Below are 60948 nucleotides of genomic sequence, written 5' to 3' on the forward strand. Positions count from 1 at the left end.
CTCTGACATCCCCAGCTGTGAGCAAATCTTATTCACCATAGCCTACCTGTGGTGCAAGTATTGGAGCACTTTGAGAACATGATCCAGGAGTGCAGTGCCAGTGAGAGAAAACAGAAGCAGAAGCGAAACACACAGGCCTTAGTAAACTGCCTAAGGGGATCAGGAAAAAGCAGATTGAGTGAAGCAGCTGGAATCTGGAGAGGGATCCCAGCTGTGCCCTCAGACCTGGAGCCTAATGTTCGTATTGAAGATGGCAAACTACAGCTCCCTAGTCAGTTCATGGTTGAGTTGAAATTTTGCTACGTTATTGTTAGCCCAAAGAACAAAACCCTTCTGGGCATTTCACAATAAGCAGGAGAAGCGAATGCAAATTAACTGAATGTAGCAGACAATGTTAGGGTGGCCACTTACGCAATACCAAAAAGGAGGAACTGCATCACAAGATTTGCAAAAAAAAGAAGATGCATATGCTAATTTATATGTATAGGCACGAATTTGGAAACAATGACTATCATTTAAATAGAAAGGCAATACATCTCCCCATGGCAAGGAAGATTGTGTCCAGGAGACTCTTGCACCCGCTTGGTCTGCTGTCCAGATGCTGCTAACTTTTGATGGGCAACTTCAAGGCCCCTGCCACTGTCTTATGGTTCTTCATCTTTAAACCAATGTTGGACTGGACAGTGCTTCAAATAAAGGACGCCTTCAAATAGAGGACTGTCCTCTGACAGCCCTTCAAATAGAGATCTGTGCTATGTAAAGGAGGACAGATGGCCACTCTAAGCACTAGGGCCTATGTGTGTATGTTCCGAGAAGCAGGGTTAATGTTGGCAGTCAGGCAACTACCAAGGCCTCAGTAGCTTAGGGGGTCCATTGCTGCAACTTGATCCATGGCAGCTGAATGGGAACTGCAACCAGGGATGTGCAAATCAGCACAACGTGAGCTTGCCAAAGTTCTCCACATTGCATTTCAAAGCTTGTTTCCATCTGAGTCCTTATTAGAATGAGAGCTTCGTGGGGTTTTTTCCCATGAGCATTTTTGTGCACATTTTTCCAAATGTATGAATGAGCTGTGCACGTCTTTGAAATGCACGCATTCTTCTCCCATGGATTAAAGCATATATGTGCACCTTTTACAAAAGTACACTTTTTCTCATGCACATTTTTGAAATGTAAGCATGCTATCGAACACATGTTTTTGAAACCGCGAATCACGTTCCAAGCTCGGAAATGTATAGACTTCGACTGCAGATTGCGTCTTGAGTCTGTGCTCAGGCTCGAATGTGCAAACCCAGTAAAAATGAACTGAAACACATTTGTCCTGTTCCCCTAGCAGTGGAAGCCACCACCCAACCACCATAGTGAGGAATGACCCCCTCTCGCAGATCCGCCCCTTTGGTGCCATAATGCCACCTGCGGGTAGGGATGCTGAAGAAATTCGAGATGGATCAAAATGAGCTCGGATTTCTAAGAATCCGACTTGCAGAATCCATTGCGGAGCGACCCCCTCAGTCCCTGCGGAGTCCGTGGGCTTTCAGGTGATTTTTTTTACTTTCCCGAAATTTACGCATATAAATCCATAGGGAAATACTTAAGTTTCTGCTGAGGAAACATAGAATGGAATAGGGGACAATACACTAAATGTTACGCACTGGGGCAAATTATGTAAATACTTATGTAAATACTTACATAATTATTTATGTAATTATTTCTATATTTTTCTGCATGATGAAAAAAAATATCCACATCCGTCTGTGGGTGGATGATGGGATGGAAGGCACCTCACAATCTCCAAAACACAGACGGAGCAGATTTTACACAGTCCGTACATCCCTACCTGCAGGCATCTCTACTACATAGAGGGCGAGGGCAATCTGTGGGGGCTGCTGCCCCTCGCTGCCCCTGATCATTCATCTGCAGGTAAGCAGGTGGCAATGGAGGTCAGTGGAGGCTGGTGGCTCTGATTTTGGTGGGGCTATGAAATCGTTCTGGGTTTCAGTCAGAACCAGACAGAACTCTAAAGGAGCTATCCAAGATGTTGAACCCTAGCCCCAAAATAGGTTCAGCACCTTAAATAGCCTCTTTAGAGTTCATACTGGTTCTGACTGGAACCCAGAATGGATATACAGCCTCACCAAAGTCAGAGCCACCAGTAGGGATGGCAGAGAATTCTAAGAATCCGCCCCCCCCTGGAGTCCGCAGCGGAATGAAAGACTCACCTCCACCACCCTAGGGAATCCGCGCCAGCCGGATCCTACCTGCCGCTGGCCGTGCACTGCCAGCTGCTGCCGCCTGCTGCTGCCTGTCTTTGGATGCAAATGGCGTCCGGTGTAGCAGACGCCATTTGCGTCCCTGCCTTTTGCCGTGATAGGCTATGTAAAGATTTATGTAGCCTATCACAGCAAAAGGCAGGGATGCAAATGTCATCTGCTACACCGGACGCCATTTGCGTGGCAGCGGCTGGAAGTCCGGCTGCGGATGGGCCCGGCCACTAGCTCCACAGACTCACTGGAGAGCGAAGTCAGCCAGGGAGGATTCCGGGGGGAGGGACGGATACCCTCCCCCCCCCCACGGACCCCCTCAGCAGACTGGTAAGTGTGTTTCATACACCCTTAGCCACCAGTTTCCACTGGGGAGGTGGCCAGGAAAAGTAGGCAGGGAGTGAGCAGGCAGAATGGGGCAAGGGAAAAAAAAGGTGGATGGCCACTGCCGCCTGTCCTCTCCACCTGTGCTGCAGATGGGGAAGAGGATCTGCTGCCTAGTGGGCAGGGAATCTTTCCCAGCGTGCAAAAGCTAAAGCCGGCCCTGCCAGTGTCTGTAGGCTAAATGAATGCATATGCATTGGGGGTGTTCACATGTAAGACCCTTTGCAGAAGTCCCCATCCACTCACGAAGGATAGGAGACAGGGCCAGCAGGCAGAATCCAGATAATCCGCCTTCTCTATGTGAACGTTTGTACCTAGTTTGGTTGTCTACACAGGATTCAATTCATAGTTATAGTGGCAAATGGAAGATTAATCATTAAAAAAAATACATAGTTCTTCATCGTTTAAATAAAGATGCTTTCTTTATAGAAGTCCAATAGTGCCCTCTACCGGTTTCTGCCTGTATTGGAGCTTGCTGACCTTCTCTCCAGTCAAATCACAGTGACCTGCAGACCTGTGCTAGCCAGCAACAACAAAACCAACTAAAACAAAAATAAATGCTGTAACCTTATGTACACATACTCGGTGGGACTTAATTCTGAGTGAATAATATGCACAGGATTAGGGTACAAGTACATTTACTCACTAGTACATTCTCCTAAGTTCAATGGGACTTACGTCCAAGTAAGTATGCATAGGATCACAGCCTTAGTGCTGCTTCATAGAATGAAGCTCCAATCCTAAACTCACCTCCCTGGGAGCAAGTCCCATTGAATTCAATGGGGTCTACTTCTAAATATCTGTTTATATCCATGTATAGGATTTCATGGTAAGGTGTTTTACATTTCATCTAAAACTATTACGTGTGCATATGAGAAAGATGCTTCCAAACTTATCTATCATATATATCTTGGGGATCTCCTTCACTACTATCTGATGTTGGGTGGGTGGTGACTGCAGACAGGTCTTTTCAGGTTGTGGCACCCCAGATGTCTTGCAAGTTACACTGGCAGAAATCCCCTCTTCAACACAACTATTAAAGGTACTCCTTTGCATCTGGACACTCTACTTGCTTGACACCAATTGTGATGTCCTTCTGACACCAAGAAAAGACATTTTTATTTGCAAAGGCTTCTAATGGGTAATATCAATTCACTATAAGATGCTTATATATCTGCTGTGCCAAAGTTTCCAGCTGAGTTTTTACACTGTTGGTTTGCTCTGTCATTTGCTTACTGGTAGTTTTCTATTTTAGACTGGCAAGGGTATACTGCAACAAAATATTGTTGCAGGCAGTGCTACTGTTCAGCATTCCTTCTAGCCACTCCATTCTGTTCTGTGCCCCATGAGCATGCTCAAATAGGGATGGGTGGGGAGAAATTCATTAATTTCACATTTTAATGTGAACTGCCCTAATTGTGCACTTTCAAACCACTATGCAAAACAAAACTCAGGTATCTTTCCAAATTTGCAATTTTCCAAGCTTTGCAATGGAATTCTTCAAGCAAAAATGCATACAAAGTTGTATATCTTTCAGACAATGATATGGAAATATGTATTATGTGAGGGTATATTAGGCAAAAATGAAAACAAAAATGCATGTATTAGGAGGAAGCTACAGAAAAAATGCTTACCAATGTTCATGCAAACTTTAAAAAAACAATTCTCAAAATGTTGGATGAACCACTCTTAAGACTGGAGAAATTCTCAAAGTTCAAGATGAACTGAGCTGAAGACTGAAAAATGGCAAACTGAAATTGATAGATTTATCCATCCCTGTGCTCAGTCCTCATCAGGCTAGGGATGTTTTTGCAGGGTGGGGGAGACAAAAACTGGAGATCTTTTTTTCTGCTTCTACAGATCTCAGGGTTTTCCCGAGCATGCTGTGCATAAATGATGCCATTCTGGCTACCTAAGCAGCACCACATGGAAAACTGAGAACACACACATACCCAGTGTGGGCAGGCTTCAAGCTAGCTGGATCTACTTTGTTTTTACTAGAATCCCAAGAGCCATCTACCAGATCCAGGCTCGAAAGACATACACTTAGAACTAAAGAGCAGGGTGCATGCCTCTCAGCATATTCTGAGCCCAGGAATTCATTTTCAGGACTAGAACTGGACAATCCCTTTCACACAAATGTCCATTCCTGGTCACTCCAAGTTTTCTTCATTTCAGCAGCCCAATATAGGTGTGGAAAGTTATAGTGTTGTTGCTGCTGTTAAACAACTGAGAATCAGTAATTCTTTTTGATCTACTGCTAACCAACGAGAGATCCACCCAGAGAGCCAGATTGGTGGGCTGGATTTGGCCCATGAGCTTGAGGTGCAAAAGCAGAGCTGGCCAGACAGGGATTTTTTTTTTTTTCTGCTCATTTGGCAATCCTAAGACAAGGACACAAAAAAGCAATAGAGGACAGATCCCTCTGGGTTGTTTTTGTGTTTTGTTTTGTTTTTCCTGCAGTATTGCAAGATCACACGGTTGGGAAAGAAAGGATCCACGAACTACCATTTTCTGAGCAATTTTCCATGGCTCGTAAAAGCTTTTGCACTCTTTCCTCCTCGATAATAAAGTGTACTCCAGCTGCCAGGTGGCTTAATTACAGGCACATCCGGCAGCCAGTCTTGTTGTAACTGGCAGGGACTCCTCTCATCCTTTGAAGAGAAGGAGAGGGTCAAAGGAGCCATTGTTTTCTATTCACACTCCACTGAGATTGTCTGAAGGGGACATTGACACCAGTGAGGTCAGTCTGGCCCTCCAGGATGCAGTTAGCCGTGGCTCCTATTGTTATCTGGTCCCCCTCTTTTAACGCTCTCATCTGCTGGCCCTGACTGAGGTCCTCGTGCTCTTTTGCTCACAATAATTGTACCTTCAAGAAGCCACCATCCAGATTGCAGGCTTGATGGCCTTTGTTCTGCATGCAATAGGTAACTCATCAGGACCACGTGACCTTATAGAACACTCACATGCAACCTCACATGCCACACAGAACCTCTGGTCCCTCATTCCAGTTATCATCTCCAACACAGTCAGAAGGCCCTCATAGAGCAGAAGTGCAGAACATCAGCCCTGGGGGTCCCAATCTGCCCATCTAGAGTTCCCCAAATAGGGATGGCGCAGACGCCCCATTCCAACTGGGAATCTGGTGGAACACATCCCTGCCCGCACTCCTGAGTCCAGCTCGCCGAGCCCCTGCCCCCTCTCACCCTCTGCCCACACTCGGCAAGCAGCCCACACTCACCCCGGTAGCCTTCTCAAGCTCCATGGTTGCCATTATTTGAAAAATAAAGTGGCGATCACAAAAGTGCACATATTGTATATGTGCGAAAATGTGCATTTTTGCGATCGCCATTTTATTGTTCAAAAATGGCGACTGCAGAGCTCAGCAAGGCTGCCAGGGTGAGTGCAGGCTGCTTGCTGAGCATGGGAGGGGCTCTAGCACTGGCGAGCAGGGGCAGGGGGGCCTTGGAGTACCTGGACAGGGGTGGGTTCACACATCCCTATCCCCAAATGACCAACCTGATTTCCCCTGGCCCCATCCCTTCCTCCCCAACCACCAATCATTTGGTGGTTTCTCAGCTTTTGTGCAGCTTCTCTCTCCCCACACCCCTGCCCTTCTAATGCCTCTCCTACAGTTTAGTTACCTGCAGTAAGATACTGTAATCTACAGTATGCTGGTATTTTTGGTATTTTGACCCCACCCCTTTTGCTTTTGGCCCTGCCCCTTTTGGCTTGCCCTGCCCACAACTGGTATGTGGCCCCCAAGAGCTTCTCCAAAGCAGAATTGGGCCCTTGGGCTGAAAATGAATCATAGAATAGTATAGAATAGTAGGGTTGGAAGGGGCCTACAAGGCCATCGATTCCAACCCCCTATGGTTGTGCATCTCTGCTATAAAACATCTTACAGCCATCATGCAATGTAGAACACATTACCACCAAAGGAGCACAGACACTCACTGTCACCCTGTAACACCTTTATGTCCAGAGTCCACAATTACCCAGTTGCTCCACTGGATTCGAACCAAAGTCTGCAACACGCACTCTACATCTGGAAAGATCGGGCAAGACTTAAAGAACATGGAGGCTCTCTGCTGAACCGCATTCTGCCCCCTCGTGTCTTTAAAAAAACCTCTTCACCCCTGCCCCCTAAGTTAGCCTGATGCCTTCAAGCATGGTGGAAAGATTCAGCTGCCAGTCCCGCCAGCTTTTCTACATGGAATGGGAGGGGGGCACCATCTTCTCCTTTACCTCAGACAGCAAAATATCTTGGGCTGCCCTTGACTCCAAAGGGGTGAATGGTAAAGCTCAGAAAAATATCTTGGGCCAGACGTGATGTCAAAGGGGGTAAAGCGCAAAGCACAAAGTGCAGATAAAATACAAAGGATACCATCAGGACTGGTGTCAAGGGTAGGCATGGTTGGGCACTTGCTGAGGGCCCACAGCCCAGCAGGGGCCCATGGACAAGAGCCCCCTGGAGTTACTCTTCTTCACTGCTACAACCTGCTTCTTTACTTGCCTGTTGCTCTGGCCCAGTCAACAGGGGTGGCAATAGAAAGGCTCAGCGGCTGCCACTGCCTACGTGCTCCCTGACTCTCTGCCTGTCAAACAAGCAAGTGGCAGCAATGATGATTAAGAGGATGAGAAGCAATAGCAGCTGGTGACAATGGTGGTGAAAGACCCACTGAGGCAGGGGGCCAACAGAGGGTGTCTTGCCCAAGAGACCACAAACACCTGGAACTGGCACTGAATACTATGGTATTCATACTATGAAATACAGCCAGGTTTTCAAAGCCCGGCAGAAGCTCATCAAAGAGGGGGCATGGCAGAGGTCACTAGGGAGGGAATTCCACAAAGAGGGGGCCACCGCCAGAAAGGCCCTCTCCCTAGTTCTCACCAGCCTAGCTGTTCTGGCTGATGGGACAGACAGAAGGCCTTCCGAGGCCAATCTCGTTGAGTGGCATGCCTGGTGTTGCTGGAGACACTCCTTAAGATAGACTGGACTGGAACTGTATAGGGTTTTAAAGGTCAATACCAACACCTTGAATTGGGCCCAGAAAACAATGGTAGCCAGTGCAACTCCTTCAGCACCGGAGTGATGTGATCTCGCCGATGGCTGCCTTTAATCAGGCGAGCCGCCTCATTCTGCACCAGCAGCAACTTCCAAACTGTCTTCAAGGGTAACTCCACATAGAGCGCATTACAGTAGTCTAGGTGAGAGGAGACCGGGGCATGAATTACTGATGGGTATGCATCCACTACTGGATATCAGGGTATGCATTTCTGTGTAGATGTCACTGTGTATATTGTGTTTCCACCTCCATGTGCTGCTTCATTGGCATCCTTAAAACTGGGATGTTGATCCTCTGTGAGCCCGAAGGCAAAATTCAATTCTTGGAGAAGCCCTTGGGGGCTGCATTCCAGTGGTGGGAGGGGCAGAGGCTGAGGGGGCAGGGGAAAAAGGTTGGAGCCAAAACCACCAGCATATTTTAGCTTCAAGCTGTTACTGCCATTCACTAAGCCTTAGGAGAGGCATTTCTACCTTTTAGAATAGGGGGGAAACACTGCAAAAGCCAGGAAACTAGGGATGTTGGAGAATTCCGCCACAGACTCCAGTGAGGCCAGATTCTAAAGAATTTGGCCCCACGGAATCCGTGGTGGAATGGCCTCCCCCCACTGCCACCCCCCAAAATCCCCCCCTGGAACGGACCTACCTGGCGGCGGATGCAGTGGCAGTGGCAGATGTGGCAGTGGCAGATGCGGCGGCGGAGGCTCCGGCTCATCTTCCAGCCACTGCTGGGCTACTGGGGCCGCAAATTGCGGCCATCATAGCAGCCGCCATTTGCATGCCTGCATTAGACCGTGATAGTCTACGTAAATACTTACGTAGCCTATCACAGCTTAATGCAAGGACACAAATGGCGGCCGCTACAATGGCTGCCATTTCCGGCCGCAGCAGCCCGGCAGCGGCTGGAAGTCCGGCTGTGGCTGGCCTCGGCTGGTGGCTGCGGAGAGGAGCTGCAGCCTTGCTGCGGAGCGGAGCCGGCTGGGGAGGATTCCGGGGGGAGGGAGGGATCACCTCCCCCCCACCGCCGAAGCCCCAGACCGGAACCAGGTAAGGGATTCATACATCCCTATAGGAAACTCACCAAAAGATTGGGTGGATCCAGCTGGAAGTGACATGGCCTATGTTGGCAATCCCAGAATGCAGGATTGGGATCTCAGGCAGAGAGGATTTGGCCAGCCGGCCTGAGGTTCAATTAAAAACACACCGTCCACATGCAAGATGCATGTCTGTGGATTCTCTTGCTGTTTCACACACAGCTCTCACAAATACACACACATCCTTACCCTTGTGCCAGGCCAGCACATCCATGCCTACAGGGCTTGATCCAGCCATAGTTAAACACTCTATCCCATCTGGGGTACAATCCTATGCATGTTTACTTGCAGGTAAGTCTCACTGTGTCCAATGGGGCTTACATCTTGGCAATGATAGAATCTAGGAAGATGTCTTATACTGGGTCAGACTATATGCCTATCCAGTCCAGGGTTGCCTATTCCGACTGTCAGTGGCCCTTCAGAGCCTCAAGCAGACTTCTGGGGCAGCAGCATGTTAGAGCAGATGGCCTCCAATATCCCCATCCAGCTCTAAATTTCTATGACTCTATTTTCGAGATGTGTATTTAGAAAGATAGATCTTCTGGGGGGTGGGGACAGTGCAGTTGTTCCCCTCCTGCTAGACAGGTGCTTAAGGGCCCATCTGGGCTGCAGCACAGTCATAAGAACATAAGGACAACCCTATTGGATGAGACCAAAAGCCTATCTAATCCAGCATTCTGTTCACTCAGTGATACTGAGATTTTAGATGGCAAATTGAGACGAATCCTTGGCTCAATGGGGTTAATCCCTGGCAGCACCCTTTAAAGGATCACAAGGAGATCCCTGCTGGATCAGACCAAAGGCCTGTCTAGTCCAGCATACTGTTCCAACAGTGGCCAACCAGATCCCCCAATGGGAAGTCCACAAGCAGGACATGAATGCAATAGCACCCTCATCATCATCTTCCCCAGCAACTGGCATACAGAGGCATACTGCCTCCAATACTAGAGCCAATAAATAGCCATTATGGCTAGGGATGATGGAGAAATCTGTAATGGAACCAAATGCATTCGGGTTTTTATTAATCTGACCCATTGATTCCACAGACCGGCTCTCCACCTGTTGGGTGGATTCCATGGCCTTGAGGAACATTTTTCTAACCTTTGGGAACTTTGTGCGAATTTCATCATAGAGAAATATGGAAACATTTAAAAACCCAGCCAAAAATGTGCATTTCCCTATAGGTTAAACTGTGAAAATTTGGGGAGAATTTGAGCAAATGCGCATTTGCACAAGTTCGGGAGCAAAAAAAATCCAAATCAGTTGATGGGCAGATGACAAAATGAAAGGTGTCTGACATTCCATGAAACACAGATGGAACAGATTTTGTTGTTGTCCAGTCGTTAAGTCATGTCTGACTCTTCGTGACCCCATGGACCATAGCACGCCAGGCCTTCCTGTCCTCCGCTCTCTCCTGGAGTGTGCTCAGGTTCATATTCATTGCATCAGTGATGCTATCTAGCCATCTCATCCTCTGCCATCCCCTTCTCCTTTTGCCTTCAGGAACAGATTTTACACAGCCCCTAATCATGACTAGTAGACAATGATATCTTTAGCCTCCATGTGTTTGTTTAAAACCCTTTTAAAGCCATCCAAATTGGTGGCCATCACTGTCACTTGTGGTAGCAAATTCCATAGTTTGACAATGCACCATGAGAAGACTAATGCCTTTTACCTGTCCTGAATCTCCCTTTCAACTTCATTGAATTACCTCATTGAGTTCTAGTATTATGAGAGAAGTAGAAAAACTTCTCCTGGTCCACTTCCTCCATACCATGCATAATTTTATACACCTTTATCATGTCCCCACATTACCCACCTTTTTCTAAGCTGAAAATTACACACACACACACACACACCCAAAAGAGCTAAGAACTCAGCTCTAAGCACTCTTCCAGGCTGGGAGAGAGATCTATCAGACATCCCACCCATAAATCTCACTACCATGACTCCATAGTGACCGTGTCTTTGCTGTTGATTTGCTTAGCAATTAAGGGAAGAAAAGGCATAATTGGGCAAGTGACATGATCCTTGCTTTGACCCACAGCATAATGGCAGAACAAGGCTCACGAATCCTATCAGAGAAGGGCAAATAAACAAAGTCTGCTGGGGTGACCTCCCATTGACATGGAGGAGACCTGGTAAAACCTGTATTTACCACAGTGAGATTTTTTTAAAAAAGCTACAGTGATCTTAGCTATCATTCTGCTCCATGCCTCTAACTATATTCCAGGTAAGAAGTCCATTTGAAAAATGAAGGGAGGGGGGAATCCTTACCAAAAAAAAGAGACCCTGTGAGGTCACAGTGCAAGCCACCTTTTCCCTTTAAGTCTCAGCAGAGATAAGATGACTCAACACGAGGAACCAGGAATTGATGGATCAATCTATTTCTGGTCCATATCACTTTTGCATGTATTCATTCCTAAGTCAGTTTTGTCCCATTTCCACATTAATCCGCAATTATTATTTTTAAAAAATCTGCACAGCAATTCTTATTTAAATACAAATTTTGGCATGTATTTCTCCCCAAAAGATGCATTTTGAAACATTTTTTTCTCTCAAAGTGTGCGTTTCTGAAGCCAAGAGCTACATCGCAAAATTCGGAGACATGCAGAATAGGAAGGATAGCTGCATTCTGATATGCACATTAATCCAAGAGGGGCTGATCTGGTCAGTCCATACTGGAATTTGCTGAGAACAAATTTCTCAAGCATCCCTACTAGCAATATTTTCACCTTTGCCCAACTCCCAATCCGAAGACTGACTTAAAAATCATGAGACAGTCATGATAATAAATATGGTGCTCCTAGTGCTATGAAGATTGGAGGAGCTCCAATCTCCTCCTCCCTCAACCTGTTCGTGGAAACTGTAACTTTACTCTTTAACTCCTGCTGAGTGGAAAATGAAAGTTACAAGAAACAGAAGGACATCTGCCTCTTGAAAAACTTGTACTTCTGCGATGTTATCGGAGTGACTGATAGAATCAATTGATTGACTGAAAATGGAACTTAACCAAAATGGGCAATAGGGGGTGGGAGGAGAGAATGACACATACCTTGACCAACATTGCCCTATATGATGATTTCAGTGGGGGCTAATGAAGCTAATTCTGAGTGAAAGCAATTCTCTTACTCTGCCTTAGCTTAACTTGCCTTCAGTGAGATTGTTATAACTAAATCTCATTGGCTTCAACAACAATCAGAGCTGTGAACACCAGTGAATAGGCATGAAAGAGGTAAGGACTGTGATGCCTGCAGGTGGGTGGGGGACATTTTGATCCCATGACAAAGTTCTCTTTTTGTATTAAGAAAGTTTGCCATTGTATGTTCAGTTCATCCCTTGTTCAGAACTTCTTCTTTTCTTTTCAGGGTTTTATTTCCCACTATTTCACAACATGCTAAGACAATATTAGTTTTCATAAATATTCAACCTTTCCTAATATAAAACCTTTTGGTCACCAAAAAAAAGGTGCTCCTTGTAAATTGGGCAGCAGATTATTATTATTTTTATGTTAAATATTTGCAATACAAGTAGTTATACAAAACTGCAGGCAATGAGCAGTATTTTAGAAGAGGCATCTTCTTTCTCACAACAAATGGAATGCCTCTTTTAAAATGAGGCCTGCTCTAGGAAATGTGGATGCATCCACTAAAAACTCAAAAGAATGCTTCCCCACACAATTAGAACTACTGATTTATACTTCTGCAGTTTTATGCTGGTGGTATCAAGTGATTAATGAATTAACCCTCATACGATTAACTATGGGTTCTTTGACTGGGTGGCAGCCCTAATAATTTGTGGGAACAAAATGATTCCAAAGTGGTAGGGAACCATTTTTTCTATCGAGGGCTACATTCTCTTGGTAGGGATGGTGGAGAATTCCGCCATGGATTTCAGTGAGGCCAAATGCACTGGCATTCGGCCCCCCTGAAATCCATGGCAGAACGGCCTGCCACCCCGCCACCCTACGGATCCCTCCCAAGACGAGACTTACCTGCAGCAGATGTTCTGGATGGCGGCGGCTCCAGCGGCAGCTTCGGTGGCGGCAGCGGATGGTCGTCCGACCGGCTGCCACCACTGCCACCATTTGCAGTCTGGTCTTCTTCTTTTTTTTCTTCTTTATTTACCCAGACGTGATAGGCTATGTAAAGACTTACATAGCCTATCACATCTGGGGGGGGGGAAAGGAGTACGCAAATGGCGGCGGCTACAGCAGACACCATTTGCGTTCCCTATTTTTTGCCATCTTAGCCTACGGAAATATTTATGTAGGCTATTACGGCGAAAAAAAAGGGAACGCAAATAGCGTAGTGGGCGCTATTTGCGTTCCTTATTTTTTGCCGTTTTAGTCTACGTAAAAATACGTAAAACGGCGAATCAAAAAGGAACGCAAATAGCGCCCACTGCGCTATTTGCATTCCCCTTTATTTTCACAGTAATAGTCTACATAAATATTTATGTAGACTAAAACGGTGAAAAATAAGGAACACAAATGGCAGCCGCCATAGCCGCCGCCATTTGCGTATGCGTTTTTTTTTTTTTTACTTTGCCATGATGGGCTACATAAATATTTATGTAGCCTATCACGGTTAAATACAGGGATGCAAATGGCGGCAGCTATGGCAGCTGCCATTTGCATCCCTGCTGCCCAGCAGCCGGATGTCCGGCTGTGGGTGGAGCCGGCCAGCGGCTCCGCGGAATCTCCGCAGAGCAGAGCCAGCCGGGCAGGACTCCGGGGGAAGGGACAGAGCGACTCTCCCCCCCCATCGAGGATTCCGGGGGGAGGGACGGAACACCTCCCCCCACACCGCGAAGCAGATCCACAAAACGGTGACTTTCGTACATCCCTACTTGGGGGTAATCGTTGGGGGCTGCCTGCTGGGAGCGGGCAAGGTTAAAGCTAGTGGTGGGTGGGGGCAGAGTCAAAAGTGGGTGTGGCTACTCCTTCTCTCTCCCTCTTGCCCACAGTTCAGGATGATGAGACTGGCCAGCAGGCAGGCTGCCCAATAACAAGATCTATGCCCCTGCCAAAATCTATTCAAGCTGTAACCAATAAAGTTAGGGCTATTTTGAATCCAATCAAGTCTGGGATGTTGTTTTGTTACTCCTATCACTATTCCTGGGTGAACCACTCAACACTGCCAGCACAATGCATCATGGGATGCAAACCTAATGGCACCATTTTCACACTTGGTCTTCCCAGTACCAGCCTAAGACATTTTGCTGCCTGAAGCAGAGGATCAAAGGTAGGGATGTCAGAGAATTCCACCACGGATCTCGGTGAGGCCGAATGCCAGTGCATTCGGCCCCCCGAACTCCGTGGCAGAATGGCCTGCCACCCCCCCACCCCCGCAGATCCCCCCCGGGACGAGACTCACCTGGGGCAGATCTTCCGGGCAGCGGCAGCTCCGCCGGCGGCGGCAGCAGCGGCCGGTCTTCTGACCGGCTGCCACCGCCACCATTTCCAGGCTTATGTAAAAAAAAAAAAAAGGACGTGATAGGCTACGTAAAGATTTACGTAGCCTATCATGGCTAGGTTTAAAAAAAAAAAAAATGTGATAGGCTACGTAAATCTTTACGTAGCCTATCATGGTTGGGTGGGTTTAAAAAAAAAACGCGTACGCAAATGGCGGCGGCTACAGCCGCCGCCATTTGCGTTCCTTCTTTTTACCTTCTTAATCTACGTATATATTTACGTAGACTATGACGGCGAAAATAAAGGGGAACGCAAATAGCATAGCGGGTGCTATTTACGTCCCCTTTTGATTTGCCATTTTAGCCTATGTAAAGATTTACGTAGGCTAAAACGGGGAATCAAAAAGGGACGCAAATAGCGCCTGCTACGCTATTTGCGTTCCCCTTTATTTTCGCCGTCATAGTCTACGTAAATATTTACGTAGATTAAGACGGCCAAAAAGAAGGAATGCAAATAGCAGCGGCCATAACCGCCGCCATTTGCGTACGCGGTTTTGTTTGTTTGTTTGTTTTTTACCCAGAGCCCTCCGCGGCCAGAAATCCGGCTCCGGACGGCTCTGGCCAGGCCTGGCCGGCTGCTCCGCGGAGCTGCCGCGGAGCACAGCCGGCCTTTCGAGGATTCCGGGGGGAGGAACGGAGCACCTCCCCTCCCCACCATCAACATAATCCGTGAAAGGTAAGTCACTTCCGTACATCCCTAATCAAAGGTAACTATCACAACCACACACACATACTACAGCCAACACTCTAAAACAGGGGTGGGCTTCTTGTGGCCCTCCAGATGTGTTGGCCTACAACTCCCATTGGCCCTAGTCAGCATAGCCAATGGTGAGGGATGATGGGAGTTGTAGGCCACATGCATTGTTGGACCATTCAGACTTCCATTCTGCACTTCATTTATCCCATAAATTCTGCTGTTTGCCTGAGCAGAGTGCTTCTCCTTGCATTGGGGTGGGTGGGAGAGACTTGACCTGGCTGTTCATGCAATGGATTTGGGAATTGTAAATTATTGACCTTGCTGAAGGAATTGTCCTGCTCTGTCATGTTCTCCTGCCTCACTATCCAAATAAGAACCCTGATCTTCGCCATTAAAAAAAAAAGGGGCTGTGGAGTGCTGTTCAAATATTGCAATAACACCATCTCTCTGAAGCTGATATGCTACAAATATCCTGGGTCCTCTTGTATTTCAAAGACACAGGGCATCTCTACACCAGCCTAAAATCCTGCATTGAAAATAGGGCTTTCTGCTTCCATTTTAAATGCAAGTTTGCAACTCCCTTTTTCATGTGCTTCCTTTCCCCCACCCCCTTCCCCCTCCTTCTCCCCATATCTGAGTCTTCACTTATCTTTCATTGATCTCATTCCTCTTCTTGCCACTTTTACTCTTTTCACAGAGGAAACTCAAGCAGAACACAATGGGGTAATTTGATAGCTCATTATCTGCAATCTATTTACAAATGGAACAAAGGGCATTTACTGCAGGAGACACCTTGAATGATCACGGCTTCATGTAAAAAGCCCGCAAACTTCCATGAAGGAGCAATCTCAATCATAGGATAAAAGCTCAGTGTGAAGGAGCCCACAAAGTAAGGAAGGCAGAAAGTAATATCCCCAGCATGTTCATATTCATAACTTCCAAATAATCGTCAGTTCCTAACTTCCCTTGGATTTGCATTCAGATGTGCATTTGGTTTTGCATTCACATGAGATGGAGAATATTTTCTTCCCCCACTCTACTTACATCCTTAAGTTGTTATTAGGGACAACCAATGCTCCAGACAGCCCCTGAGTATACCTGATCTTTTTAAAGATGAGAAAAGTAGTGCTGTGGTGAAAATTACTTCCACATTTATTTATTTTTTACCTTTCTCATTCAATTTGATAGAAAGGCAATTGCTTTCAGAAAGAAATTTGAAGGAGAAGAACATTTTTGGAGGAATTCCAAAGAACTTTTGAAGGAGTTCTTGCACTTACCTTAATTATGAGGTGGTCGAGCATTGTGTACTAGTGTCCTTTCTTTCATTGTACAATCATCTCTCTGGCAGCCTGTAGCCTCCTCAGCTTCCCACACTTCAGCTTGGGAGACTTCAAAGCAATGCAAAGATGAATAACAGAAAGAAAAGCCACACTTCTCTTTTGGTGAACTCTCTCAGAAACACCACCCAAATAAGTTCAAAATAAATTATAAACTACCCTGAGAAATGGGCAGAAAAATGGAAGCCTCTTTCATGAGGGAAGAAAACTTTGGGGAAATTGCAAGACAGATTTTGGCACAGCACCAGCTCCACCTCTTCCCCAGAGTTGGACATAATACTGCACTTTGTCACACCCACTACAGTGCTTTCAGGGAAGGAGCAATATTGTAAAAATCTGCATTAGAAGAGATAAGGGAAGGTGTTGAACTCTGAAGAATGACAACTAGAGCTAAGCCAAATTTCCTCAGAAATCTTTTTCTTTTCTTTTCTTTTCTTTTTTTGGGGGGAAAGGTTCTGAAATGTTTATTTTTCTGACAACTGCACTCCTAAAATAGCAGGCTGCTTTGCAGAATTTTCCCCAAATTTGCTCCACCATTTTTAGGTGCCCCTGCCCACAAACACACAGAATGCCCTGGAACAACACGAGGTATGGGGTATGGTGAAGGATGCAAAATGGTGGTCAAGCTTCCAACACTGGCAGAACAAAAACCAAAACGGAAACCCTTTGGGAAAAAAAGAAGAAGCTGTGCTATAACCACTGCTGATAGTGAGCCACACCTTTGAAAAGCTATTGGAGAAGTTCTCCTCCCCCTGGAGAAATTCAGTGAAATAGTCCCCAACTTCTCAGCCCATAAATAGGATGGAGAATTTCGAGGGGCCACTGGTGCACAACCCTAGAGAAAACCGACACAATTTGCACTCAGGGCTGCCCCCATGTGGCTGCTGCTGGCATTCTCCTTATGATGTCGGGATTGGTTCCCAAGCAGACTGTGTAGGGGAAAAATCCCGCCTTCTGTGCTCCCAAGCATCCAATCGGCAGGAGATTCCAGCTTCCATTCCAAGAGTTACAAGCAGAATAGTGCTGAAGGAAGTCAAGAAGGAGTGTCCCTTACCCCATTGGCTGGTGCCCTCATCACCAAGGCTAGAAAACTGAGACTTTTGAGTCCAGAATCTCAGCCAGGAGCCAGGAATGAGGTAAACCAAGACTGGGAAGACTGAGTCAATCAAGGTAGGAGGTTACAGGTATTCTAAAAGGGAGACCGAGGCCATATTCACACAAGTACTCCCAAATAGCTGCCCCTTTCTCAGTCCATCAGTGCAAAGGCAGTGTGTTCTATTGTTCCATTTTTGCACTGTGCTTAAGAGGGAGGCGTTTTTGCAGTGGGGTGTTAAAATACCTATGAGCGTTGTGTGATAGAGATCAGCAGCAAGGCCGGTGGAAGGGGTCGGCATTGATGGGCAATTGCCGAGGCCCACATCCCTGCAGGAGGGCCTATGGCTGACCGCTGGAGCCACTTGGGCTTTCAAGTCCTCATCCTTTTCCTCCTCGCTCCTCATTTTTGGAGTAGGGTGTTAAACTACCTATGAGCGTTCTGTGAAAGAGATCAGCAGCAAGGCCGGTGGAAGGGGTCGGCATTGATGGGCAATTGCCGAGGCCCACATCCCTGCAGGAGGGCCTATGGCTGACCGCTGGAGCCACTTGGGCTTTCATGTCCTCATCCTTTTCCTCCTCGCTCCTCATTTTTGGAGTAGGGTGTTAAACTACCTATGAGCGTTCTGTGAAAGAGATCAGCAGCAAGGCCGGTGGAAGGGGTCGGCATTGATGGGCAATTGCCGAGGCCCACATCCCTGCAGGAGGGCCTATAGCTGACCGCTGGAGCCACTTGGGCTTTCATGTCCTCATCCTTTTCCTCCTTGCTCCTCATTTTTGGAGTAGGGTATTAAACTACCTATGAGCGTTCTGTGAAAGAGATCAGCAGCAAGGCCGGTGGAAGGGGTCGGCATTGATGGGCAATTGCCGAGGCCCACATCCCTGCAGGAGGGCCTATGGCTGACCGCTGGAGCCACTTGGGCTTTCAAGTCCTCATCCTTTTCCTCCTCGCTCCTCATTTTTGGAGTAGGGTGTTAAACTACCTATGAGCGTTCTGTGAAAGAGATCAGCAGCAAGGCCGGTGGAAGGGGTCGGCATTGATGGGCAATTGCCGAGGCCCACATCCCTGCAGGAGGGCCTATGGCTGACCGCTGGAGCCACTTGGGCTTTCAAGTCCTCATCCTTTTCCTCCTCGCTCCTCATTTTTGGAGTAGGGTGTTAAACTACCTATGAGCGTTCTGTGAAAGAGATCAGCAGCAAGGCCAATGGAAGGGGTCAGCATTGCTGGGCAATTGCTGAGGGCCCCACCCCTGCAGGGAGGGCCGTGGCTGACCGCTGGAGTCACTTGGCCTTTCAACTCCTCATCCTTGCTGTTGCCACATGTTTTCTTGCCCTCTCTGAGAACAGAAGCAGTGACGAGAGTGAATAGATGGAGCAACAGCACCAACTTGCCTTGAATCTCCCTCAAGCTTGTTGCGGGGACTGAGCCCAGAGGAAAAGGGCATCAGTGACACTGGTGGGCCTCCCAGGGGATCTTGTCCAAGGGTCCCCCAAATGCTGGAGCCAGCACTGATCAACAACCTCCAAGCCCTGTCTCCACTGGGCTTTCCTTTTCCTTGCAGTTGGTTAGATTGAAAACCTCCCGAAACTGATTCAGTCATGACAGCTGCAGGAAAAAGTTGTGTCTATGACCAAGCCGCTTCTGTGTATGCTGAGCCAGAAGCAAGTTAAATGTGTTGCAAGGTGGGCAAGAAGAATGAACCCTATGCAGTGTTCCTCGCAAACTGTGGATTAGATCTGCCTTCTGTGAGAGGAAGGGGTCCACTCATGGAAGCTCCCTCCACCCAATTTTGGGGGATTCCCCTCCTCCCTCCAGATTACCCCATTCAGCAGGGTCTCCTGACTCTCCATGGGGCATTTTCAGAGAGCTGGAGGGGCCACCATGGGAAAGAGGGGGAGGGGAAGTCCAATTCCAACAGTGCAGTTGATCCAGCATAAATCTGGATCCAACCCAGTGTCTTCTTGTTTAAACTGCATTAGCACATGAGGGATCCACAGCACTAGTGTGGCAATGTCAAAGGGTGGCATTTTAAATGAGACCCTAGACATATGAGTGCTGCATGAGTACATTCTCTGTGCCTGCCTGCCTGGTTTCAGTTTCAGATCGGAGCCCAATTATGCAATCCGCCACTGTGCACTGAATTAAACATAGGGATGGATGCATCCATCTATTCCCAGTCTGCATAATTTTTGTGCATATTCAATTATAAGTCCATTCTGTCCGATTTCCATATCAGTCTGTATTTTCTTCAATTCCTAAAAATACACAACATCTTGCATTTATTTTTATACTCAACTTTCCCTAGTTGAATGGAACTTTCCTTAATCTATGAACTTTTGTACACAGCTTTCCCTAATGTATGCACACTTGTATGCAATTTCCAAGCTGAGAATTGCATCACAACATTCAGAGACATTTGCAACCTGAAGGATAGCTGTGTTTCAATCAGCATATTAGTCCGGGAAATGAGAATTAGATCCGTTTGCTTTAAAATGCGACTCAAACAAAATTCTCCCCATCCCTAATTGAAGATTTGACATGACACTGCAAATGTCCCAAAACATAAACCCACAAAGAGGGTCACTGGATATTCAGATAAGGTTTAGGCAAGAAAGGATTTGTCTCATCCATGCCCAAGATATGTTTGGCAAACCAACAAAATACCCAACAGGTCCACCAACCTTTTTGATGTTTCAGTTGTGTGTGGCCTTGAAGCACCTTTCTGGGCTGAATGATGCTCAGAAATCAGTAAACTTGCACAAATGAAAGTGTTTTCCACTACTAGTAGTACACTAATGCAGAAAAAGGAGTTGACTGTGGATGGGACAATCAGAAAGGCATAAGCTTGTTAAAGTTCTCCAAGTTCCACCTCAAAGCTCAGTCTGCCACATTCCCATTCCCAATTCTGAGCTTCCCACCCACCCCTGTTTGAATGGGAAAAGTATGCATATGGGTGCATATCTTTTTAAAGTGCAAATGCATTCTTCCTCCCCCATGGAAAGCATGAAAATCTAGTCGGCATTTTTTTTTTAAAGTATGCATTTTGCAAATGAGCATCACAAGCTCAGGAATGCATGAGCATTGCCAGCAAAATGTTCTCATGTCTGCACTCATCTTCAAGGGTGAGAACAGGGCAAGTTCCGATCTTAAACTTACAGAAACAAAATTCTCCTACATCCCAACATGTTGACAAATCTAATAAGGCAGGCTAGGAATTCTCAAACCAGTGAGGTCGCTTCCCTCTTGATTCAACATTAAAAAGAAAAGAATACAAGAATTTAGACCAGAAAAAGGAAGGCTGGCTTCCATGTTAGCCCTTAACAAGTGAAATGAGCCCAAATTCTGGATTCAAGGATTAAGGATAGGAACCTTTCTTATGCAGCTCAAATTATTTTTGGAGCCTGTTCAAGTTCTCAACTATTGGAGAACTTGTATCCACCTAAACAATCTCTCTGAGTGGCCACCACCACTCTCTCCTACAGAACCAAGGACTTGATTCTGTCTACTAAGACAAGTAAGGCACCCAGGGAAAATATGATCCCTCTGGAAGTGTTTTCCATTAAGGCAAAACCACCACTGGATACAACCTTATGTTCCTCTCCTATGGCAAAAAAAAAAAAGCAATGCATGCCAATTTTGTCTTAGTTTCCTGATTCATTTGGAGTAGGGCTGGTGTTTCCAGATTAGGCTTTTATTATGCCATCATCTCGCCTCATTCCAGAATTTTATAGGGGGTCCAGATGACAACATCTTCCTCTTGTAGCCCTCCCATGTTTTCCCATCACTTCATTCCACTTTTTTTTTTCCCCCTTACTGGGGAAAATATGTTAAGGAAGAAAAGACATTAATAGCTGCACAGTGCCTTCTAATTAGTAGCCTAGGACCCCTCCATCTGGAAGCACCCTCCCTTTGATAAATTAAGCAACACTAATTGATTCGTCAGTGGGGGACCAGCTGTAACTGCTGAGCAAAATTTTTAATTGACTGTTCTGGTTCTGATGTGCTAATGTCACAAGGGATCAAAAGAAAATTTGAAAGATGACCTTTCCTTTTAACAATGAATGGCAGCTAAGTGATTATTACCGTGCAAGTTATTTTGCCCGTCCTTCAATACCTCAGAAAGGCAACTATATTGAGAAGTTGGCACTATGTAAATGTATTTCAGTTGACTGCATAACTACTTCATCTATCAATTAAAGGGCCAATGGGAGTGCTAGTTGGGAGGTTGTGACATCATAATAGGTGGTAATTCTTTTGTTCATTTCTCCCCCTCTAATTGTGGTCGCTGATCAAAGTGCTTTTGTAGACTCTAGTCTATGGAAGCTTATGCCATAATAAATGTGTCAGTCTTAAAGACACTGGTTTTTAAAACTTCAAGTGCAATAGGTGTGTCATAGGCACCTAGCTGATACTATCTATACTATCACTGGTCACACACACCGTGCCTGGAGCACTTAAACAATGTTTAATGGGTTGGATTCAGATTTAGTCATACTTAGAGTAGACTCATTGTAATCAATGAGATTTAAGCAAGTCCTGACTAACTTGAATCCCACTGATTTCAATGGGTCTGCTCTAAGTATAACTACATCTGGGCCCAACCCCTTATATTTTTATATAGTAAAGGATATGTGCAAATCCTGCAAGATAACCTGTGTATTTCAAGTACTACAGTGTGACCCACTCCTCCAAAGACCTTGCTCTGATCTGTAAATTCTTTGAATAATGTGTTCTCCTTCTCCTGCATGGTCAAGAGCACATCTTTTTTTCTTCTTTCTTTCCCCTTGTCTGTCTTTCTTTCTCTTTTCTTTCTGCTTATGAAATTGACTAGATCAGAAGCGCTTGCAATCTGGTCCAGTCAGTTTCACACCTTTAACTTGTATGAGACTGAGGAAGCAGGTACTATTAGGAAAACAGAGCAGGACAGGCTGTTTCCCCCTTAGAGGCACTCTCTCCCATACCACATTTTGTGTTTGCACAGATCTTAAGCCACCATTCTTAGTTCAGGTTTAGTCACTTTAGTGCCATGTTGCTCCTGTTGTTCTATGGAAATAAGTGTCTGTACCCATCCTAAAGTAGCTTCTTATATCTTTCTCTTTGAATCTCAGGAATGGTTTGATAGGCTACAATCCTAAACTGTGGAAAAAGCCCTGTTGAACACAGCAGTATTTACTTTCAATGAAGTATCCTTTGGATTGCATGAGTTCAGTGCAATCATAGGGATATCATGAGAATTTCATTTCAGATTGTCAGACATCAGAACTTGCTCTGTTTGCACCTCTAAATGTGAACACATTTGGGGGCAAAGCTTGCATGTTCCTGAGGTTGTGTAACCATGTTTGCAAAATGCATTTGTTCAGAAAAAAATACACACTTGGGGGGGGGAGATTGGGGCGGGGGCATTTTCACACTTTAGCCAATGGAGGACAATGCACATTTGGGTATGCACTTTTTAAAAATGTGCACCCAGATGAGCAGGTTTCCTGCTTGAACAAATGAAGAAGCTCGCATTCGAGAACGAGGCAGGCTGAGCTTCGAGGTAGAACTCAGAAAACTTTAACAACCTTGAGCCATGCTGATTCTCCCATCCCTATGCAATCCTGTGCATCTTTATTCAGAAGTAAACCTGTTTGTGCTTGGTGAGACTTATGTTCTAGTAGATGTGTTTAGGATTCCAGCCTCAGTGGCTAAAATTTGGTCAGGACTTTTTCCTCATATGGAGGAATCAACAGGAATGACAAAATGGTTCCCTACCCTACACAGTTTATTCATGCTTTCTGATATGTCTTTTTTCTTTTTTTTTGTCTGTTACTTTCCAGACTGGAGGACTAACAGAATGTTGCTTCTGTGGGCCTGGATTACTCTGCTGTGTGGTAAGTATAGTCATGGCTAAATTTCTGTGTGCAAGAGAATGGGAAAGTAACCTATAATGATGGAAGGCTTATTTTCATAAATGCACCAAAACAGGAGGAAAACATGACACACTAAACAAAGAAACCCACAAATGATAAAAGTTGTGAGATTTATCAAAAGGCATGATTTCCTCCAATAGGCTTCTGGCCCTGATCCAACTGTGAGCTTGCGCCAACAGAACCCTCATCAGAAGGCAATAATGGGAAGGGGAAATTAAATTCAATGTTCCTGTATTCCATCAAATGCAAATTAATGTGATTATTGTGTTTTGAATGCTGCTGCTGCTGCTGCTACTGTGTGTGTGTTGATTCTGAGCACAGGGAGATAGTTAGCAGCTCAGATTCAGAAGAGGAGCAGCCAGAACTGGGAGAGACATTTTCACAAGCCACTTCAGATATGGGTAGGCATTAGGGATGGCGGAGAATTCCGCCACAGCTTTCAGTGAGGCCTAATGCACTGGCATTCAGCCCCCCAAAATCCGTGGCAGAATGGCCTGCCACCCCCCTGCCACCCTGCGGATTCCCCCCAGGATGAGACTTACCTGGGGTGGATGTTCTGGACGGCAGCAGCTCCAGCAGCGGCTTTGGCAGCGGCGGCAGTGGCTGGTCTTTTGACCGGCTGCCACAGCCTCCATTTGCATTCTGGTCTTTGCTGTGATAGGCTACGTAAGTCTTTACGTAGCCTATCACGGCATGCCAATCAAAAAAAAACAGCACGTATGCAAATGGCGGCGGCTACAGCGGCCGCCATTTGCTTTCCCTATTTTTCGCCATCTTAGCCTACATAAATATTTACGTAGGCTATTACGGCGAAAAAAAGGGGAACGCAAATAGTGCCCACTGTGCTATTTGCGTTCCCCTTTTTTTTTGCCATAATAGCCTACGTAAATATTTATGTAGGCTAAGACAGCGAAAAATAGGGAACGCAAATGGCGGCTACCATAGCCGCTGCCATTTGCGTACGCCTTTTTTTTTTCCCAGCCGTGATAGGCTACGTAAAGACTTACATAGCCTATCACGGCTGCCTGGCTGGATGCAAATGGTGGCTGCTATGGCAGCCACCATTTGCATCTGCGCCAGCCAGTCTGTGGCCGGAAATCCAACTGCGGATGGGCCTGGCTGGCTGCTCCGCAGAGCCGCCACAGACCAGAGCTGGCCGGGCAGGATTCCGGGGGGGAGGACCAGATCGCCTCCCCCCCCATCGAGGATTCCAGGGGGAGGGACGGAGTGCCCCCCACACCGCAAACAGAATACGCGAACAGGTCAGTCACTTTCATACATCCCTAGTATGTATGCTTCTGAGGTTACCAACTCTCAGATGGCCGGGCTTGAAGCTTCCCCCCACCCCTCTCTGTGAGAAGCAGCGAGCAGGAGGAAGAGGGAGTTGAGGACTGTGTCCTAAGAGATGCAAGGAGGCTGCACAGAGCTATGAAGGAAATGTCATGGGCATAGATCAGATGGTCGACCTGGTTAGCAATGAGTGAGAGGCTACGCAGGGAAGCATCATGCGAGGGGTGGGACCTCCCTCTCTAAGTTAGCCTAGCCAGATAGCTTCCCTTTCAAACTGCGGGCAACTTTCAGTGATCCCATTTGAATCCCCTGGAGGCATTCCTTTGTAGCCAGAGAGTCTTCAAGGATTTGCATCTGTAATGAACCTGTGAATAATGAATTAAAGGCGTGAGACTGAAGCCTCTCCTTTTGTGTGTTTGTGAGTACTTAAGGATAGAGGGGGCCAAGGGATTTGTGACAGGGTGTGTATGATTACAGTTGGATCAGGGCTACTATCTTCTCAATGAGAAGACCTAAGGTGGGTCCTAACAGCAGCAATATCAACATACAAACATATGACTGGAAAAAAATGGAGACGTGAGTCCCCAGAGGCATGTAAGGTGATCATTTATGAATCACCAAAAAAGAGAGGAAAGGCATCACCAAAAAAGAAGGTAAAAGAGGACACACATTTGCATCAAATGTGCATATGCTAAATTTATATGGATTTTTATATATGCAGATGCACATTTAGAAATAACAGGTTGGATCCACATTTAGGCAATATACACACCTTAACACACACACACACACACACACACACACAATCTCTCTCTCTCTCTCTCTCTCTCCGGAAAGTAGTTATTCATCAGCCTTTGCATTTCCTGAACATTCTGACCCAGTTCTTGACTATATATATGAGCACTGACTATTTATTCTTGACTATATATATGAGCACTGGAGCTTGTCTCCCCTTTTTTCACCATCATCCCTACCTTTAAGCCAGCCTTCCCCTTCCTGGTGCCTTCCAGATGTACTGGACTACAGCTCCCATAATCCCCAGCTAGATTGGGCTGTGATGGCTGGGGATGATGAGAACCACATCTGTATATAGTCTAAAAATATATAGTATATAGTGTAGTATATAGTCAAGAACTGGGTCAGAATGTTCAGGAAATGCAAAGGCTGATGACTAACTACGTTCCAATCCACACATTAGTCCTGGGCATGAAGATTAAGAATATATGAACATAAGAAGAGCCATGCTCAGAATTCACAAAGGTGAAATTCCTTGAGCATCCCTGCACCACATACTTGGAGAGTGAATAAAGTGCTTCATGGAGAAGATGACAGTATTAGAAGAAGGTAATGAGTGCGGTACAAAGAGTCCTGTTGTGCCCTGCTGGCCACTTTTATATGGCAGGAAAACGTTGTGCAAAGACAAAAGCAGTGGTTGAAGCAGCCTTCCCCAATCCGGTGTCCTTCAGATGTGGTTCTCATCATCCCCAGCCATCACAGCCCAATCTGGCTGGGGATTATGGGAGCTGTAGTCCAGTACATCTGGAAGGCACCAGGAAGGGGAAGGCTGGCTTAAAAGTAGGGATGATGGTGAAAAAAGGGGAGACAAGCTCCAGTGCTCATGAAAACAATACACTACGCATTTTGAAAGGTTTCTTTCCTTTGTTGGGAGTGATTGGAAGCCGTTTCTTTTCTTACTCTGGAGTGAACGAGTGTCCTTGCCTCAGAATGCTTGCACACACTGTAGATGACATCTACTGCTCTCACCACATGATTTCTGCAGACTTGAGGACCGGTATTTCCTGGGGGGGGGGGATTTATGCTACTTTGCATTAGCACAAATGCACATTAACAAATGCACATTAGCATAAGTGTGCATTAGCGCTATTGCACACTTGCACTCATGTGAATTAGTGCTAATTTGAATTAGTGCAAGTAGAACAAAATTCTGCTTTAAAAAATCCTATTCCATCAATGAGTGGGTGACAGAACGAAAGACACCTGGCAACCCACAAAACACAGATGGGATGGATTTAACAAAATCCACGCATCCCTATTTAAAGGGGCAGACTAGGGGAGGGAGAAGCTTCAAAGAGAGTCCTATCCTGTCCTTAGTGGGGACTTCAGGAAATGCCATAATACATCCTTAAGTAATGTTGCACTTTTGAACCAATATGCAAACTTAATTATCCTTAGGAGTGTGTACTTCTCAGAATTTTGCAGTGACTTCTTCATCCAAAAAAAATGCATTTAAAAATGCACATATTATGAGAAGGTGAACACACAAAATACATATATTTGTCAATAAAACATTTTAAAAAATGCATTATATTAGGTAAATTGCTTGCAAAAATGTGCATATTAGGCAAAATTGTGTACACAAATGTATTTAGTGAAAGGCATACAAAATGCATACACATTTTCATGTGAACTTCAAAAAAAAAACCCTCAAAGTTCAGCACAAACTGAACCTAAAGCTAGAAAAATGAGAAACTAAGAGAAATTGAAATTGACAGGTCAGTTTATCCCTAATAGCATCCATGGTTTTTAGTCATCCAATTCATAATTTTAGAGATGTACTCATGTGTCTGGAGCTGCTTAAGGGAACATCAATGCTGGTTGATGAAATGTGCATGGAATATTATATCTGGGGTCAGTTGTAACCTAGGACTAGGTAGTTAACGCTGGTTCTCTGTGACCTGTAAAGCCCTAAAGAAGCTTAGGAGCCAATTACCCAAAGGACCGCCTTCTCCAACTTTTCCCAACCTTGAGTCCTCAGATGTTATTAGACTATGATTCCCATCATCCCCAGCCAGCATGGCCAATAGTCAGGGATGATGGGAGTTGTAGCCTAACAACATCTGGGGACCCAAGGTTGGAAAAGGCTGGCCTTCTCCTATATGAACCTGCCTGGAGGTTGAGATCTCCAGAGGAGGTAATTCTCTCTGGCCCACCAACATCTGATATAAGTTTGGTGGGACCTCAAGAAAGGGCTTCTCAGGAGCTACATCCAGACCTCAGAATTCCTTACCAAGGGAGGCTAGTCTAGCCAACACATTGATGGCCTTCTGCCAGCATGCAAAAACCTTTAGATTTAAACAGGAATGTAACCTGTAGAGCTGAGTTGTTCCTCTGCTGCTCTGTGTTTTAATCTCTATCTTAATATAACACTTTATAACTGGCTGCTATTTCTACATGCTCTTCTATGAGTTTGATATGATTTTATATTGTTTGATATATTACTTTTTTATGGTGGATTTTCCTGTTGTTAACTCCCTTGGGGATATTTTATAGGAAGGCAGGGTACAAATGCAATGAACAAACAAACATTATGTCAGGGGTATAGAACTCATGGCCTGAATTGCATTTCAGAGAAGCTTTTGGGGGTCACATTCGGTCCCAACCTTCCCAGGCTTCCAGGGCATGTTGGTGCTGGTAGCTTTTCCATTTATCTTCAGTGATTTGTTTGTCTTTTCTTGCAGCACTGCCTCCGATGAGCCCTTCTCCCAACTCTTGTGGAGGAACAAATTGTGGAACAGGGTACGTGTGCAATGTTATGCACAATCAGCCACAGTGCATCCCAGAGCCTCAGACCTGCAATGCCATGCAATGCCAAGAGGGGACACTGTGTGAGATAGTTGAAGGTGTGCCCAGGTGCATCCCTTACCCACCATCTTGTCATCATGTCCAATGTAAAGAAGGGACCATATGTGACCAGGCAGATGGCTTCCCTAAGTGTGTACCAGCTCCACGGTCATGTACTGACGTTCAGTGCAAAGAAGGTACCATTTGTGTGATCACTAACAGTTGGCCTGAATGTATTCCAGCACCTGTGTCCTGCCAACACACTATATGCAATCCAGGAATGGTGTGCAACCTTGTTAATGGATGGCCCCAGTGTGTGCCCAGCAAGCCTTCCTGTCACCAAGTCCAGTGCAAAGATGGGACTGTATGTGAAATTGTTCATGGTCAGCCTAAATGTGTCCCAACACCAGCATCATGTGGAACAATCTTGTGCAACAAAGGAGCCATGTGCGAGATGGTCCATGGCCGGCCAAAGTGTGTCCCTTTGCCACCATCTTGCCTGCATGTTGAATGCAGGCTAGGGACTGTGTGTGACATTGTCGAAGGCTGGCCTAAATGCGTCCCAGGGCCAACCTGTGAGAATTTAAATTGTGAGGCAGGTACTGAATGCAAGACTGTGAATAGCTTGCCCAGATGTTTACCCATCCCAAAGTCCTGCAACAGTATTCATTGCAAACAGGGGACTATGTGTGAGATACTTCACAGCAGGCCCGTATGTGTGCCCATCCCACCCTCCTGCAACACAATTCATTGCAAAGAAGGAATGATCTGTGAGATCATTGATGATGTGCCAAAATGTGTACCTGCTGTAACATCCTGTGAAAAAATCCAGTGCACCGTGGGGACCATCTGTGAAATGGTTAATGAATGGCCCATGTGTGTGCCCATCCCACACTCCTGTGAGAAAATTGTATGCAAAAGGGGGTCAGTATGTGACATTGTAAATGGCTGGCCAACGTGCATTCCAGAGACTCCAACATCTTGTGCATCGGTTTTTTGCAGGGAGGAGGCCGTGTGTGAAATGGTTAATGGAATACCAACATGCACCCCCATTCCACTTTCCTGTGAAAGATACACCTGCAGGCAGGGAACCATATGTGAAGTAATAAACGGATGGCCAACTTGTGTGCCGTTGCCAACTTCCTGTCAGAAAATAGAGTGCACACAGGGGACTGTTTGCGAAATTGTTGACAGTTGGCCCAAATGCATTCCCATCCCTACCACCTGTGAAAAGAAAAAGTGTAAAGCAGGAACCATCTGTGAAACAATTAATGGTCAACCTAAGTGTGTTCCAGTTCCTCCTTCCTGTGAAAACATCTATTGCCGACTAGGGACAATTTGTGAAATCGTCGAAAGTTGGCCCAGATGTATTCCAATCTCACCATCCTGTGACAAAATCCATTGCAGACCGGAGACCACTTGTAAAATGATTGATGGTTGGCCTCAATGTGTGCCTATCCCACCCTCCTGTGACAAACTAGGTTGCAAAGATGGAACTACTTGTGAAATTATTGATGACTGGCCCATGTGCGTTCCTATTCCAGCCTCCTGTAACAAAATCCAATGCAGAGAGGGAACTCTTTGTGAAATGGTTGATGGTTGGCCCACATGCCATCGCATCTCAAGCACCTGTGAAAAATTCAATTGCAATGTAGGGACTGTATGTGAGATATATGATGGGCGGCCAAGATGCATTCCCATCTCTCCTTCCTGTGACAAATTCCTTTGTAAGGAAGGGACTGTTTGTGAAATTCAAAATGGCTGGCCCAAATGTGTCCCCATTCCAAACCCACCCTCTTGTGAAAAATTGAACTGCAATGTAGGGACTATGTGTGAGATATACAGTGGGCAGCCAACATGTATTCCCATCTCACCTTCTTGTGACAAATTCCAGTGCAAAGCTGGGACAGTTTGTCAAATCAGTAATGGTTGGCCCCAATGTGTTCCTGCTCCCACTCCCACACCTATTCCCACTCCTATTCCCATTCCCATTTCCAACCCAATCCCACCCTCTTGCAAAAAATTGAAGTGCAATGTTGGGACTGTGTGTGAGATATATGGTGGGCAGGCAACATGTATTCCCATCTCACCTTCTTGTGACAAATTCCAGTGCAAAGCCGGGACAGTTTGTCAAATCAGTAATGGTTGGCCCCAATGTGTTCCCATTCCTGCTCCCACCCCTGCTCCCACTCCTACACCCACTCCCAACCCGATCCCACACTTCTGCGAAAAATTGAAGTGCAATGTTGGGACCGCATGTGAGATATATGGTGGGCAGCCAACATGTATTCCCATCTCACCTTCTTGTGACAAATTTCAGTGCAAAGCCAGGACAGTTTGTCAAATCAGTAATGGTTGGCCCCAATGTGTTCCCGTTCCTGCTCCCACCCCTGCTCCCACTCCTACACCCACTCCCAACCCGATCCCACACTTCTGCGAAAAATTGAAGTGCAATGTTGGGACCGTGTGTGAGATATATGGTGGGCAGCCAACATGTATTCCCACCTCACCTTCTTGTGACAAATTCCAGTGCAATGCCGGGACAGTTTGTCAGATTAGTAATGGTTGGCCCCAATGTGTTCCCATCCCATCCTCCTGTGGAAATGCCACATGCAATGCAGGGACCATATGTCAAATGGTTTCTGGCTATCCCCAATGTGTTCCCAGCCCATCTTCGTGTGCAAAATTCCACTGCAATGTGGGAAATGTGTGTCAAATCATTTCTGGTTGGCCCCAGTGTGTTCCCATCACGCCCTCCTGTGACCAATTCCTCTGCAGAGAGGGGACTGTCTGTGACATTGTGAACAGCTGGCCCCAGTGTGTTCCTATGGCAGGCTCCTGTGATAATACCCATTGTCAAAGGGGAACTGTATGTCAGGTTATAAATGGCAGGCCGAAATGTGTACCCGCAACACAATCGTGTCGCAGAATTCAGTGCAGGGAGGGGACAGTCTGCAAGATTGTGAGTGGCTCACCCAGGTGTGTTCCCATTTTGCCCACCCAACCAATCTGCTGGGCCTCTGGTCAGCCGCATTACCACACCTTTGATGGACATAGCTATGATTTCCAGGGCACCTGTACTTACACCGTGATTAAGACCTGCAAGCCCAGTTCCAAGCTACCGTTCTTCCACATCTTTACCAAAAGCCAGAAGAGTTCCCCATTCTCTTTCGTCAACCAGGTCACCATCACAGTCTACAGCTACAACATCACGATGGTCAAGTATGAATACGGCCTTGTCAGAGTAAGAGCCAATCCCTGTGGTTTCATTCAGTCTAACAAAGTGGTGTTTGCTTATGTTGTTCTCTATAGAACTAAATGGGAAATCGTTTTTATATTTATTTCTTTGCAACAAAATGTTGGAGGATGGCAGGAGTGGGTGACTTGTTGTTCTACAAATGTTTTGGCCTACAACTCCCATGATCCCTCACCATTGGCTATGCTGGCTAGGGCTGATGGGAATTGTAGGCCAAAACTTTTGGAGGGCCACAAGTTGCACGTGACCTCAGTATCATCTGCTGCCATTTAGTATCCCACTCACTCTGTTCCATTCCTCTTCCTGCAAATTTTCCATAGCCCACCCCTCAAGAGAAAGTCAGCAGCCGATGAGCATGCCCCATCCTCTGTTTTTAGGTCCACTTCCCTTAGGGATTTTCCCAAAGATTTTTAGAATCTTTAGAATCTTTTAGAATCAGCAGGCTTGGGTTCCCTCAGACCTGCTGATACCCCTGTCTTGTGCATGGGTGGTGGTGTTTTGGCTACATAAGCATTGACACTCACAACCCAGCACTGGAAATAGAGGGAATGATTACTCTTAAGCAACTCATGCCCATTTGCTAGTAAGGCATATTTGGGGCTGTGTTCATTTCTGGTATGATTCTATTTCTGATTTGGGAGTGGGTGGGACTTGGTCATGGGCTTTTTTTTTCTAATCCTTACTTGGAAAGGCTGGTGACAAACATCTTTTTAAAAACAGTTCTCCTTGCATGTTAAGGACGACAAGCTCTATGTCCATCTAGCCTTGGATGGACCATTTGTCCACTGTGTCCTATAAAGACTGTTTGTCCATCTAGTCTAGTATTGTCTATTCTGACTGACAACATCTCCCCAGAATCTCAGGCTATGGTCTTTCTGATCATCTACTACCTGAACTTAAGAATGTCCATCACTGAGGAATCCAGTCCTTTTGGGGTTTGACAGACTCCTGCTGAGCACCCAACTTTGCTCCCATTTGTTGGCTGAGTTGTGGGGGTTGTCCAGAAATCTGGGAATTTCTTTGTTCTTTCTCTTTTTAAATTATTTAAATAGAAATGTTTGCAAATTGTGGGATACAATTTGTGTGACTTAGGCAGATTTGGGCCACACATTGCAGCTGCAAAGTATGCCCAAACTTTACATAAAGCACACAAATTGTGCCCCACAATTTGTGCACATTTCTATTTACATAAAGTCTAGTTGTTGTTCAGTCATCCAGTCATGTCCGACTCTTCGTGACCTCATGGAACATAGCACGCCAGGCCTTCCTGTCCTCCTCTCTCTCCTGGAGTGTGCTCAAGTCCATATTCATTGCATCGGTGATGCTATCTAACCATCTCATCCTCTGCCGTCCCCTTCTCCTTTTGCCTTCAGTCTTTCCCAGCATCAAGGTCTTTTCCAGGGAGTTTTCTCTTCACATTAGGCGGCCAAAATATTTGAGCTTCAGCTTCAGTATCTGTCCTTCCAATGAGCACTCAGGGTTGATTTCCTTTAGGACTGACTGATTTGACCTCCTTGCAGTCCAGGGGACTCGTAAGAGTCTTCTCCAGCACCACAGTTTGAAAGCATCCATTCTTCAGCGCTCAGCCTTCCTTATAGTCCAGCTCTCACAGCCATATGTTGCTAATGGGAAAAACCTAGCTTTGATTATATGAACCTTTGTCAGCAAGGTGATGTCTCTGCTTCTTACTATGCTGTCTAGGTGTGCCATAGCTTTCCCCCCAAGGAGCAAACGTCTTTTAATGTCATGGCTACAGTCACCGTCTGCGGTGATCTTGGAGCCCAAGAAAATAAAATCTGTCACTGCTTCCATTTCTTCCCCTTCTATATGCCAGGAAGTGATGGGGCCAGATGCCATGATCTTAGTTTTTTTAATATTGAGTTTCAAACCAGCTTTTGCACTCTCCACTTTCACCCTCAACAAAAGGCTCTTTAGTTCCTCTTCGCTTTATGCCATTAGGGTGGTATCATCTGTGTATCTGAGGTTGTTGATAATTCTCCCAGCAATCTTAATTCCGACCTGTGATTCATCCAACCCAGCGTTTCTCATGATGTACTCTGCATATAAGTTAAATAAGCAGGGCGACAATATACAGCCTTGTCATACTCCTTTCCCAATTTTGAAACAATCGGTTGTTCCATGTCTGGTTCTTACTGTTGCTTCTTGACCCTTTTACAGGTTTCTCAGGAGACAGGTAAGGTGGTCTGGTACTCCCACCTCTTTAAGAATTTGCCACAGTTTGTTGTGATCCACACAATCAAAGGCTTTAGCGTAATCAATGAAGCAGAAATAGATGTTTTTCTGGAATTCTCTTGCTTTCTCCATGATCCAGCAAATGTTGCCGATTTGATCTCTAGTTCCTCTGTCTCTTCGGAACCCAGCTTGTACTTCCGGTAGTTCTCGGTTCACATACTGCTGACGCCTAGCTTGTAGGATTTTGAGCATCACCTTGCTGGCATGTGAAATGAGCATAATTGTACGGTAGTTTGAACACTCTTTGGCATTGCCCTTCTTTGGAATTGGAATGTAAACTGACCTTTTCCAGTCTTGTGGCCATTGTTGAGTGTTCCAAATTTGTTGGCATATTGAGTGCAGCACTTTAACAGCATCATCTTTTAGGATCTTAAATAGCTCACCTGGAATACTGTCATCTCCACTAGCTTTGTTGTTAGTAATGCTTCCTAAGGCCCACTTGACTTCACTCTCTAGGTTGTCCGGCTCAAGTTCAGTAACATAAATGCTTACAACCTGGACAAATCCACAAACAAATCGAGTGGGGCCAGCTCATGGGGAAATGGGCCAAAGTCTGGGGGTCCAAGCTGATGAAAGCTCAGTAAGCTCCACTGACACCCTACCCCAGACAGATTCCTCTGGCATCCCTACCTAAACCCTTTTTCGACTGGTGGTATTCAGTGGCAGCTGATGGCTCCAGTTCTAGAGGGATAGTAATTCCATTCTGGGTTTTAGTTACCCAAAGCTCTAAACATGCTATCCAAGGTGCTAAACCCATTTTGGGGATAAGGTTCAGCACCTTGGATAGCACCTTTAGAGTTTTGGCTAAACGTTGAATGGAATACTGCCCCTCTGGAACTAGAGTCACCAGCCACCACTGGTGATACCACAGATTGAACCTGGTAGGAACTTCACCATGCAAAGAAGGATGGGTGATTGAGCGATATTCAAAATCACTAAGATCCTCTGAACATCATCTTGCCACTCGTCTTGTGCCCGATTCCTGTTCTAGCGTGCGATTGCTCTGGAAGAATGGAAAAATTTGTGCAAATCAAGCAGCGATCGAACATGAGATTTGTGTATATTTCCTCAGATTTGCACAAATCTCCTAATTGGCATAACCTTCCTCCATAGACAAAAGTGGGGCTAATTCAGTCTACAGGGGAAATTTGAACAAAATCGAACCGGGAAAATTGTGCATGTCAAATGCGAGCACATGTCTGGCAATCTGCAAACATTTTTGGTGGCCATGTGCTCACAGTCATGCTTGGGCTTCAAAAGGGTGTGGTCACCTGTTTTGCAAGCAAAAATGAAATTCTCATACATGCTTGATGCAGAGGATGTGCAGTACCACTGAGCTACACCCAACAGACTGCCTACTCAAGTCAGTGAGGTGGTTTTCATATGGCTGGAAGTAGGGATGTATGGATGGTGTAAAATCTGTTCTGTCAGTGTTTTACAGATTGTCAGGCACCTTTCATTCCACAGTCCACCCTGTGATGGAATTGGGGGGGGGGGTCCCAAATTTGCACAAATGCACGTATGCAAAAATGTGCAAATTCCCCCAAAATGTGCATTTTCATGCTTTAGCCTATGGGGAAATGCACATCCTTCGCCAGGGTGTCTTTATTTTTTGCATATTTTTTGATGACGAAATTTGTGCAAAATCATGCAAGTTAGAAAAACAGTCCACAAGTTGGCAAATATTTTTTTCGTCATGCAGAAAAAATCGCAAATAGTTGCGTAAGAGGTTTCATAAGAATTTACACAATTTACATTAGTGCATAACATTTAGCATATTGTCCCCCATTCCATTCAACTTTTCCTCAGAAGAAACTAGCGTATTTGAGGGGGTCATTCCACAGCAGATTCCACAGGTCAGAATCTTAGAAATTCAAGCTCATTTTAGTCCATCTCAAATTTCTCCAGCATCCCTATTTCCTACTCACTAGACACATTAGTGGTTTGCTGTATCATTTCAACATTGTTCATTCACAGAGTAGGTACAGCACATAGTCAAACTATGGAATTTGCTAGCACAAAATTTAGTGATTGCCTCCAATTTGGATGGCTTTAAAAGAGGGTTAGACAAATACCTGGAAGAAAAGGCTATCAATGGCTACTGGTCTTGATGGCTCCATGCTACCTTCAGTATCAGAAGCAGTAAGCCTGTGTACACCATTTGCTGGGGAACGTGGGCAGAAGGTTGCTGTTGCACTCATGTTCTGCCTCTGGGTTTCCCCTGGGCAGCTGGTTGGCCACTATGTGAACAGAATGCTGGACTAGATGGAGCCTTGGTCTGATCCAGCATGGCTCTTATGTTCTTAGCTAAAGACAATGTTTTCTATCATCTGCTTCTGCCACTTCTAGGTCAACCAATTACGTTCCCGCCTGCCCATAACTTTGCATAATGGGAAGCTCTCCCTCTTCCATCGTGGAGGCCAACTGGTCATTGAAACACAGTTCGGTCTGAAGGTTTACTATGATTGGAACTATTACCTAGTGGTGAAGGTCACTCTAGCCTTTCGGAACCAAATCTGTGGCCTATGTGGCAACTACAATGGGGACCCCAATGATGACTTCATTACATCCTCAGGAAATTTGGCCACCAATGCCATGGAGTTCGGCAAGAGTTGGAAGGTGGAAGATGGAGACAGTGCCTGTAGTCATGGCTGCCATGGCAAATGCTGGCGCTGTGCTCCAGAGCTGGTGGCCAGATACAGCACAGAGACCTTTTGCGGCCTGATTACTAAACACAGAGGTGGCCCTTTCCGGCACTGCCATTCCTTGATCGATCCCAAGCCCTATTTGAATGACTGCATGACTGATTTATGCACCTTCCAAGGCTATAAGCAGATCTTATGCAGAGCATTAAAGACCTATGCTGATGCCTGCCAAAGAGAAGGAGTGGTGATAACTGCCTGGAGGAAACATGCCGGCTGCCGTGAGTACAGCTGAGAATTGTTGGAGATAGGGCTCCAGCCAGTAATGCAACTGCAAACAGGTGGAAGAGGGTGATTTTTTTAATCATAGGGAATGTGATTTGTTTGTTTCTTTGTTTGTTACATTTCTATACTGCCCAATAGCCAAAGTTCTCTGGACGGTTCACAGAAATAAACAATGTGCTGTGTAGGCATATAGGCAGATGGATGCTGCAGGGAGATGGATACAGATACACTGAGATGTTAGAATGAAAAAAAAGTTTCAGCTGTTTGAAGAGATAAGTGGATGCCTTGATGGGGAAAAGATCAGAAACTAAAGAAGGAGATTATATTAACACTGGATAGTGGTGCATGCAAGTAGATAGAGATGTCTGTTGCTGGGAAACCCAGCCATTCGAAGCCTTGCCGGATTTCCACAGAACCCTTGGTTCAGCTTACATTTGTGACCTGAGCTACAGGTTTCTCCTGAAATCTGGGAACTTTGGGGTGTGTCTTTTTTAATTTGCATAAATAGGAATTTGTGCAAATGGTAGCTGGAATTTGTGCGAATTCCTATTTACACAAATTTAAGAAACAACATGAAATCTGTGACCTGGACCAACTTGATGTAGTTTGAGTTGGGCCAGCTCATGTGGAAATGGGGGGCCAAATAGATGAAAGCTCAGCGAGCTCCATCCCCCAGAAAAATTCCACCAACATTATTATTATTTATTATTATTATTGAAATGGAAGACATGGATAGATCAGCCAATCCTTGGGCTAGCTGGAATGTTTATCTCAGGATCCATATCTGTAAAGCATACCAAGAGGCCAACTTCTGGGTATCTTTATTGCTTGGTTGCTTTTGATCCATCAGATGAGGGCATAGGACTCTACTGTAGGAAGACAGGAAACTGTCTTACACCAGGTAGAATTATTGGTCCATCTAGTTCAGCTACTCTGACTGATAGCAGATATCCAGAATGTCAGGCAGAGACAGATCTTCCCTTTTAGTTGCTACCTGATCCTTTTCAAACTGGAGATGCCAAGGATTGAAACATGGGCCTTCTGCATGCAAAGCACTGAGCCACAGTCCCCCACATAGTTTGAGGGAATGTGAATCTGAGAGGTGAGGGCAAAGTCAAGGGATTGCAGCAGAATATGAGATTCTAACAAGGTCACCTAACTCTTAGCACAGACTGGCCTGGACAAATCCTACTGACTTTTGAACAGATCCAACATCCAAACAATATTTATAACAGGGGGTGCTGTAGACAGCTGATCCTGAAGACTTACATTGTTCCCTTGTCTGTAAAGTGAACTCCTTCAAGTACGTTCCAACAGCTGCAGAATCAATGATGAAAAGTAAACCAGCTTTTCTTAAAGACAAGGTGTATCACGCTTCATAAGCCTAGTGGGGGGGAAATACATATTGAAAGAAAAAAGGTCTGCACTACATGTCTACAGCCAATCCTATGCAAATTTATTTACTAAGAATTTAGAAGTCAGTCCCATTGATTTCAATGACACTGAATGCCAAGTGCACATGGGATTGTAGCTGCCAACCACATTAAATGCAAATACTTCCTGTCAAGGAGCTCTGGGAAATATAGTTCTGTTAGCCAAAGATGTCTAGCAAAGAATCCCTCATCAAACTACAATTCCCAAGATGCCTTGAGGGCAGCCATACAACCATTAAACTACATTTAGATGTGTTTAAATTTGCAGTGTAGATACATCCTTGAAACCACAGGTATGTGCGTATGTATGTATCCATTAGGGATGGGTTTGGGAATTCAGCAAATAAAAGTTTGCATGGATATTAATATGCATGTTTGTACACATTTCTCCTAATAGATGCATGTTCTATTCACTTTTCCTAGTGTGCACACTTTTTGCAAGCACTTTTTCCCCTAAAATAATGCCTCTTGTGCATACTTTTACCTATTAAACAAATTTTTGTGTGCACTTTACCTTAATATATGGATTCTTGTGCACATTTTCAAAGTGGCATGAGAATTTAATTTCAGTTTGCAAATCATTTGAAAATTCCATGTTCGCAAGCCCAAATGCGAACAGGGGCGCATGTCCTCCAAAAATGTTAACAAATTCCCAAACTTGCATTCATGTTTCCAAGATGTACACTTTAAAAAATGTACAACTTTTGAAATGCACAACTTTTTAAAAAAAATGGACAACTTTTGAAATGCACAACTTTTTAAAAAATTGACAACTTTTGAAATGCACAACTTTTTAAAAAATGTACAACTTTAGAAATGCACAACTTTTTTAAAAAATGTACAACTTTAGAAATTCACAACTTTTTAAAAAATGTACAACTTTTGAAATGCACAACTTTTTAAAAAATGTACAACTTTTGAAATGCACAACTTTTTAAAAAAATGTACAACTTTTGAAATGCATACTTTAAATTGGACAACTTTTCCCATTCGAATGTACAGGTTGTAAATAAGAACAGGAGTGAGCCAAATTGGCGTTGAAGTAAAGTTCAGAGAATTTCAGTGAGCTCAGGCATCCCTGGTTCTCCCAACCCTACACATTTTTTGAGTTGCAAACTGCATCTCAAAATTCTGAAATATGTGAATTTGGGTGTAGGGATGGACGAAAGTCACTTACCTGATCCCGAAGCTTGCTTCGCAGTGGGGGGAGGTGCTCTGTCCCTCCCCCCAAAATTCTGGCCAGGGGGGAGGCACCCCGTCCCTCCCCACTGAAATTCTGGCTGGGGGGGAGGCGCCCCATCCCTCCCCGCCGAAATTCTGGCGGGGGGGAGGGGCCCCATCCCTCTGGCCGTGAAACGTCGTCTCCTGCCAGGACGCAAATGGCGGCGGCCATAGCTGCCACCGTTTGCATCCCTGCAGTCAGCCTTGATAGGCTACGTAAATGTTTACGTAGCCTATCATGGCTGACTTTTACCCAAAAAAAGCGCGTATGCAAATGGCGGCACCCATGGGCACCACCATTTGCATTCCTTATGTTGGCATGTGTAGTCTACGTAAACATTTACGTGGACTATGGCGAAAATAAGGGGAACACTATTTGCGTTGCCCTTATTTTCGCTGTAGTCTACGTAAATGTTTATGTAGACTACACATGCCAAAATAAGGAACGCAAATGGCAGCGCCATACGCGCGGGGTTTGTTTGTTTTTTCACTCAGCTGTGATAGGCTACGTAAACAGTTATGTAGCCTATCACAGTGTTTTTTAAAAATCTAGCCATGATAGGCTACATAAATCTTTACGTAGCCTATCACGTTTGCTTGTTGTTGTTGTTGTTGTTTTTACTTGGAAATGGCGGTGGCGGCAGCCAGTCGGAAGACCGGTCGCCGCCGCCAAACTGCCACCAAACCACCGCCGGAGCCGCCGCCAGGGACATTCGACCAAGGTAAGTCCCGTCCTGGGGGGGGGGGGCAGACCGTTTCTCCACCAATTTCGCGGGGCCGAATGCGCTGGCATTTGGCCTCCCCGAGATTCATGGAGAAATTCTCTGACATCACTATTTGGGTGTGGGAATGCATTCTGGTCTTTGTATATGTTTTGGAGATGCCAACAGGGGAAACTGTGTATTAAAATTTGGACCAGATAAATTCCTCCTCCATTCTTCCTGCTAGCATCCATGCATACATGTGCTCAACCCAGCACTATATGCCTTGAACTCTACATGGTGGTAGAAACCGATATTAAGCATGCATTACCTGTTCAAGCTTTTCGATGCAAATGTTTCTGTATTCTGCATGAACTGCCTTAGGGACGTTTTTGTTCCTTTGTTTAATTTTCTTTAAAAGGCAGCATATAAATGCTGAAAATTAATAGAATAATTTGGCCTGCAGCCTCTAAGTGTTATATGAGCTTTTGCTCTAAAACAAAGATGAAGCTTTGTGCAAGCACATTGACGCCTGCTGCTTTGCTTCCCTATTTACAGCCTTGACTTGCCCAGACTACAGCCAGTACATGTCCTGTGGGTCTGCATGTCCTGCCACCTGCACCAACCCTGATGCTCCAACCAAGTGCCACCTGCCCTGCATGGAGACCTGCCAGTGCAAGCAAGGCTATGTGCTGGATGCTGGCAGGTGCATTCCCAAAGGTCGATGTGGCTGTGTCTACCATGGTCAACTCTATGCACCAAACGAGCAGTTCTGGGGTGACAACCAGTGTCATCAGCACTGCTTGTGCAGGGCACAAGACAGGAAAGTGGTCTGCCATACTTCCCGTTGCAGGGAGGTGGAAGGGTGCCACGTGGTCAATGGCATGAGGAAATGCTACCCCACCATCTATGGGACCTGCATTGCCCTGGGCCAGTTACATTACATCACCTTTGATGGGTTGCGCTTTGACTTCTATGGGACCTGTGTTTATCGCCTGGCTCAACTCTGTCACAGGACAGCAAACCTGACACAGTTCCAAGTCCTCGTTCAGCATGAAAGGCAAGGACTCAAGGTGCCTTCTGCTGCCAAAGCCACTGAGATCAAGGTCTATGGGATGACGGTCACAGTCAGCCGTAGCCAAGTCTTGGTGAGTACACCATAACAGCTTCTGCCCTTCTTCTTCTATACCTCTTCTCTTGGGTTGTCCCATCGACCCTTATATCTAGAGGACTGGTTATTCAGTAAAGACATAACAAGCAACTGAAATAGTACCACTGATGAATAATGATTTATTGATTGGAGTTCTTTATGTTCTTCTGTCAATATCAAGGATGGGCAACTTGTGGCCCTCCAGATGTTTTGGCCTACATCCCTCATGATCCTTCACCATTAGCTATGCTAGCTAGGACTGATGGGAAGTGTAGGCCAAAACAAGTTGCTCACCCTAGTCTACGTGATAGCTTTGTCAAGGGAATGATCAAACATTTACAGAAACGGAGCTTGCAAATGCCAGTGCCCCTGTTCAAATGAGAAAGAGCAGAATTAAGGTGGGCATAGCCCACCAGGAGTTGGAACCTGCCTCATTCTGCTCACTTGAGCCCCGGCCTTCCTTTGCCTGCCACAACTTCCTCTTCCCTCAAGGACCAAAACATTCCCATGAACATCAACCCCCATGTCCCCCAGTAGAAAAAGGCACTGCCTGCAGTATTACATGGCTAATGTAATATTCACTTTACAAGATGTTGCAGCGAAAGAAAGAGGCCCATTTGAACAAACTCCCACCTTTGGCTAATACCCTGCCTCTGGTCATAAGAACTTAAGAATATATAAAGAGCCCTGCTGGATCAGACCAAGGGTCCATCTAGTCCAGCATTCTGTTCACACAGAGACCAAACAGCTGTAGACCAGGAACCCACAAGTGGGACATGAGTGCAACAACACTCCCCTGCCCATGTTCCCCAGCAACAGGTGTACATAGGCTACCTGCCTCTACTACTGGAGACAGCACATAGCCATCGGGACTTGTAGCCATTGATAGCCTTCTCCTCGAGGAATTTGTCCCCCCTCCCTCTTTTAAAGCCATCCAAATTGGTGGCCCTCACTACATCCTGTGGTAGTGAATTCCATAATTTAACTATGCCCCCTAAGTCACATTCTTTTTTCTTGGGGACGAGGATGGGGTAATGTAGTGGCAGAGGGAATAATCTGGAAATGATGGAAATGAGTGTTTGAAAATGAAATGTTTGAAAACACCCAATTAGAGTGACCAATTAAATGTGTCATCAGAAAAGTGGTCACCGATTTGTACAGAATGGACACATACTCATTCATATGTATGGATGCAAATTTAGAAATAATGAGTATAAAAGAAAATATAACGCATCTCACCACAGAGTGGAAGACTGTGACTGGGTGATCTCTGTCCCTGCCTGTTCAGTCTGCTGTCCAAGTGTTAAGTGTTGATGGAAAACATCCAGGCCCTTGCTGCTCTCCTTTTCTATATTGTATTTTATTGTATAGTTATTTATTTATTTATTCATTCATTTCATTTCATTGCTATACCGCCCAACAGCTAAAGCTCTTTTTTAGAGTTCTTAACCTTTAAACCAGACTTTGACCAAACAGCCCTTCAAACAGAGGGTGCCTTCAAATGGAGGAATGTTCTCTCTACAGTAGGACACATGACCACCCTAGGCTCAGTCCTTTTTTGGAGTGAGCCAAGCAAGCAGCTTTTCACTCATTCAATTCTACCTTCTTCATTATCTGGGGCAACCAAGGTCTGTGTTCCCTTCCAACTGCATTCCCCCCAAAAGGTACATTTCATGCCAGATTTCTAGATTATTTCTCTCTCCACCCCCTTGCTTTCCAGCTGAATGGTTTGCAAATCAACCTGCCCTACAGCATTGAATATGACAAAGTCGCCCTCTACCGCCAGGGCTGGGATATTGTCCTCACGACTGATTTTGGTTTAACTGTCACCTTTGATGGGAAGAATAATATCCGTCTCACTGTGCCAGGGACCTACAGGGGTTACTTGTGTGGCTTGTGCGGCAATTACAACGGGCGGCCAGATGATGACATGCTGCAGCAAAATGGAGTGCTAACCACTAGTCCGGGAGACTTTGGCAGGAGCTGGAAGGTCCGTGATATTCCAGGCTGTGTTGAGAAGGAGAAGCAGGCCTGCAGAGACATTGCGAATGTGGAGCGCACCCAGAGGACAGGCAGGGAATGTGGCATCCTCTTAGACAAGCGTGGCCCCTTCAAGATGTGCCACCACACAGTGCCACCTCAGTCGTACTTCAAAGACTGCGTCTTTGACTATTGCTCCAACAAAGGCAACAAGAATGTCATCTGCCACATTCTCTCCTCCTATGCTGCTGCTTGCCAGGCAGCTGGCATTCATGTTTATGAGTGGCGATCGACCAACTTGTGCAGTAAGTGCCTCGACAAGATGTTGTACATGAAAGTAGGGATGGCAGAGAATTCCGCCACGGACTCCAGTGGGGCTGGATTCTAAAGAATCTAAAGAATCCGGCCCCCTGGTTTCTGTGGTGGAACGGAGCAATCCCCCATGCCACCCCACGAAGTCCCCACAGACTAGATCCTACCTGCCTCCAGCGGTCCAGATCCAGTCGCTGCTGGCCACTGCTCCGCTGTGCGGCCGCAAATGGTAGGGGATGCCATTTGCATCCCCGCTGTAGCCGTGATAGACGTAAATATTTGCGACTATATTTACGTAGCCTATCACGACAGCAGCAACGCAAATGGCGTCCCCTACACAGGACGCCATTTGTGTCCACAGCAGCCCGGCTGTGGATCGGCCCTGCCGGCACCTCCACAGACACGCCGCGGAGCGGAGCCAGCCGGGGAGGATTCCAGGGGGGAGGACCGGATCGCCTCCCCCCCCCGCGGACCCCAGTGGAGCAAGGTAAGTGGGGTTTCATACATCCCTACATGAAAGCAAACCCATCACTCTTTACTTTGCTGATGGAGTAAGAGAGGATTTAGGGCAGAGGTCCAGAAACTCAGGCCCAGAGGACAAACCTGGCCATCCAGGAGTCCCAATTCAGCCCTCCAGGGTTCTGAAGAAGGCCATGCCCCTTCCCTTGGCTCCACCCCCTTTTCTCCAACCACTGATAATTTGGTGGTTAAGAACATAAGAACATAAGTGGTGAACATTCTGGGTGAACAGAATGCTGGACTAGATGGACCCTTGGTCTGATCCAGCATGGTTCTTCTTAGGTTATTATGGAATGCAGGCACTGAGAGCTTCTCCAAAATGGAATTGGGCCCTTGGGCTGAAAGAGGTTCTGTACCCCTGATTTGGGCTGAAGAGGTTAAGATCATTGGGTTTAGAGAACAATGTAGGGATATAAGATGGAATATGCTTTAGCTATGTCACTGATGTCTCCCTGTGTTTCTTCAGGGCCTGATTGCCCAGCAAACAGCCACTATAAAGTCTGCGCCAGTGACTGCCCTATGACATGTCGCAGCCTCTTCAACCCGGTGGTCTGCACTACTAAGTGCCGTGAGGGCTGCGAATGCAATGAAGGCTTTGTTTTGAGCGGCGACCAATGTGTTCCCATCTCCCAGTGTGGCTGCGTCCATCAAGGCTTCTACTACAAGGCTGGTGAGTCTTTCTATCTCAACGGATTCTGCAAGGAGCGATGTGTTTGCCAAGTAGGTGGTATCATGGAGTGCCATCGTTCCTCCTGCGGTCCTCATGAGGAGTGTCGTGTAATGGATGGTGTCCAGATGTGCCATGGGGTTGCCCCCAGGAAGAGTGGGACATGCCATGTGTCTGGTGACCCACACTACATCACCTTTGATGGCACCAAATTTGACCTCCAGAGCAACTGCACCTACACCCTGGCTAGAAGCTGCACACGCAAGAGCTCTGTTCCTTCCTTCTCAGTCAACGTAGAGAATGAGAGGCGGTCCAGGGGCAAGGTCTCTGTAACAAAGGTTGTGTCTGTCACGGCCTATCAACACACCATCTCCATCTTGCGGGAAAAGAGAGGCTTCATCTTGGTAAGGATCTGTGAACTGGAGAGTGGTGGACATGAGAAACATGGTTCTTTGCTGGAAGGACATGCATCGTTGAATGAACAGGGTATATGGTAGGGATGTTGGAGGAATCTGTCCAGGGAGTGGAACTCACCGAGTTTTCATCAGCTCAGCCCCCTGGACTTCTGCTCATTTCCCTGTGAGCTGGACTGACTTGATCTTCATTTAGTCAGACCAGTTCACAGATATTCGGTGTGTGGTTTTTTAAAAAAATAAATTGCATAAACAGAAATGCGTGCAAATTTCAGCCACAATATGCATAATCTGTGCAAATTGCAGGCAAAATGGTGTAAGTCATGGCCAAAATTTGTATAAATTACACAAATTGTGGCTGCAATGTGTGCACATTTCTATTTACGTAAATGAAAACACACACACACAGAAAAAATTCCCAGATTTCGGGGGGAAACCCATAGCTCAGTCCACAAATGTGAGCTGAGTCAGGTGGCCAGTGAGAGTATGTTGAGCCTCCAAAGGGCTGGATTTCACAATGACTGACATCCCTAATATATGGTGGGTGGATGTAAAGGCAACATAGCTGTGGATATTGATATGGTCAGATGAGCACTGATCTGTGGCTGGAGAGTGACAAGGAGTATATAACAGACATATAAACAGAGCCAGCTTTAGATTTGAGGGCACTTTCCACAAAATGCGCTCTGGTGGGCTCCCACCTACATCGGTGGCCCCCAGCGGGCTTCCCTGATGGTGGCACCAAGTAACAGCAGAGGTACAATCAGCACTGGACAGCTTGGAGGTGCCATTTTAATTTCCCACGATGCATAAGTGCCACACTATGCTGGGACTCTTGCAAGATGTTTAAAATGGTGGTTCCAAGATGCCCAGCACAAGGGGTCTAGGTCAGGTGTCAGTCAGTGATGGGCCCTGTTAGGATGCTGGGATGATGGCAACTGCCCGAGGATGCCATGTGCTGATGCTTGGTTTGCACATAAAACGGGGCTGAGCAACTTGTGACCCTCCTCCACATCTCCCCCTCCATTAGCCCTAGCCAGCATAGCCACTGGTGAGGGACGATGGGGGTTTCAATCCAAAACCATCTGGAGGGCCATATGTTCCCCATCCCTGATATAAAAGGAACAAAGGTGGATAACATCTTTGCATTGCTGCTAGGTTTCATTTTGGGTTCAACTTGTATTTTATACTGTAGTTTGAACTTTTAAACCTTGACATTGCATCTTATGTTGCATTGTATGGTTTTAATTGTTGTGAACCCCCCAGAGAGCTTCAGCTATTGGGTGGTATAGAAATGTGATAAATAAATGAATGCCCAGTTGGCAAAGGCAAGAAATGAGACTATAAAAGAGGTTGGTTTGGACGAATCCGAGGAGCGTCTGACATCTTGACCTGCCTGCCTTTTTTATTCCCACTAACTCTCCCCTGCCAATGCCACAGGTCAATGGCGCGGCCACCTACTTACCTTTCCGCTTGGAGACTGATGGCATGTGGGTGTACTACCACGGAGACAACATCGTGCTCAGGACAGACTTCGGCTTGTTTCTCACCTTTGACCAGCTCTACCACCTGATGGTCAAAGTGCCCGACACATACCACGGCCAGATGTGTGGCCTGTGTGGCAATTATAATGGCAGACCCCATGATGACCTCTTGCTGCCCACCAGCCATTCACCCACGACCATACGGGCCTTTGCAGCTGCTTGGAAAGTGGATGGCCCCACAGCCGTCTGCGCTGAGGATTGTGCTGCTTCCGTGTGCGGTGCCTGCCAACAGAGTCGGAAGGCCAGCTATGTCCACAACAGCCAATGTGGCATCCTGCAGGCGCCGTATGGCCCTTTCAGTGCATGCTATTCCACTATCAACCCTACAGACTTCTACAACAACTGTGTGCATGATCTCTGCAAGGCGAGAGGGAATCCTGTTATTCTCTGCAGAGCTATTCGTGGCTATGTCACTGTTTGTCAGGCCGCTGGCATTAAAATACAGCCTTGGAGGACAGCAAAATTCTGCCGTAAGCACTCCGACAGAACCAATCTTCCAGGGAGAGGCTATCCATCACCTAAGGTCGCAGGCATGCCAGCTACACAACCTCAAAGATACACTTGGGCAATGTCCAGAGGTCCGGGGGGGGGGGGGATTTTCTGGTGAGCCACCAGAACAGCAATGACGAGCATCTCTCTGGGCACTGAAGTAAACTCAGGCTCTAGACTGACACTGCTCGTCCAAGCTGCCCATCAGGCCCTAGACAGAGAGGCCTATATAAAGGGCTTCCTGTTGGGCTGGGGAGTTTTGCAGAGCAACAACAGTCTTCCTGGCTGTGATGCATTTTGGTGTGTTCTTCAGTACTGAACCCAGCCTTTGTTTCTTGGTTCAGACCCTTAGCTTGATCCTCAGCTCTGACCTTTGCCTTTGTTCCTTGAATCTGATGCCCTTGTGTAACTGTTGGTTCCTGGCTCCCCTTTGACTACTGCTTATGGCTCATCCTTGGCCACGGGAGGAGGAGAGGGTAGGGGGAGGAGGCAGACCTTTCATGGATCAATCAACCCAGTCAGAACACATGGAAAGGGATTACAAGGCTCAGAAACATCAAGATTCAGCATAGTGAAGAGATGTGAAGCTAATATATCCCATCCACATTTTCAGTACCAGTCTCACTACCATGGTCTACCTCATTCCCTTAGTAATATTAATGCTGAGCTAGATGGACCGGTGGTCTGGCAGTGTATACAGCAGCTTCCTAGGTAGTCCTCCTCCCCATCATATAGTAAGCAACCTCTTCTTCCGCAATCTTCCTTGCAGCTATGAAATGCCCAGTCAACAGTCACTACGAACTCTGCACCAGAGCTTGTCCTAGCAGATGCAAAGAGGCAACCAGCATCACCAAGTGCCCCAACAACTGTGCCGAAGGCTGCCAGTGCAGAAAGGGCTTCTTCATGGCTGGGTACCACTGTGCGCCTATCAGCCAATGCCGGTGCTTCCACAAGGGCACGTGGTTTAAGGCAAGTGGTAGAAGGTTAGAGAGTGGTGAATAGGGCACACTAAAGCAGGTGTGGGAAACTGTATATGGGTGTGTGGGTGTGATGACTCCCCAACAAGCCGTTCACAGGCTGGATGATGTTAGCAGGCAAGGTCACACTCCATGAGCTCAGCGGCAGGGCCACAACCCTTCACATCATCCCGTCCCTGGCTGAAGGTGCACTAAGGAAACTCCGTGCTGTCTCCAATCAGGTATCTCCTTAGCCTGCAGCTAGGGATGTACGGACTGTGTAAAATCCACTCCGTCTGTCTTTTGCGGATTGTCAGGTGCCTTTCGTTCCATCATCTGCCCACAGACAGATGAGAATTTTTTTTCGTCGTGCAGAAAAATACAGAAATATTTACATAAGTATTTAAGTAATTTACCCCAGTATGTAACATTTAGTGTATTGTCCCCTATTCCATTCTACGTTTCCTCAGTGAAACTTACATATTTTTCTATGGATATATATGCATAAATTTTGGGAAAGTAAAAAAGTCATCTGAAAGTCCACGGACTCTGCTGGGCCTGAGGGGGTCACTCCACAGCGGATTCCATAGGTTGGATTCTTAGAAATCCGAGCTCATTTTAATCCATCTCGAATTTCTCCAGCATCCCTACCTGCAACTCACTCATCCAATTAGTAATGAGCACTGTGTACTGATCACATACTTTGGCAGGGATTCCACTCCCTGCTAGCCTTTGAGACGGGGCTTCCAGGAGCCAGAGGGGCAATGATAAACCAACAACAACTAAAAAGGAATCTTGATGTGACCATTATCTATTATTATTATTATTATTATTATTATTATTATTATTATTATTATTATTATTATTTCATTTCTAAACCGCCCAATAGTCAAAGCTCTCTTGGTGGTGCACAGCATTTCACACACAGAAAAAAATACAAAATACAATGTTAAGATATTGCACAACGTTACAACATTATAATAAAACATTGTCTTAAAATTGTTGCACATTCAAAATTTTAAAACAATATAAATAGCTAAAAAAATGCAGTAAACAATTTCAATAACAGACCTGTGCAAGACAGCTGATATAAGTGCCCTGCCTTATGCAATTAAATGTCTAGGAGTAAAGGGCAGCAGGAATACCGTGGGCATCCAGCTGACAGATTGTTGGCTTGGCCCCCCAGACTCCAGTCTGCAAATCCCCATGCTTGCCCAACTCAGCACGCGCCGCCGACTCGGGCAAGCATGGGGATCCCTGATCCCTCACCAAGCCACAAAATGGAGGATCGGCCTTTTCTGTTAAGGCCGATTTAACGCAAATGCTGACTATAAAGCAACCATGTATGCAAGATTACAGGCATAAATGGCCTTTTACACCTGTAATCTTGCATAAATGGCCCCTTTACAGTCACCATCAGTGTAAAATCAACCCTCATGAAAAAGGCCAATCTTCCATTTTTACTCAAAATGGTGGCTTGCCGAGGGATCGGGTGGCCACAGTGAGCAGCGGCGGGCAGATGGGGGGGGTCTGGCAAGCAGCACACAACCCAGACTGTGGTAAGTTGGGCCATCCCTAAAGGATAGCATTAACCTGGCAGCAAAGAAGATGTCAGTGCTGGTGCCAGGCACACCTCAGTGGAGAATTTGTTTCATAGTCGGGGGCCCATATGTGCCATGTGGTCGCATCAAGATTCTTTTTGCATGTTGTTCTAATTCTAAGCAGTCCCCAGGAGCACATGCATGCACCGGTATAGTGTAACACAAAATGATTTTTCATGCGGTCATGCAGAAGATCACACAAAGATCGTTCTCTTTATTTTTTGTAGAGCTGAGACTAGGTATTTCCCAGAATTTCCTGAAAAAGAAGGCCACTCTACATAATTTTCTCCAAATATTCTTCACCATGATTATAGCAGCCACCATTTTTCTGTGGCGGCCACTGCCCCAGCCTCCCTCCCTCCCCCCGCCACACACACACACACAAATAGACATGGTGTGCCAGAAGTATGCTAGATTTGGGACATTGTGGAGGAAGAAAAATGGTGGCCAGGCTTAACTGCTAATACTTTGTAGCAGTAGGAAAAAAAACCCTTAGGAAAGAAGAACTTAACAGTGCCGCTGGCAAAGGTAATGAAGACGCCCTTTAGACAAATGTTTAAAATGTAAACATTTTACATTTAAAATAAATGTTTTATTTATTTTTCCTTTTTTTTTGCAATGCACCCACGCTCACAGGTAATATAGAGTAGGAGGGGGAGATGCAAATGAACCAAAAGCTGCAGCCAACTGAACACGATCCAATTCAGGAAATTATTTTTGACATTCTCTCAGAGAAGCAGGAATTGAGGGGATGTGGGACACAGCAGCTTGCACCATGTTGGCATAATAAAGGAACAGAATGGGGGAAATCCACTCATCTCTAGCTTTTGTCCTCATGTATTTCTCAGTTTCAGTGATGCTTATATGCATATTGAATCCTTCAGAAGAGTTGGAATCTTTAGGATGGGGGCTAGTATTTCCAAAATATCAGTTATTTTATTCCCCAAACTGTAAGTTCTCATGGCATGGATCTCATGGCATGGATTTAATATTGGAGGGGGGGGGAGGGGGAGAGAGAGAGAGAGAGAGAGAGAGAGAGAGAGAGAGAATGGTCATTTTATTTATTTAATTTATTTATTAAATTTCTTAATCGCCCAACTGGCCAGTCATCTGGCCACTCTGGGCAATGTATATCAATACAAACAGTTTTAAAACAATAAAATTTTACATTAAAACATCATATTTCTAAAAAAAATACCATAACCCACCCCGAATGCCTGCCTGAATAACCAAGTTTTCAGTGCCTGGCGGAAGCTCATTAAAGACGGGGCACAGCGGTCGGCGGAGTTCCCTAGGGAGGGAGTTCCACAGAGTGGGGGCCACCACAGAGAAGGCCCTCTCCCTCGTCTTCACCAGCCTAGCTATCCTGGCTGATGGAACACAGAGAAGGCCATCTGAGGCTGATCTTGTTGAGCGGCCTGTCTGATGTTGCTGGAGGCACTCCTTGAGATAGACTGGGCCGGAACCATATAGGGTTTTAAAGGTCAAACCCAACACCTTGAATTTGGCCCGGAAAACAACTAGTAACCAGTGCAACTCCTTCAGCACCAAAGTGGTGATCATTAATTGGGAAAATTCTGACATTCTCATTGCTTCAAAGGGAAGTAGCAGGATAACAGGGATAAATAAGGAAGAATGGGAAGAAGGAAGTGGAGACAGAAATTAGAGTGGTCCCAGAAGGATGAGGACAAAGGAGACATGGGCCAAAATGTAGGAAAATTGAGGTTCATCTGAGGTGCCCAAATCCCTTGGGGAGGGAGTGGGGGCTGGTGACTCTGATTTCGATGGGGCTCCGATTCCATTCTGGATTTCAGTCAGAACCAGTCAGAACTCTAAAGAAGCTGTCCAAGATTCTGAACCCATTTGGGGGTTCAGAACCTTGGATAGCTCCTTTCGAGTTCTGGCTGGTTCTGACTGAAACCCAGAATGGATTCACAGTCCCGCTGACATCAGAACCACCAGCTTCCACCAGGCAGCCCCCTGGGCAGGCTGAAGGATAGAAGACAATGACTGGTGATAATCTATCCAGGTGTGAAACTTTCAAATCTGTATTTTAAATCTCTGCATTGCTGTTAGTTTTATTCTGGTTGTACTGTTATATTGTGGGTTTAAGCTTTCATATTTTATATTCTTTTATGCTGCACTCTGTGGTTTTAATCTCCCAGAGAGCTTCGGCTATTGGTCAGTATAGAAAATTAATAAATAAATATATAAATATATAAATATTTCACAAATTTGCCATTCAGCCACAATAGTTGTGATGACCACTTAAGGAAGACAAGATGTAAAGTCACCCTACCTTGTAGGGTGGCAGTAGTGGCAACAAAGCTCAAGTGTTCCAACTTCTCCCCACGCCACCATCCCTAATGCTGTCGTGTGTGTTTTTTTGTTTTGTTTCATGGCTGTCGTTTTTCTACTGGCAGGTTGGAACAAGGGTGATCACAGCCAATTGCAGGGAGCAATGCATGTGCCGACAACAGGGCCGGGTGGTGTGTACGCCACTCCCATGTGCAGCTGGAGAATCCTGTGTCTTGAGTAACGCCAAGTGGACTTGTATTCGGCAGGAGGGCCATTGCACCATTGCTCACGGGCATATCTTCACCACTTTCGATGGGGTCTCTGGAAAGGTTCCCCCTGATGGGTCCTATGAAATCTCTGCACTCGTCAATGCCAAGTCTAAATCCTGGTTCCGGGTGGTGGTACAATTGCAAAAGTGTCCTCAGTGTCCTACGCCCATTGTGGTGTCTGTCACTGTCTACTTCCACAAGCTTATTGTGCTGGTGAAGCAGGACAGCTCAGTCTCGGTAAGAAGCAGAGAGTGGCAACTGGAAGAACTCATGATCCATCCACTCCTTTTATATCCCTGTCTATGTTTGTATAGTGTGTAGGGATGTATTGATTGTGTGAAATCTGCTCCTTCTGTGTTTCACGGATTGTCAGGCTCCTTTTGCTCTGTTGTCCGTTCACAGACAGATTCAATTTCTTTGCATTATGCACAAAAATATGCAAATAATTCCATAAGAGGGTTCTCAACAATTTACATAATTAACCTTAGTATGTAACTTTTAGTGTATTGTCCCACGTTCTACTCAACCTTTCCCCATGTTTATCTACCAGTCTCAGCAGAAACTTGCCTACTTTCCTATGAATAAATATGCATGCATTACGGGAAAGTAAAAAAAAAAAGATCCAAAAGTCCATGGACTCTGTGTGGCCTGAGGGGGTCACTCTGCAGTGGATTCCACAGGTTGAATTCTTAGAAATCCAAGCTCGTTTTAGTCCATCTTGAATTTCTCCAGCATCCCTAATAGTGTGTAATTATGGGAGAAATTCATTTGGTTCACATTTTCATACAAGCCAGCCTAATTCACACTTCCCAAACCAATACTCAAACACAGAAGAGACAGAGTCCCTGCCCCAGATAACTTACTATCTAAATCAGATTGACAATTCAGGGATGGAGCAGAGAGAGGGCAGGTGTTAACAGAATACTATAGGGGGATAATCATGTGGCAACAGAGATTCAGGTTAGATGAGACTAGTGAGATTCAGGAAAGCATTCCAAGGAGCTGAGTTTTGAAGTAGGACCTGGAAGAGAGGGGAAGGATTTAACAAAGAGAGGGTGTAGAATGACAGGAGGCACAGAGATCAGAAGAAGAGCCAAAGTTGCTAAGAATTGTCACTGACTCTCACCAAAAAGCAACATTCAAAGTAAATTTGGGGACAGTATTTCTCAGGCAAAACATTTTTAGGAATTTTGAAGACTATTAAGAGAATATTAATAAGTCTAGCAACATTTTTCAAGGTGTGTGTGTACCTCATGGCCAGCCCAAGATAGCTTGCTCCCTCAGGCAGAGCAGAAAATCACACCCAAGTCAAGGTGCACATAGGCCAACCAAATTCTTTTGCCACCTGAGGCAAAAAAAATCCCACAAGCACCTCTGTGGCTGTCAAAATATTGTAGTAGTAGTAGTAGTAGTAGTGCACTCCTATGCATAGCTGGGGGGGGATGCTGGGAGTTGTAGGACTTTTTCTGTCTAAACATGCATAGGATTGCACCCTAAATATCTAAGAATGTGCTGCTGACTCATGGCACCAATAATCTGCTTCCTGAGGCAGCCACCTCACCCTGCCTAACAGTAGGGCCAGCCCTGGTGTGTATGCACACCTCTCTAAGTCACATACACTGAAAAACTCAAGTTGAATTAGGAGGGTCCTCTCAGAAGAAACATCTTTAGGAATTTCAAGGGAAGTGAAAGAAACGTTGATAACAAATATAGCCAACATTCAGTGTGCAGATGTGCGCCCGTACCCATCTTTAAAAATCTTGCCTAGCAAACATGCTGGCTGTGTGATGGCAGAAAAGGAAAGTGGGACATATACTCCATGACAGCATGATGCTGAGATTTAGAAGGTGTAGGGCAGAAGCTTGAAACTAATGTGGAGTATGACAGGGAGCCAATGCAGTGGCTTCAGCAGAAGTGAACATGGCCAGTGGAAGGGAACAGTAAGCATAGCAAAAGCTTTATCTCCTGTCTCCCCAGCAACCACTCACTTTCCAAACTGATTGATCGAGAGATTCAAAATAGTTTTATCCCACTCATCAGCTAAAACAGCTCCTGGAGCGGCTTACATATTATCAATAAAAGAAAACAGTCCCTGCCCACAGGCTTACAGTCTAAAAAGTTACACACACAAGAAAAAAGGAATGGGGAGGGAAATGGGGGGGGGGGAATTAAGCCTTTCAGCAGCGCTGGTGGAATGGCTCTGCTTCCCTCTCATCTCCTTCTGTACAGCCTGCAGGAATGGCTGCTGGTGGTGACAGTTGAGGGACATATTCATGGAGGAGGTCTTTCAGCAGGACTGGTAGAATGGCCCATTTGTTCAGTCGTTAAGTTGTGTCCGACTCTTCATGACCCCATGGACCATAGCATGCCAGGCCTTCCTGTCCTCCGCTCTTTCCCAGAGTGTGCTCAAGTTCATATTCATTGCATTGGTGATGCTATCTAGCCATTTCATCCTCTGCCGTCTCCTTCTCCTTTTGCATTCAATCTTTCCCAGCATAAAGGTCTTTTCCAGGGAGTTTTCTCTTCGCATTAGGCGGCCAAAATATTTGTGCTTCAGCTTCAGTATCTGTCCTTCCAATGAGCACTCAAGGTTGATTTCCTTTAGGATTGACTGATTTGACCTCCTTGCAGTCCAGGGGACTCGTAAGAGTCTTCTCCAGCACCACAGTTAGAAGGCATCAGCGCTCAGCCTTCCTCATAGTCCAGCCTCTCACAGCCATACGTTGCTACGGGGAAAAACATAGCTTTGATTATACGAACCTTTGTCAGCAAGGTGATGTCTCTGCTTCTTACTATGCTGTCTAGGTTTGCCATAGCTTTCCTCCCAAGGAGCAAGCGTCTTTTAATTTCATGGCTACAGTCACCATCTGCGGTGATCTTGGAGCCCAAGAAAATAAAATCTGTCACTGCTTCCATTTCTTCCCCTTCTATATGCCAGGAAGTGATGGGGTCAGATGCCATGATCTTCGTTTTTTTAATGTTGAGTTTCAAACCAGCTTTTGCACTCTCCTCTTTCACCCTCAACAAAAGCCTCTTTAGATCTTCTTCGCTTTATGCCATTAGAGTGGTATCATCTGCGTATCTGAGGTTGTTGATAATTCTCCCGGCAATCTTAATTCCGACCTGTGATTCATCCAACCCAGCGTTTCTCATGATGTACTCTGCATATAAGTTAAATAAGCAGGGCGACAATATACAGCCTTGTCGTACTCCTTTCCCAATTTTGAACCAATCGGTTGTTCCATGTCCGGTTCTTACTGTTGCTTCTTGTCCCTCGTACAGGTTTCTCAGGAGACAGGTAAGGTGGTCTGGTACTCCCATCTCTTTCAGAATTTGCCACAGTTTGTTGTGATCCACACAATCAAAGGCTTTAGCGTAGTCAATGAAGCAGAAATAGACGTTTTTCTGGAATTCTCTTGCTTTCTCCATGATCCAGCGAATGTTGGTGATTTCATCTCTAGTTCCTCTATCTCTTCAAAACCCAGCTTGTACTTCCGGTAGTTCTTCACATGCTGCTGAAGCCTAGCTTGTAGGATTTTGAGCATAACCTTGCTGGCATGTGAAATGAGCACAATTGTACGGTAGTTTGAATACTGTTTGGCATTGCCCTACTTTGGAATTGGGATGTAAACTGACCTTTTCCAGTCTTGTGGCCACTGTTGAGTGTTCCACATTTGTTGGCATATTGAGTGCAGCACTTTAACAGCATCATCTTTTAGGATTTTAAATAGCTCAGCTGGAATACCATCTCTGCTGGCTTTGTTGTTAGTAATGCTTCCTAAGGCCCACTTGATTTCAGTCTCTAGGATGTCCGGCTCAAGTTCAGTGACCGCACGATCATGGCTATCAGGGACATTAAGATCTTTCCTGTATAGTTCTTCTGTGTATTCTTTCCACCTCTTCTTAATCTCCTCTGCTTCTGTTAGGTCCCTGCCTTCTTTGTCCTTTATCATGCCCGTCTTTGCACAAAACGTTCCCTTGAGATCTCCAATTTTCTTGAAAAGATCTCGAGTCTTTCCCATTCTATTGTTTTCCTCGATTTCTTTGCACTGTTCATTTAAGAAGGCCTTCTTGTCTCTCCTTGCTATTCTCTGGAAATCTGCATTCAGTTGGATATATCTTCCCCTTTCTCCCTTGCTTTTCGCTTCCCTTCTTTCCTCAGCTACTTGCAAAGCCTCATCAGACAGCCACTTACTGCGATGTTGAATGGTTTGCCTTGGATTCGTACTGAGATCATTCTGTCGTTTTTGAGATTGTACCCCAGTACTGCTTTTCCCACCCTTTTGTTGACTATGAGTGCTACTCCATTTCTTCTAAGGGATTCTTGCCCACAGTAGTAGATATGATGGTCACCTGAATTAAATTCGCCCATGCTTGTCCATTTTAGTTCGCTGATTCCCAAGATGTCGATGTTCAATCTTGCAATCTCATGTTTGACCACCTCCAGCTTACCTTGATTCATTGATCTTACATTCCAGGTTCCTAAACCATATTCTTCTTTACAGCATCTGACTTTCTTTTCACCACCAGACACATCCACAGCTGAGTGTCCTTTCAGCTTTGGCCCAGCTGCTTCACTCTTTCTGGCGCTACTTGGAAATTCCCCCTGCTCTTCCCCAGTAGTATATTGGACACCTTCCGACCTGAGGGGCTCATCTTCTGGCGTCATATCTTTTAGCCTTGTGATACGTTCCATGGGGTTTTCTTGGCCAGAATACTGGAGTGGGTTGCCATTTCCCTCTCCAGTGGACCACATTTTGTCAGAACTCTCCGCCATGACCTGTCCATATTGGGTGGCCCTGCATGGCATAGCTTATGGCTTCACTGAGTTATGCAAGCCCCTTTGCCACAACAAGGCAGTGATCCCTGAAGGGGAGAATGGCCCATTCCCCCATTCAATTTTTTTTTTCAAATTTTGAAAAAGAAAAGCTTGCATCAAACCTTGAGAACTTTCTCATTAGAGGATCTTTGTAAAATTGACAATACAGGACAACAAGCATTCAAAAATCCATCTTGCCCCTGGCTCCTCTACAGTGAAAAGCTTCTGATAATGTACATCTTACACCCCTAGTGCAGATATGTAAGCATGCAACGCCACTCTTCAAAAGAAGACACTTTGTGGTATCTTGATCACTTCTACAGCCACTTATTTCATGCTCCTTTTCCCCAAACCTCTCACAGTTCTTGGTGTTCTGCTGTCCCATGTGACCTGCTGCTTTGCCTGTTACAGGTGAATGGGCATCCAGTGAATCTCCCAGCCCAACCTTCAACGGAGGTATCGGTAAGCCTGGCCCAAAACGTGGTGGTAGTGACCCATGGAACAGACATGAGGGTTCTCTACAGCACCAGAGGAGACCTGACCGTGGCCCTCAGTGGGGCACAGGCCAACAAAGTATTCAGATCTTGTGGGAACTTCAATGGCAATGGCGCAGATGACCTACGGTTACCCAATGGTAGGATAGCACACACCATTACAGAGGTCATCAGCCACTGGAGAGTCACAACGGCAACTCAAAATGGTAGGTGAGCATAGAAATGTAGTTCAGTTTTCCCAACAACTGCCTGTCTTAGGTCATTAATCTACCCAGTCTACCCAATAAGTGTAGTGCATAGGCTGTAGAAGGGTGGGATCAAAATCTCCAGATAAATAATGGCCCTCCTGCTCAAAACAATAAGGGTGCAAAAATCCAAGTACCCAATAGTCACTGGAATTATCAGGGCTGGTAGGTGAGAAGAGGGGGCACTTCAATGCGGCCTGGAGATCCAGGGCACCCCAGCCTCAGTTGCAACCCCATTGCAGTTGAGGAGAAACTGTAGATTTAAGCTGAGGATGTTCAGGCCAATTGATTCATCTCACTGTCCAGATTTTGCGGCAATGGCTTGAACCGATCAAAGCAGAAGTTAACAAGCAACATTCTGAACTGTGAGGTGCTAGTCTAGGCCCTGTACTGGAACTGGGAAAGTGAAATCTTGTACAGGAAACTCTAGGACCCAAAATTTGGAAGAGAGAAAAGTTTGTCTCCCTATGTGACATACTCTCCAGCTGGTGTTTTCTATGCATAGGCAGGAGGAGCTAACAGGATGTGACTAGGGATGGGCAAACTTCCCCACGACCTCTTTGCCAGCTGCTAGCTGGAGTCCCACTGGTTGCCTGACCCTGGCGGGCATGCAGGGCAAGCCACCAGATGACCCATGGGTACCTAGCGAGAGTTCGCAACTTTTTTTTTTTTTGCCCCAAGCCTGAATTTTGCATGAAATCATGGGTATAGCTATTTACAGAAATAACAATTCGTGCAAAATTGCAGCCATAAATTGCATGATTTATGCAAAATTGCAGGCGCAGATGTCTAATTAGACCATTTACACCTGCGATTTTGCACAAATTTCACGATTTACATCTGCGATTTTGCACAAATCACGATTTCAGTAAATAGCTATACCTGCGATTTTGTGCAAAATTGCGACTCATGGCAAAAAAGCAGGAAACCGCAAGCAGGAAACTGCACTGGCATTCGGCCTCACCAAGATCCGTGGTGGAATTCTCTGACATCCCTATTTCGTACACCCCTAGCTGAATGCACTTACAGAACTCCCAGAATCAGAAGCTCTTCCTTATCAGGGTTTCGAATCAGAGGAGCTCTATAGGTCCATTCAGCCAAATGCAGTTACGCAGCCCTATTCAGGTCTGAGTGCTGAATGCATGAAGATCTAAATAGCAGCCCAGCATGTGGGGATATCAGGGGGCAGAGCTTACATGTGTCTCCTACACAGTTTAGACCTATTCATATGCAGGTGAACGCCTGCATAGGGCTTGAGTTAGGCCAGATTTCAGGGATGGGGAGTGATCGCTAAAGGTTTTTTTGTCACTCAGGTATAATCAGTACAAGCCCTATTCAGGCATTCAGTTCCCCCATATGAATACAATCCATGGGATCCAGACTTAGTCGAACTTTAAGTAAACTGATTGAAATCAAGTCCTGTTAACTTTGCAGGGTCTACTTGAAGGATGACTACACCTGGATCCAACCCAGTGTCTGCATACAGTTTGGGAATTGCTCACCCTGACACGTGACTAAATACTGGTTAATTATTTCCCCAGGAAGGGAGTGGGGTGGGGGGAGAGGTTTGGAACACGGCTGTTTTGTTATGCAAGATACTGAGTGCCCTTTTATTTCCTTATTTTTTCCAGCTCGTTTTAAAATTCACTCCTACTGAAGCCTAGAATCGGGATCGCTTTCAGATGCACATCACCTTGAGGCATGCCCTCTGGACTGCATCATGGGCAGAAGCACCTTCTGCCTCACTGCATCCCAGGGAAAGGGCAGGCAGCCAGTCTCCCAAGCACAATGCAACACTTGGTGCAGAGCTCACAGCAACTGCCTCCCCCTTAGTAGAACTCCATGGCAGCCTCCCTCAACCTGGAGCCCTCCAGATATTTTGGACTTCAATTCCCATAAGCCCCAGCCAGCATGATGGGACTTGTAGTCCAAAGCATCTGCAGGGCGCCAGATTGGGTGAGGCTGCTCTACAGCCTAACAAGTGCTGAGGACCCAGCCCCATCAAGATTGTACATAGCTGAGATCACTAGCTAACTCCCTGATTTCTTGGATTTGTCATTTTTTTAATGTTTTACATTAGTTTAGGTAGCTTATACACATTTAACTCAAAAGCATCATGTACTGTACGTAGAGGGGTCCGTCTGCCAAGCCATGCAACCCCCTGAAGTGGGAGAGCTGTTCCCTGGTACAGAGTCTTTCATGGTTCAAGGCTTATTACAGCTGTCTTTGCCGGGCCTGGAGTTTCATTCCTAACAGTGTCTTGGCCTGTGCCTGAATCTGCTAGAAGAATCAATAAAAGCTTTTGGTAAAATAAAATGGTTGCTTGAGTGTGAGTCCATCTTCGCAGCTTCGGTAATGGAATATTTCACTGCAGCCACAGGTGAGCGCTATTTACATCCAGTCTGTTGCAGCTTTAGGAGAAGCCAGAACACCTGGACTGAGCAGGAGCAAAGAAAAGAGGGTGGCAAGGAATGGTGGAGCTTCAAATGCCTGTGCTTCAAATGCCTTGAGACAAGATACGACTGCTTTAACTCCCTCCTCTCTCCTTCATCAACCCTCCTTGGACTGGACACAGCCTTTCAAACAGAGGGCTGCCTTCTGTAAAGTAGGTCACAAGGGCCACCCAAGCAGCTATCAGTACCCCAGCACCCTAGCAGAGCCCACCACAGGTGGCAACTAATTCACCCTCTCTTGCCCAGGCGAGTGGAGTCAGCCATTCTGAATTTACAACATTGCTCCATGTTAATGCTACAGTGGGCACTCCAGAGCATTGTGGGAAATTTAAAATATGGGACTGTAGCCGCCAGGTGAGGCCAGAAGCCCACCATTGTCAGAAGGAGCCCCCAGGGGCCATTTTGCTCTGTGAGGTATAATTCCAAGAGCTGGTTTTAACCCATAATGCCCTTTACTTCTCTGGGGGCCAGAATACCTAATGGCCCACCTGCTCTAGGGATGTTGGAGGAATCCATTTGGGGGCTGGAACTAGGTGAGTTTTCACCAGCTCAGCCCCCCGAACTCCATCTCGCTTGTCCATGAGCTGGCTTGACTCAACACAGGTCGAATCGAGCCAGCAAACAGGCCTCCGTCATTGCTGTGCTGTGCAGGGCTGTCTCCTTCACTCGCTCCCAGCAAATCTGCCACTGTGTGAAAATGGCTCCTTTTCCCTCCCGGAAGTCGGGAGGGAAAAGGAGCCATTTGTGCACAGCTGGGA

General features: G+C 45.9%; 1 protein-coding gene across 1 annotated transcript; it reads left to right on the plus strand.

Annotated features, from left to right (window-relative positions):
- The first annotated feature begins 23242 nt into the window (after positions 1-23242).
- Positions 23243-59394, plus strand: LOC146337921 (IgGFc-binding protein-like). Its single transcript, XM_084816340.1, has 11 exons — positions 23243-23279; positions 28088-31434; positions 36049-36622; positions 40540-41129; positions 42852-43416; positions 44409-45013; positions 46463-47036; positions 47825-48024; positions 52036-52416; positions 57410-57698; positions 59369-59394. Exons 1-11 carry the CDS (start codon positions 23243-23245, stop codon positions 59392-59394), a joined length of 7188 nt encoding a protein of 2395 aa, XP_084672466.1.
- The last annotated feature ends 1554 nt before the right edge of the window (positions 59395-60948 follow it).

The sequence above is a fragment of the Heloderma suspectum genome, chromosome 10 (genome assembly GCF_057233095.1).
Source record: "Heloderma suspectum isolate Gila_16-S chromosome 10, 16-S_ref, whole genome shotgun sequence".
Classification (NCBI taxonomy): Eukaryota; Metazoa; Chordata; class Lepidosauria; order Squamata; family Helodermatidae; genus Heloderma; species Heloderma suspectum.

What these genes read in the sequence shown, in the direction of transcription:
- LOC146337921 (XM_084816340.1), top strand. Translation starts at nt 23,243, where the DNA reads ATGTTGCTTCTGTGGGCCTGGATTACTCTGCTGTGTG. An exon ending in GCGATCGACCAACTTGTGCA is followed by an intron (nt 43,417 to 44,408) that starts GTAAGTGCCTCG and finishes GTGTTTCTTCAG; the next exon opens with GGCCTGATTGCCCAGCAAAC. An exon ending in AGCAGGACAGCTCAGTCTCG is followed by an intron (nt 52,417 to 57,409) that starts GTAAGAAGCAGA and finishes TGCCTGTTACAG; the next exon opens with GTGAATGGGCATCCAGTGAA.